We start from the raw sequence: 72,089 nt of genomic DNA on the forward strand, positions 1-72,089 counted from the left end.
GTAAAATCAGCTATTTTTCTGTGACATAGTCAGATGAAAAACTAAATTTAATTTTGTCACTTGAATGAGTAGGTATTGATATTTCTCCTGGGTGGTAAAACTGAAATACTAATTCAACATCATGAGAGGTCACGGTGGCATTTCTTAAACCATGTCTAATTTGGCAACAGTTACATAATCTCAAAGCAAATCAAGGAGAAAGCTGAGTTAAATGGAAAATGACCACATCTCAAGAAATGGATGTTGGCTGAAAAGATTGTGTGTAAGTTTTTAATGGAAAACAACCTACTGAAAGATGGCTCTTGGGATGTGGAAAAAGTTCAGTAAACCCTAATAAGCAACTGACTGTTTGTTGATTACACATGGAAACTCACAACCAGGAAGGAGAAGAGGACACTAAATTAATCCATTTAAAAAAAAATCAACTACATTCACAAGTAAACATTTAGATCTTTTAAATCTCCCTTTTGCTTTTCTACAACCCCAAACCAAAAAGAATTTGTTTGTTGACTATTGTAACAATACAAAGGATGTCACATATAAGCTAAAACAAATGGCTCTGTCTGATGGAAGAGGTGAAAGCATTTAGCTATTCAGCATAGCTTCTGCGGAGTCATGCAGGGAGATTTGAAAATCGGTAGGTTGTCACAGCACACTGATCTTTGAAACTGATTTTCCTCAGAGTCTTTTGAGCCTGTCAAATCCTTTTACAGAACTGCAAGCTTGCCCAGAGAATGGAAAACATTACAGATGAACATCACTTTATTTACTGCTGTTCTTCTTTGGATGCAATTGCCCTATTTTTTTAAATGACTGGGACTATTTAACTCCAACCACAATGCATTTTCTATGGTTTCTTTATCTGGAGTTTTATTCGTGGGACCTCTCTTTCATCTCTTGAGTCCATAGGCTTGTTGTAACAGTGAACAGGACTACAAAGGCTTGGAGTAGGCTGGCTCATCTTTAAATGTTCCCCACATCATGGTGCTAGCCATGATGTATCAAACCAGATTCCACATTTCCATTTGAAATATTTCTTTGAGCTTGGACTGAAATCTTAACCTTTCTATAGTAGTATAGTAGTAGTAGTAGTAGTAGTAGTAGTAGTAGTTGTTGTTGTTGTTGTTGTTGTTGTTGTTGTTTTAACAGAAAAAAAGCCTGTTTTACTTTAATGACTGATCTACATGAGGCCACAGCCAGGTCACTAGGTCCAGACATGAGGGAAGCTTTATTTCTTGATCTCTTCCTTGGACAGAGTCTTGATTTCTTCATTCTTGGCCCAGAGGTACTCCCCCTGGCACTTTTGTACTTGATCTGATACCTAAAAGCTTCAGCCTGATCAGCCAGTAGCTTCTTTTCAGGCCTTGTCTGCCTTCATTTTATGGGTGTGCTCCATGAGAATCTGCTTGTTTTAGAATACATTTCCTTTGACCTTCAGGTACAGGCTGTGATACGTATAGTGGCCAATCTTCTTAGATTCATGCTTTCTCCTGAGAAGCCACTGCAGGATTGTCTCTCATCCAGGTCACTTTCTTGGGCATCAGAACATTGGCAGTACCCTTCTCTATGACAATATGCTTGTCCTCCAGCCAAGTCCAGGTGGTTTTTGGGCAACGAGCCCAGGAATGCATGCATAGTCACAAGATTCTGAATGATCATCCATTTTTTGATCAGCTTCCTGATCTGCTGGCAGGAGTTGGCATTGGTGATTTCATTTGTCTCATTTGAATCCAACCAGGCCTTCTTTTAGCCACAGCAGAAGACATTAGAGATAATCCTTTTCTGTACCTGAGCATACTAATGGCTGTTATTGCAGCAGCAAACAGAAAGCTGGTTGTTGTTGTTGTTGTTGTTTTATGTATTCACTCGTACAATGCATCCCTTGATCATACAATACATCCCAAATGTAGCCACCCCTCCCTCCACTCCTCTCAGTTCTTCCAAATATGACTCTCCTCAATCCCAGAGCCACTGCTCCTCAATTTTCTTTCGGAAAAGAGCAGGTCTCTGAGTGTCATCAACTACACAGAGATGCAATAAGGCTAGGTACCAACCCTCATATCAAGTCTGGGTGATGCAACCCAGTAGGATGTAAAGGGTCTAAGAGCAGGTGAACAAGTCAGACATAATCCACATTTCCACTGGTTTGGGAGGTCAACAAAACCTACAAGCAAAAGAAGCACAATGTATGTATACAGGACCTAGTATAGACCCAGGCAGACTGTGATTGCCCCTTCAGTCTCTGTGAGCCCCTGACTCCTCCTTTGTTTGATTTTATGGGCCCTATTCCCCTAATGTCCTGAACCTTTTTGGCTCCTTCAGTCCTTCTTTCCATAGGCTCCAAGCTCCACCTAATGTTTGCCTGTGGGTCTCTGTATCTGCTTGCATCAGTTCCTGGATGTTGTCTCTCTGATGACAATTGGGCTAGGCATGGATCTATGAGTATAGCAGAATATCATTAGAAATCATTTCATTAATTTTTTGCTCAGTCTTTTTTTATTCTATGCTAGATCTCTGGATTATCAAACTTGCAATTCCTGGCCAGTTAGGCAATGTCAAACATGGATTCCTTCTCATGGGTTGGGCCTCAAGTTAAGCCAGTGATTGGTTGGCAAGTCAGAGACTCTCACAAGATCTAAGCTACCATTGCCCCAGAACATTTGCAGGCATGATGTGGGTCAAACCTTTTGTGTCTGGGGTGGTGTTCTAAGCCATGGGTAGTCATTCTTAGTTACAGAAGATAGTTGATTCAGGCTCCATATTTTCTATTACTAGCAGTCCTCTCAACAAGCTAAGTGCACATTTACCTGTCAGGATTTGAGAAATAGTTAATTTGTTTATGTTGGAAGTAGAATATAAGCAAGCAAGTGAATTATAAGCCTCTAGTGGGTGAGCTGCTAAGAGTTATTATGGAGAAAATAGTTTTACTATGAAAGCAAATTCTGTAATAATTTCTATGATTATTAGTTAATAAGAAAGGTAGATTTGTTGGATATGTTAGTAGTAGCCATGGTATTGGTTTGAGGGTGCCAGAAGATGAATTTTGATTTAATTCAATAGCCACTACCTTGCTCAAATTACCACATGTTCCTCCAGTAAAGGCAGAAAGAGTATAGCAGAAAAGTGAGGCATTGTATGGAGGAGTACAGGGAGTACAGATCATGTGGAACTCAACTGAAAAGTTCTGAACACAGACCTTGACAACTCTAGACTCAGATACCCTCAAGGCTCCACCACATCATAGTATCACCAAATTTGCCAAATCCCAGTAGTAGCAAAACATGCTCAGAGAACTTGGGTTGCAAAGTTGGGCTTATTCACTGACTCTATTTTCTGAAACCAAACAATGTTTGAGGACTCTCAGTGAGAACTCTATAGAGTCCTAGCTGAGTAAGTCCTGAGCTTTGGTAGTGTGATTCCTTAAATATTATCCTTTGTGGATCTGTCTACTTCCACAAATCCTTTGACAATCAAAGTGGAATATTTTCATTACTGAATTCAAAAGGGGCCATCAAGTATTAGCTAGAACTAATCTCTGGGGATTCAGTTTCCTTTTCTTTAGCATTTCATTGAGAAAGAAACTGAAGAATTCTAAATTAGTAGAAGTGAGCTCTTTCTCCATGTCAGGAAACAGATAATAACAAGTATCAGGTCTCTGTATTCTTGGTTTAAATGATGATATCAAGAAGAAACCAAAACAAAACCCTGGAAGACTGATAGAAATCACAGTGCTTCAATGACAATGTTGGCCGTTAGCAAGCAAAACATGTGATCCCGAGAGAAATGTTTGATCTCTTCAAGTCTCTATTTTATTACCTATAAATGTCAAGCTCAATGTCTTTTTTCTCTCTTTTTTTGTTTTTGTTTTTGTTTTTGTTTTTGTTTTGTTTTGTTTTGTTTTGTTTTCTTTTGTTTTTGGTAACTTTCAGAAGATGATTAAATGAAGTGAAATATGTTGAACATACAAGCAGGGTTTGGAACATAGTATATTCTCCACATCTGTTCCTTTTCCTTCAAATGAGATATGAGTAAGTCTCTTTGTTGATTTCATCAGAAAGTGCTATAGTGCTGAATGGTACACCTTCTATACAGATATATATTTTTAATCCTCCCACACTTCATAAGTGTTATAATTGCATCTGTTTTATAAATAAAAGAACCAGAAACTCACAGAGAGTAAGTTGTTTGCTCAACGAACACAAGATGGTGTTTGTCACAAGTAAAGTTACAGTTCATGAATTTTGCTGTTTTCTTGGAGCATCACTCTGTTATGGCCAAATTCCAAACCAGGCTAAAAAATGGCCACTATTATTCTCATTTTGACTTTCATTAGAAACATTTGATCTAAGACCACCCATAGATGTTTTCAGACTTCTTTGAGGAAAAGGAAGTTGGATTAGTGTTTGGAGAAGTGTGACCTACTCAAAAAAACAAATCACGTGAAGTAATAGAATATTACACAGTGGGTAATATTGGAGTCACTTCACCTGGGTCAGAAATCTCAGCTTGAAGGCTTGCCAATGGTTTGATTGTAGTTTGCTTACCTTATTTTCAACTTTGTCTATTAAAAATATACCCAATGGAGAGGCTACTTACCTAGTATGCACAAAACCTTTGGTTCAACCCTAGGCAGGCACCAAAACAAAGAAAAGCAACCCTTTAATGAGTCATTATTATAATTAAATGAGTTAATACATGCTCATAAAAGCATTTTTCCAGATGGATGTTAATGGATGAGGTGAGGCCTCAACCCACATGAAAGTAAATGAAAACATTGAAGTCCTCTGAGTTTCTGTAGAGGATCATGTCACATTCCTTTAAAGTAAAATGGAAACTTCAGGCATCTCATTAATGTGCTAATGATCATGCAGTATTGCTTCACAAGGCAAGAAACACATCCCATGACTGCCCAGAAATGTTCTTTTACGTGTTTGTACTCAGCTCATCCTCATGACTTTTACCAAAGAAATGTAGCACTTCCAGGGAAGCTCTTGGTTCTAGTTTCAATAAGTAAACACCAGAGTATCACTCTCATGTTAAAAGAGGAATTGATGAACTAATATTACATCAGGAGATTTTGACAACTCTGGTCCATACCATCACCCAACCCCAGGCTTCCTACCTCTATCATCTTAGTCTTAATTGGTACTTTACTGCCTCTCAGAGCCACTCTATGATCATGGTCAGGCAAACAATGGATTTATTGCTAATGCCATTTATGTGTCTCCTTCTCACTTTGTCCTATTGTAACAGGTTACCAGACATGATATAATATGTTTTATGTATCCATTGGTAGGTATACTTTCCTTGAATAAAGGGATCTATGTTAGACCCAAATTCCTGACACTGTACTCATTCACTTTCTTTTCTGACTGAACTAGAAGTAACCAGGGGCCTTCAGCAAAGGATATGAGAACCTCTCTGTGACTTCTCTCTTAACTTTACTCTTGGTCCTAAGGGATTATAGTAAAGAGTTACTTCCTGTCTTACTTTCTCCCTGGCTCTTTAGAACTGAGTGTGCCTGAGCTTACCATTTCAGAGAGAAATATGCAAATAGGTTGTATAATTGCCAAGCTTGTATGCATAACCTGCAACTTCTCTCTGATTTCTAGCCATAGTATCTTCTAAGCATTTCAACCATGGCACATCCAAGACAGAACATGTGTTTCCAACCTGCAGCCTGTGGTGGTTTGAATACGCTTGGCCCATAAAATGGCACTATTAGGAGGTGAAGCTTTGTTTGCAGGAAGTATTTGAGTTTAGAGGTAGATTTGGCGACCCTCCTTTGAGCTTCTTAGAAGCCATACGTCTCCAGTTTGCCTTCAGACAGAGATGTAGAACTCTCAGCTCCTCCAGTGCCATGCCTGCCTGCAAGCAGGCATGCTTTCTCTCCACAATAATGGACTAAACCTCTAAAAGAGTAAGCCAGCCCCAAGTAAATGCTGTCCTTTGTAAAAATTGCCTTGGTTATGGTGTCTCTTCACAGTAATGGAAACCCTAACTAAGACATGCCTTACCTCCCAACAAATTACTTAAAAACAAAACAAAATAAAACAAGAAGCAAAGCCCTTATATCTCTCCTTGTCTTCCATAGGTCAGTAAAAAGTAACAAGACAGTTTATCTATAAAATTTGCCACTACCGTTCACTCCTCTCTTTTTTGCTTAGTTTACATTTAATATATCAGTAAAATATGAGTTCTGAACTTATAATCCATTTTTCTCCAATGTAATTATTTTTGTATGCTGTCTTTAGGTCACTGATGTGTCTCTCCTTGGTTACACTGTAAGCTGCCTAATAGTTCTTCTATCTTCTGCTCTTACCATGTTAATCATGTATTCCCAAATAACAAAGCACCACCCTTTTGTTGAAAGGGTGTGGTTTTTATCATATTGTGGCCTAAGTACTTTGATTCTACTGTGGCTTCTATGGATCACCAATCTGGGCAAGTTTATCTAAAGTTTTCTGCTTCAAGATTTACTAGAAGACTGAAATCAAGGTAGGATCCAAAGCTAGAGTCTCATCTGAAGTCAGGAATGCAAAAGATTCATTTTGAAGCCCACATAATTATTGTAAAAAAAAAATCACTTCCTCAAAAATAGTTGTCCTGAGAGCTTCATTCCTGGTTGGTTCCTAGCTCCCAGTTGCCCTCAATTCTTTTCTGTATGATTGTCTTCACTGTAGTTTCCTGCTACTTCAAAGTCAAGACAAGAATAACAAGAATAACAATAACAAAAATAGTCTTGCCCCCTAATCACAGAAGTAATACCCCATCCTCTTCACTGAATTCTCTTGACTAAAAACACAAGCTACAGTGTGCTCATACTTACATTCAGGGGATAAATGAGAGTAATGCCAGAAGACAGAAATTACTATGCGCCATTTGAAACACTATCTACTATGTATTTCAGCTCATTTGTATGGAGTGGGTGGAAATATCCTTTTAAACTTGAGACAGTGCTGTAATACCACTGTTCTAAACTTTCCAGCTGTTTTCTATTCAAATCATAGTAGATTCTGCTTCCCTTTCTGCTTCCTTTCATCCCATCTCATTTGACACTTTCCTTCCAATAGTTACTCTGAGTTAAATGTTGGGACTGTCTTCCTCTCCCTAAATCACCCAGCATCACCTGTCCCATTTCAAGGATTCTTTCCAGTTCACTCTGCTCAGATCCCTGTTTGCTCCAGATAGATCCTCATCGACTTTTCACTGAATTCAGGCTTTACTCTCATGTCACCTTTCAGAGGAGCTTTTCTGGACCATGCAATGTGAAATACCAGCTTCCTCATTGTTCTCTGGAGGCTGTCTAACCCTTCTCAGCTGGTATTGTTTGTGTTCTTTTTTTAACCATGGAAAACATTCTATACCATATTTAACCATCCATTGTTAGCACTAAAAAGGAAGGCTTCATGGAGTTAAGACTTCCCATTTCATTCATGAAACACACAGTGACCTAGCTGATAATATAAAGGGGAAATTGGATAGGACAAACACATGGATGTTGTGGGTTTCTTTCTTGTCCTATAGTTGTTGTGGATGGCCCTGGTGTTCATATTTTGATGTTAATTCTGCTTTCCCAGGAGGGGTTGTATGGAATGAGTCACATACTCAGGCAACTCTTGTGACCTTCCCCAGTGAATAAAGGGACCAATCACTGGGCAAGTCGAAGGGTTTTCCAGGTTGGACAGGGAAGAGAGGAAGCAGGAGATATATTGGGGGGTTTTGGATGAAGATAGTTAAAGGACAATATGTAGCTACTAGTATCTCCCAGGTTCAATGGTGGATCTGCCAGGATTTGCCACCAGAGGATTTAAATGTAATATGGCTTACAAGATTTGTATTCTAGTTTTTGTACCCAGCAATTGAGTTACCATTGTTTCTGACTGAGTTTGTGTGATGTTTTCCTTCAAGCGGCAGCTTGACTGGATTCCAGAGAGAAAGGTATGGAGGCAAAGCGTGGGTTTGCCTGATGTGCACCACAAAAGGCTGTGGGAGTTTTGAAGCATGGGGCTGGTGTGGTAACGACCCACCAGTGGAAATTTAGCAAGCTGGGTTGAGAGATTTTGGAGCTCTGAGTCAGAGAATCTAAACAAGATAGGATCATGCCAGACATTGCCTGCCATTGCCCGCCATTGCCTGCCAGCCTGCTGAGGCAGAGGGTAGCTGTGTTTAACATGGGAGATTACCACTTTTAAAAATATTTCATGCAACATATAGTCATGTGGACAAGAGGAACCAGGACTGTGTTCTGATTCTTACAGACAGGCAGAACTAGCCTTAGCTTAGATAGAAATTCCTCTGAAGACATTGAGTTCCCTTCCCTGCCTCTATCAGCCAATGCCTTGCTTTTTGATTTGTTTTGTTTTGCTTTGTTTTGTTGATATATTTTAATGAGCACTTTATAAACAAAGATAGAAGAAGTTACACTTTATAAACAAAGATAGAAGAAGTTACAATTGTAACAATGTTCCACATTTACATGAACATACACAATCACTTTCTGGTTACCAATGCTAGATGGTAGATCACCATTAAAAGTATAGGTCAAGCCTGTTTCCTTTTCTCTTTTTGTTTTGTTTTGTTTTGTTTTGTTTTCAGGTTTACTGAAAATATGGCATAACAGATTAAATAGCTCCACGTGGTGTTTTGAAATTCATGCCAACCGTAGGCTGAGTGACCTGCAGGTTAGAGAGAATGCCCAAGTCCAGAAGCTTCAGCATTTCCTGGTGTCGATCCACCTCAATGATCTCCTGATCTAGGGCCGAGATCTCAGGAATGTAATTAACTCTCCTCTCTCTCTCTTCTTCCTGCATCTTGATAGAGCTGCCTCTCACAGGACCTCTCTGAATCCGCTTCATCAGATGCGTGACGTAGCCGGCTATCTTGTTCTGAAGCTTCTTGCTGGGGATAATGGCGATCTCCTCGCACACTCGCTTGTTGGTGTGGAAGTCATTACACAGGTGCGTGTAGTACTTCTCGATGATGACCCAGGCCCCGTTCTTCAAGGTCTTGGTGCGAACGCTGCCCATGTTGGTGGGTCTCAGTAAAAGAGGAAACAGCCTGTTTCCTTTTCATGGTCAAGATAAACAGGAAATTTTCCTAAACTTTCAGTTTATATCCTGACAATATTTTTTTAAATTTACAATCCAGCCATTGTCCACAGTTCCTCATCCCATGCCAGGAATGCCGTGCCTGTCTCTAAGAGGATGCTCCCCACCACCATGCCTACCCCCTTCCTGGGACCTCAAGTATCTGGAAGATTAGGCACATCTTCTCCCACTGAGGTCAGACTAGGCAGTCCTCTGCTATATGTGTGTCTGGGGTCTTAGACCAGTTCTTGTATGCTGTCTGGTTGGTGAAAAGAGTTTTCTGGGAGCTTTCAGGAGTCCAAGTCAGCAGAGACTGCTGTTCTTTCTATGGTCTTTCCTCCCCTTCTGCTTCTTCCATGCTTCCCCTAACTCAACCATAAGGGGCCCTGACTTCATCCAATGGTTGCGTGTATATATACCTGCATCTGCCTCACTCAGTGGCCAGTTGGGCCTCTCAGAAGACAGCTAGGCTCCTGTCTGTAAGCACATCATAGCATCACTGATCATGTCAGGCCTTGGTGTCTCCCTATGAGGTAGATCCTCAGTTGGCGGGTCATTGGACCGCCTTTCCTTCAGTCTCATCTCCATTTTTGTCCCTGCAGTTCTTTTCTTTTTTTCTTTAATTAGGTATTTTACTCATTTATATTTCCAATGCTATCCCAAAAGTCCCCCATACCCCCCCACTCCCCTATCTACCCACTCCCACTTCTAGGCGCTGGCGTTCCCCTGTACTGAGGCAGATAAAGTTTGCATGACCAATGGTTCTCTCTTTCCACTGATGGCCAGCTAGGCCATCTTCTGATACATATGCAGCTAGAGACATGAGCTCCGGGGTACTGGTTAGTTCATATTGGTGTTCCACCTATAGGGTTGCAGATCCCTTTAGCTCCTTGGGTACTCTCTCTAGCTCCTCCATTGGGGGTCCTGTGATCCATCCAATAGCTGACTGTGAGCATCCACTTCTGTGTTTGCTAGGCCCCAGCATAGTCTCACAAGAGACAGCATTGCCTCACTTTGGGTTTTCTTTAGTGTGTCTACTTCCCTTTTTAGGTCTAGTATGGTTTTGTTCATTTCCATCACCTGTTTGGATGTGTTTTCCTGTTTTTCTTTAAGGACTTCTACCTGTTTGGTTGTGTTTTCCTGTTTTTCTTTAAGGACTTGTAACTCTTTAGCTGTGTTCTCCTGTATTTCTTTAAGTGAATTATTAAAGTCCTTCTTGATGTCCTCTACCATCATCATAAGATATGCTTTTAAATTCGGGTTTAGTTTTTCAGGTGTGTTGGGGTGCCCAGGACTGGCTGAGGTGGGAGTGCTGTGTTCTGATGATGGTGAGTGGTCTTGGTTTCTGTTAGTAAGATTCTTATGTTTGCCTTTCACCATCTGGTATTCTCTGGAGTTAGTTGTTATAGTTGTCTCTGGTTAGAGCTTGTTCCTCTCGTGATTCTGTTAGTCTCTATCAGCAGACCTGGGAGACTAGATCTCTCCTGAGTTTCAGTTGTCAGAGCACTCTCTGCAGGACAGCTCTCCTCTTGCAGGGAAGGTGCCCAGATATCTGGCGTTCGAACCTGCCTCATAGCAGAAGTTGTCTAGAGCAATTGGATTGGAACAGAAGTTGTGTTCCACTCAGCAGAGGTCCTAAGATTGTGTGGAGAGTCTTCTTGGGACCTTGGGGGTGTCCACCGACTCCGTGCCCAAGGTGACCCGGTACTGGTGCCGACTGGAAGGGCGTCCCTGCAGTTCTTTTAGACAGGAACCCTACTGGGTAAGAAATGTCCTGTAGGACCATGTTTTTATGTGAGTAGCTATTGGGCATGGAGGGTTTGTCATGAGAAATGCCCATTCTCACTCCTTTCTTGGAATAAATAATATAAAATTCAGTTGTAAAAGCTTGTACCACAGTAAATTAGGCAAACTTTTAGAATAAAATTTAGAAACCCAAAGACTAAGACCCCCACCTCTGCCCTGTTACCTTTTCTCCAAGAACTTACAGTTACAAGGAAATTCAGCCAACAAAATAGCTGATGGTCTCCATCCCTACTCCCTAGTATTATAGAGTGGCATTAACATATTAACATTTGGAGACTGGTTTGAGTCAAGTTCATATTGGCTGTCTACCTCATTGTGAAGCAGATTTGGTACTTTGAGGATGTTAATTTTTTTATTTAAATATTTTTTATTACGTATTTTCCTCAATTACATTTCCAATGCTATCCCAAAAGTCCCCCATACCCTCCCCCCTCCACTTCCCTACCCACCTGTACTGGCTAGTTTTGTGTCAACTTGACACAGCTGGGGTTATCACAGAGAAAGGAGCTTCAGTTGAGGAAATGCCTCCATGAGATTCAACTGTAAGGCTTTTTCTCAATTAGTGATCAAGGGGGAAAGGCCCCTTGTGGGTGGGACCATCTCTGGGCTGGTAGTTTTGGGTTCTATAAGAGAGCAGGCTGAGCAAGCCAGGGGAGGCAAGCCAGTAAAGAACATCCCTCCATGGCCTCTGCATCGGCTCCTGCTTTCTGACCTGCTTGAGTTCCAGTCCTGACTTCCTTGGTGATGAACAGCAGTATGGTAGTGTAAGCTGAATAAACCCTTTCCTCCCAACTTGCTTCTTGGTCATGATGTTTGTGCAGGAATAGAAATCCTGACTAAGACAAAGTGGTACCAGCAGAGTGGGGTATTCCTGTGACAACCTGACCATGTTTTGGGGAGGTCTGTGGAAGGACTTTGGAACTTTGGGCTTGAAGATCCATCCTTTGTTAAGAGCTCTGTCGGATGTTTTGTAGGAGCTTGGAAGATAATATTGAGAACAGTGTAGAAGATGGAGCCCTGGCTTGTGAAATTTCAGAGGGAAAATTAAAGACTCTTTTCAAGGCCATTGCTGTTTTGATTGTGAAGATTCTGTAGTTCTGGTTAGCTGGGGCTGAAGAATCAGTTGTGATTAACAAGATACCAGAACTACTAAAGCAAAAACTTTGCATTACTGGGACTATTGATGCTGGTTAGCTGGAGCTAAGAAATTAGTGGTGATTAAGAAGAGACCAGCATCATTGAGGTGACATCTTCTGGGAAGTGTTTTCTGAGAGCACAGTGGTTGTGTTCCAGATATAGCCAAAGTTGTACCTTGTGCTGTGGCTGGACTTGGTAATGTGTAAGGGTCACCCAGGTGGTACTGGTTTTGAAGGCATGAAGGAGTTGAGCAGAGCAGCTGAGGCTTGGCACTGTGAGAGGCCATGGAAGGCCATTGGTGAAAGTACAGCCTCAGTTGCAATTGATGTCCCAGGACTGAAGGGGTCATGCAGTGTTTTGGAGATGCCAGTACCATGAGATGACCACCAAGAGCAGCAGCAGCAGTGGAGTACAGGCATCTGGAGCCTAGAGGATGACACGTGTGCTACAAAGGGCATGGCTGGAGAAGTGACCCAAGCCCTTGGAGGAGCCCAGAAGATCGTAAGTTGGATCCCAGACATTGGACGGTTGGAGATTGACTTTTGCTTTTGATTGTGACTGTGCCCTGATATTTTCCCTCTTGAAGGAAGAAACTGTTTTAGTGGAGCCCACAGTTAAGAGACTTTTAATTGTAAAAAGACTTTGGATTATAAAAGAGATGGATATTTTAAAGAGATTGAAATTTTAAGAATATTTAAAGACTGTGGGACTTTTAAACTTATTTAGATCTTGGGGATGAATAAGAATGTAAGGGTTGAGGCTTACTAGTGATGTGTTTGTGTGTCAAGTTGACAAGGGGTCAATTGTACTGGCTAGTTTCGTGTCAACTTGACACAGCTGGGGTTATCACAGAGAAAGGAGCTTCAGTTGAGGAAATGCCTCCATGAGGTCCAACTGTAAGGCTTTTTCTCAATTAGTGATCAAGGGGGAAAGGCCCCTTGTGGGTGGGACCGTCTCTGGGCTGGTAGTCTTGGGTTCTATAAGAGAGCAGGCTGAGCAAGCCAGGGGAGGCAAGCCAGTAAAGAACATCCCTCCATGGCCTCTGCATCGGCTCCTGCTTTCTGACCTGCTTGAGTTCCAGTCCTGACTTCCTTGGTGATGAACAGCAGTATGGAAGTGTAAGCCGAATAAACCCTTTCCTCTCCAACTTGCTTCTTGGTCATGATGTTTGTGCAGGAATAGAAACCCTGACTAAGATACCACCCATTACCACTTTTTGGCCCTGGCATTCCCCTGTACTGGGGCATATAAAGTTTGCATGTCCAATGGGCTTATCTTTCCAGTGATGGCCGACTAGGCCATCTTTTGATACATATGCAGCTAGAGTCAAGAGCTCCGGGGTACTGGTTAATTCATAATGCTGTTGCACCTACAGGGTTGCAGATCTCTTTAGCTCCTTGGATACTTTCTCTAGCTCCTCCATTGGGGGCCCTGTGATCCATCCAATAGCTGACTGTGAGCATCCACTTATGTGTTTGCTAGGCCCCGGCCTAGTCTCACAAGAGACAGCTATATCAGGGTCCTTTCAGCAAACTCTTGCTAGTGTATGCAATTGTGTCATCATTTGGAGGCTGATTATGGGATGGGTCCCTGAATATGGCAGTCTCTAGATGGTCCATCCTTTTGTCTCAGCTCCAAACTTTGTCTCTGTAACTCCTTCCATGGGTGATTGTTCCCAATTCTAAGAAGGGGCAAAGTGTCCACACTTTGGTCTTCATTCTTCTTCAGTTTCATGTGTTTTGCAAATTGCATCTTATATCTCCGGTATACTAAGTTTCTGGGCTAATATCCACTTATCAGTGAGTACATATAATTTGAGTTCTTTTGTGATTGTGTTACCTCACTCAGGATGATGCCCTCCAGGTCCAACCATTTGCTTAGGAATTTCATAAATTCATGAGGATGTTAATTTTTAAGTTAGCTTATCAAACCGGGTTTAATTAGGACATTTCATTCACATGTGGTGTTAAACTTTGTTTTCAGTCATCTCCTTTCGTCAGCACATCTACCCATCCCCTCCCTCTCTGGTTTGTTCCTTTTACCTGGCTAATTCATGTTTATTTAAATGCAGCCATTGTGGGTTCTCAAAATTAACAGAAGTGAGCCTAAAGTTTGTAGTTTGTTTCTGGGCATTGATCTCCAAGTTCACTTATCATGAACAGACTTTCCTCTGGCGAACATAAAATATAAAACAAAAGTGCTGAATTTTTTTTTTCCTTTCAAAGCTCCTTAATAGAGCCTAAACTGTCCAACTTCTATACCCTTCAGGGTTCCAGAAACACAAGCAGGAAGTTAACATTTCCACAGCAATAATGCTTCTGTAATAAAAGCTGAGAAAAAACAATAAAACAAAAGGTCAGGATGAAAGCAATTTACTCTTTATTAACATCTTAACACTACATCAGAGGAGACTTTAAAGATTAAAACAGAGTCAGTGTATAATTAGAAAAGTGTTTGTAATCAAATGGCTTTCCCCCCCTATTTTAGTCAGGGCTCTCCTCTAGCTTTAGTGTAAGGTACAAACTTACACAGCACTTGTATATTTCTTCAGCTCCTGATTTCTGCTGTGTCATCTCTCAGTGTATGAAGTTGGCTTATTTCCACTGTTAATATTCTTTCTGAAGAGTGGTGCATGGCTCACTGTGTCATGCATGCCATTGCTGTAAGAGAACAAATACAGTCATGAATTTAATAAATCCAGTGATTTGAGGCAATCCCAGAGAATTGGTTCAGATTCCTGTATTAAGGATAAAATGGTGACAGGTTGTCTTATAAAAGTTGGCAACAGTCTATCACCAGTAAAGTTTTCCAAATTTCCCAGTGGCTAATTCTTTCATTTTTGAACTATTATAAATACCTTTCCTCTGATTAGGTAGAGTGAAGGTAATTTCCTGAGAGAGCAATTAGACGTTTGGACATTGTATGAAGAAGGAAGAGGAGAGCAGCAAGACAAGAAAAAGGAGAACTTTCTAACCCACAGGCAGAGGAAGGAGGACCATGCCCAATGTTTGCAAAAAGAAGGGGGAAGAAAAAGAGGTCAATCCAGCAAATTATAAATGTCATATTATGATCTAGAGCCTGTCAAGTTTCTATGATTTGCTGTCACTGTCAGAAGACAGGCTTATCGAGCTGATAAGGAAGCTGACAATGGAAACATAGATTCAAAAATTTAGATTCTACCACTGTAAAAGAACCCATCTTTCATTAATTATCTGCTATGCTTCAAAAATACATATAACTCATTGACTTCAGCTGTCCTAAATAGAATGTCTAACACGTCATTTGCCTTCAAAATGTACTGGCTACTACGTAGAATCCAAGTTATCTATTATCTTATTAGAATTTTCTTTCTTGTTTTATTTTTCCAGACTAACCTATGGATATCAAAATGTAGTCCTAATGTAGAAAACATGTGTTGTTGAACATTCAGTTGTCAGCCTACACTTCACAGTTTATATATAATGCATTTTAAAATGCCATTTTCAAATCTACATTTCAGCCCATCCTCTTGGGTGTTTTTCCTTAGTTGGGTTGACAAGTTTGTTTTCACTGTCATGGTATAGATGGGATTAACAAGAGTTTCTTGTTTCCAATGAATGCAAGCTTGACAGCTATACAAATACTAAAGTGACTTTTTTTTTTAGTGCAGTCAGGATACATTTATATTCTTTTACTTAAAACAGACAAATTACTTTTCTTGGCATGGGCCTCAAGTTGCTAATGCTAGCTAGTGCTGTGTCAATCTCAGAATCCTGTAACTTCAGTGCACTGGAGATCTGTGGGAAATGATGCCGGCAGTCCTGTAGATTGAATGCTGCCCTCTTATGGTCCTGCAAATACTTCTGGGTCAAATAAAAAGTTCTGATCTTGATATAAATTTTAAGAGAAAGAGGGGACCTAAAAACCTGTAATCTGTGCCTTGTGCCTTACTGATTTCAGTATAGAGTTGTCTCATGCTAAATTCATCTTAGCGTGGAGCTGAATAGAGAATGAAATTCAGTGCTCTGACATTCTAATTCATACTTCAATACAATTTTAACTTCAGCTTCTAGGATACACATAGTTGTGGAGGATCATAAAATACCTGTTTGTTTGTTTGTTTGTTTGTTTGTTTGTTTTACACCTGACAGCAGTTTCCCTCTATCCTCTTCCCCCAACACACACCCCTCTCTCCCTACTCCCCAATCTACTCCTCCTGTTTCTCTTCAGAAAAGGGCAGGCCTCCCATAGATATCAACAAGCCATGATATATCAAGTTACAGTAAATCTAGATACCTTCTCTCCTATGAAGGCTAGATGAGGCAACCCAGTAGGAGGAAAGGTCCCAACACAGGCAACAGAGTCAAAGACAGTTCCTACTCTCTCTGTTAGGGGGTCCTGCAAGAAGACCAATCGACACAATTGCAATATCTGTTTTTACTCAAATAATTTATAGTAAGGTGAATGCACTAAGTTGCTATAGTGCTGAAGCCCCTAAAATAATGCAAGACTATTTCATTTACTCAATTCAGAGGATGTCCTACATTTCACACTCAAATTTGAGAAGATATGAAATATAAAACTCGAAATATTCCCAATTTAGGGGGGACAGTTTTTACTTATATTTTCTTAATATTCTAATTCATCATGAGTAGAAACAGAAGGATATGAGTGCTGATCTAAATTTAAAAGAAGTGCATGGCTAGTAGGACATGGAGAGAGGTTAAATCTATTAGAAAATAAATGGGTAGGTAGATTCAAAAGTCATGATGTGCTTCTAGAGATTAAAAAAATAATTCGGGTGATGGTGTGAGCAAAAAGATAAACACAAAAAGTTAAGTCTTTGACTAGCTGGAACCTGAGCTAGTGCATTCTTATGCTCAGTGAATGCAACAACATAATTGAAGATGTAAAAAAAATATTTATATGTCAGTTATAAATAAGCTAATTATACTTTCAGAAGAACTCAAAGAGAATATATCAGAAAAAATATTTTTAAATGACTAAAGGAATAACTTCTAGAGCTGAGGAGAAAAATAGGTAATAGACCTGAAAGTGTTGTTCAAATTTCAAAACGATAAATGAAAAGGACCTGAGATGAGGCAAAGCTTAGGAGTGTCACAAGAAGTGAGCGAGCACCTATTGTGATTATCTCATGTGACAGTGAGGAGTGAACCTTTGCAATCTACTATCTGAAGTAAGCCACACCCCCAGAGCCACACATTTTATGATTCCCTTTATGCAAAATACGTAACATGAGTAAGTCCACATGGGCAAAAATTATTCCTTTTCAGGGACTGCTGTATGAGAGGAGTGGGGACAAAAGGCTTGATAAATTTAAGTTTTTCTGTTAATGTGCTTAAAAAAGAAACTTTCCTGAGGCTGCATTGGAAAGTGGGGAGTAACAACAAGTGCTTAGGTCATAAAATCTTTGCCCCATGAAAGAACTAGTATTATTACTGTGGGTGTGAGTTATTTATCAGAAGGACAGCCTTATTAGATAAATGACTTTAACTTGGTCTCACCTTCTCTCATACTATCCTGCTATTTTGCCTTCTGGACAAGAGCCCTCACCAATGCTGCCATCTTCATGTTAGACTGCCTCATTTCCAGAACTTGGAAAAAATAATGTGTCCCTTTAACAATCACATGGGCCATCATTGAGAAGAGAGGCCCCTTGGTATTGCAAACTTTATATGCCCCAGTACAGTGAAATGCCAGGGCCAAGAAGTGGAAGTGGGTGGGTAGGGGAGCAGGGTGGAGGGAGTGTATAGGGAACTTTCGGGACAGCATTTGATTCATCCTGAGCGAGGTAAACCAATCACAAAGTAACTCACACAATATGTACTCACTGATAAGCGGATATTAGCCCAAAACTTAGGATACCCAAGATATAATTAGGATACAATTTGCCAAATGCATGAAACTCTAGAAGAATGAAGACCAAAGTATAGACACTGTGTCCCTTCTTAGAATTGGGAACAAAACACCCATGGAAGGAGTTACAGAGACAAAGTTTGGAGCTGTGACAAAAGGATGGACCATCTAGAGACTGCCATATCCAGGGATCCACCCCATAATCAGCTTCCAAACACTGACACCATTGCATACACTAGCAAGATTTTGCTGAAAGGACCTAGATATAGCTGTCTCTTGAGAGACTATGCTGGGGCCTAGCAAACACAGAAGTGGATGCTCACAGTCAGCTATTGGATGGAGCACAGGGCCCCCAATGGAGGAGCTAGAGAAAGTACCCAAGGAGCTAAAGGGACCTGCAACCTTATAGATGGAACAACAGTATGAACTCACCAGTACCCCGGAGCTCTTGACTCTAGCTGCATATGTATCAGAAGATGGCCTAGTCGGCCATCACTGCAAAGAGAGGCCCATTGGACACACAAACTTTATATGCCCCAGTACAGGGGAACGCCAGGGCCAAAAAAATGGGAATGGGTGGGTAGGGAAGTGGGGGGAGGGTATGTGGGACTTTTGAGATAGCATTGAAAATGTAATTGAGGAAAATACGTAATAAATAAATAAAAAAAAAAAGAAAATATTTTTTTAAAAAGGAATCACATAGTCCAAAGTGTTGGTAAAATATCACCAACAGAACATAGACTAACATGGGGTTATCTTTTAGAGTACTGAACACGTTTTGGAAATATATAGAGGATCCAGTAACCGGATGTAAAGAATGTACTAAGTACTACTGAACTATATATTTCAAAAGTAGTTTTGGGTTATGCCATTGTTTGCTTGGTTTTTATGGTGCTGTGAACTGAACTCAGTACAACATACATAAATTAAGGGGTTTCAGTGCGCCTTAATTTAAAAGAATGAAAGATAAGTATTGCATACCATCACCGAGACACCCACAGATCTGCGCATTCAACTACTTCTGGAAAATGAAAACAAAACTTGCACTTGGTTTTGCATGGAAATTTATAAAGAAAGATACCTTAAAACTTCTAGATAAAAGTGGTAACTCACAAGTAAACATGAAAGGTAGATAGAATACTCGTTTCTGTAAATAACTGTGTACAAGAAGGTAAATAGTGGTTAGAAAGTTTGATCAGTGGTCAAGAACACATACTGCCATTCAAGAACTACACACATTTGTGTTGTGTAGCTTATAGCCTCTAACTCCAGCTGGAGGAGAACTCAACCCTTCTACTCTCTATGAGTACCCACACTAATGTGCACATACCTACACAAAGACAGACACATAGACATACATCCTTAAAATTAAATCATTTTTAAAAGGTATCTAGGCTTAATCTGTAAGTGGCAATGAATAAAAAGAAATACAAGCCTTGGATGTTTATAGTCATATCAACTACCATGTCCATGACAAGAGTAAGAGATGCAAACATTCTAGAAATAGAGCATTTGTGATACCCAAGCTGTATCTGAAGAGCTTATTAGATTTTTACTTCATCCTCATTTCTTTTTTAATCTTAAAAATAGTTCCTCACAAAATGACAAGCAACTTGGAAGAAATTCTGTGCTGTTTTTAGCACCTACACTTGTGAAAGTTGTTCTTGTCCTTACAAGAAGAGAACTCTGGACAAAATAAAAACTGACAATACTTTGAGATCTACCCATGAACAACTAGGGTGTCATTCATAGAAACCTACCATTCCAAAGTCTGGAGAGACAAGGATATCAGTGGATACAGAACTTGGCTTTATTTCCTAGAGTAAGAAGATATGGGAACCAAAGACTGGTAGAAATACTTAAAAGTGTGATGAGTTGAATAAGAATGGTCCTCATAGGGCCATACATGCGAGTACTTTGTCATCAGGGACTGGCACCCCTTGAGGAGGATTAGGAGGTAGTAGGGCTTATGGAAAGAAGTGTGTCACTAGTGGTGGGCTTAGAGTTTCAAAAGCTGAAAATAAAAATAAATCATTCTTAAAAAGATATCTAATGCCCCTCTCTTCCTGTTGCCTATGGAGAAAAGCAGAACTCTTGGCTACTTACCTAGCACCATGACTGCCTGCGTGCTGCCATGCTCCCCACCATGATGATAGTGAACTTGTCCTTTGAAGCTGTTAGCAAGCCCCCAATTAAATGCTCTCTCTTATAAAAGTTGCCATGGTCATCATGCCTTTTCATCGCCATAGAACAGTGCCAAAGATAGCAACTAATATCTTGACTTTGAATAAGCTCTTAGACACTGACCGAACCAACATGAGAGTAAATTGTGCTCCCTGGAGAGCCATGAGCAGACGTGTATTTACAGCAGATAGGCTACTAATGAAATACCAAGAAGTACTTAGCTTAGAGAATAAGTATGGCTGGTTGGATGCCTCACTTGGGGGAGCCTGGGTGATTCAAAGGCAGCCATATTACTTACTGAAAAGGCTGCCTTGGCATGGGTGGATGACACAAGAAAGTTGTAAGCCTGCATCTCCCTGCACAGCTTGCTAGCAGCTTAGCTAGTGAAGCATCTCATCTTCCCCAGCTAGCTCACTTGCTTATACATCCTGTGGAGAGGCCTTGTGGTTCTTGACATTTTACAGAGGTTGCTGAGATTTGTGTGTTTAGAAGAATAGAAGCTAAGTATTATATCCCATCACAGCGATACCCACAGAACTGCACATGCAACTATTTCTGGAAAGTGGAAACCTCACTCACACATAGTTTTGAATGGAGTTTTATAATTCCTTGCATAAAGAAAAACATCTCACTTTATGAGCCTTGCATAGTTTTTTTGTTTGGTTAGTTGGTTTTGTTTTGTTTTGTTTTGTTTTTTTACTTTGTGTGTTTTGACTAAATCTCCCTCCAGGAGAGAATATTTTAGTTTGGAGGAAAAAGTTGCACAATAGTAAGAACTTATTGGGAGTTGAGTTCTTGCATATTTCTCTATACTTTTGTGCTTTTTAAAGACAGGGTCTTATAATGAAGATCTGAGGAAAAAAAAAAAAAAACAAGAGGCAAGAGGAATAACCATTGAGAATTAAGGACAAGTCTTCTCCATAATAGAGGTGTGTTTTTAAGTGAAAGGTCTTTGCTAAAGAGCAAGTATGAATCCCAATTCCAAATGAGAATTCTTTCCTGTTATATAATCTCCATTGTACATCTCTCACCAAAAGGAGTCAATGTGGTGAGCAGGAGAAAGGATTAAGAAATAGGAGCAAAAGCCTACAGCAACATTTAGATTCACGAGTGCAGCTCACTGTCCGGAGATACACAGGCAATAAGACCTAAGGAGAGGATTACAAGCAGTTCCTTCTTCTCTACATTTATCACTATGCTAACAAATGTCTCAGAAAATTACTGACCAAAGAGCTACATGGCACTACTCTCTGCCAAGGAACAAGGAGCACAGAGGAAAGCCCAATGATAGCAGGAAGAATGGTAGCAATAAATCTGAAATATCTCGTATCTACAGCCGCAACAAGCATTAAATAGAATTTACTTCTATCCAGATTAACATTAACCTTCACATGAAAGGCCTCCATTCCTATTGTCTACTACAGTATACTACAAGACATGTCAAAGGATGTTGGGAGAGAGAATAGGGACAAGTTTGAAGAGGCAAAGCAATTATTAGAACCAGACAAAATGTAAAGCAGATACTTAATTAGCAGACAGAAAAGAATTAAGTAACTCTAATTAATGTGTTAAAAGTACTCATGAAAAATGCAGAACAGATTGGTAATGAAAGCACATAGCTATTAAATATATATATATATGTACATATATATATATACACATACATATATATAGTCCATATATATATAGTCCACATATATATAATCCATATATGTAGTCCATATATAAATACATATACATAGTCCATATATGTAGTCCACATATATATATAGTCCATCTATCTATCTATCTATCTATCTATCTATCTATCTATCTATCTACCTACCTACCTACCTACCTATCTATAGTCCATATATATATATAGTCCATATATATAGAGTCATATTTAGATATATATAGATATAGTATATACACAACCAAAAAGAATAAACACACAAATATGTGTATACACACAGACATACACACACAAACAAACACATGAACAGATACCATACAAACATTTGGGCATAGCATATTCAAGCTTCATAGTGCTAAAGACAAAGAGAGAATTTTAAAAAGTCAAAGTCATAGGTATAAATTCCCAGGTTACATCAATGTGATATAAGTGTGTGGTATATGGAGAAAGGCCAGTGAAATAGGTTTTAGATAGATAGATAGATAGATAGATAGATAGATAGATAGATAGATAGATAGATAGATAGATAGATAGATGGACTAAGCCTATACTGTTGTAAGTTCTCTGTCTCTCTGTTTCTCACTGTCTCTGTCTCTCTCTGTCTCTCTGTCTCTCTCTGTCTCTGTCTTTGTTTTTCTCTGATTTAAAATAAGGAATGTAATGCTATATGAACAAAGACAAAGAAACAAATCTAATCAACAAATGTGTTATATTTACACTAATGACTTGTGGTCATTAAAAACAAGTTATATATTTATTCATTCAATAAAATAATATTTTCCTTATAGTGTCCAGTAAAAATAAAATATGCATATTTCTAAATATATATATATATATATATATATATATATATATATATATATATATATTTAAATTCGATGTAAAATGTGCCTCTAGCAAAAGGAAATGAGCTGAAGAGAAAAATAGAGAAACATTTTCCTTCCTATATTAGGTGAATGAATACTCAGAAAGAGCTGATGTAATTCGAAAAAAAATGATTTTTGTACAACCACCAGCTTCCCCTAAATAGATTTCACTTTAATATTCAAAACAATGTGATAGATCTGAATTTCTCATTTGTCACTGTACATGTAAGGACAAAGTTAATGTTAGTGTTAATACAAGAATACAGATTATTTTCCTCTACAAAGCCTTCAATTGTCACATTAGGAGACAAAGCTTTCAAGTGAAATAATTTGTTCCCGGAACACAATTTTTCATCTAAATAAAATCTTCATTTTGAAGTGAGAACAAATGGGTGCAAGAGGATACCACTGACCTTGAGCCGGCTCACGAGCCACACATGCCATATGAAAGAAGTCATGAAAGGAACCACATCAGAGCAGACTCAAATACTGGGAAATCACGTCAGCTGCACATGACTGACCCGGGGATCTGTTAGGGACAGGTACAGTGGCACAGAAGTAACAGGAAAAGAATCGACAGGTTAGAAGTCATCGTTTGAAAGGACATCTGAAAAGCCATGAGACCAATTCCACTCTCTCTTTGGAGAATTTCTTTCAGTGAATTATAATCAAAATAAAGGGCTGTTCATTGTACTTCAAGACATCATCCTCATAAACTGAGACATCTTATGTATTCACATTTCAGTAAAAATAATTCTGTGTTCTTTTATTTTTCTTCATTATTAATCAGATAATAGCTATAATAATTTGAGCATCATAAAGATATCTCTGGAACCACCCATATATCCTTTGTAATGAAGAAGTTGGTGTTCAGCAGACTGGTAAGATACTGCAGAGTTCATTTCATGTGAGTTCTTTTGTGATTGGGTTACCTCACTCAGGATGATGGCCTCCAGGTCAATCCATTTGCCTAGGAATTTCATAAATTCATTCTTTTTAATAGCTGAGTAGTACTCCATTGTGTAAATGTACCACATTTTCTGTATCCATTCCTCTGTTGAGGGACATCTGGGTTCTTTCCAGCTCCTGGCTATTATAAATAAGGCTGCTATGAACATAGTGGAGCATGTATCCTTCTTACCACTTGGAACATCTTCTGGATATATGCCCAGGAGAGTTACTGTGGGAAAGAGAGGGCCATTGGTCGTGCAAACTTTATATGCCTCAGTACAGGGGAATGCCAGGGCCAAGAAGTGGGAGTGGCGTTGGGGAGGAAAGTGGAGGTTAAGGGGGGACTTTTGGGATAGCATTGGAAATGTAAATGAAGAAAATACCTAATTAAAAAAATGTGCCAAAATTACCAAGAAAAAAAAGATACTGCAGAATTAGTAAGAATGAAGCATGTATGAAAAGTTTATGGAGATCTATGATTTTTTTTATCCCAAATAAAAATATATATAAGCCAGGCATTGGTGGCACAGTTCTTTAATCCCAGCACTTGTGAGGCAGAGGCAGGCGGATTTCTGAGTTTGAGGCCAGCTTGGTCTACAAAGTGAGTGCCAGGACAGCCAGGGCTATACAGAGAAACCCTGTCTCAAAAAAACAAATGTATATATATTTTAAAAATATAATGTATGATAAATAGTATATATTTATATACATTTATTATACTATATATATATAATAAGAGGTGATAGAATGAATGTTTCCTAAAAGAATAGTGGGAGCAAGTACTGGGAATTAAATGTATAAATGGAGTGGGAGGAAGGGGGTGAGGTAAAGGATGGAGTGAGGAGAACTTAACCAAAATTAAGGATGAATGTAGATGTCTCATGAAAACCCGGTAGTTTGTAAGCTAATTTTAAAAACAAAGACGTTTTAACAGAGGTGCTCTGCATGGGTGGTCAATGCTGTTCCCAGAAGATATGAGTTATTAAATAAAAGTCTCAGCACCCAATACAGTTCACATCCCTAAAAGTTTTTCAGTAAGGTGGCCTCAAAACCACACAAAACAATATGATTATTGCCACTGTCCTTGGTTGTCTAGCACAACTTGATGATAAGATCCTGTTGCTACGAATGAATACACGTTGGTTCTAGGACAAAGGAATCTACCCAGAACTGACTAGAAAAGGCTCCCCTAATGCCTAGTTTTCATATATTGCGGGCTATACACGAAGCTGGAGGAGGATAGCATTAATGGTTTCACCCAGCAAGGGAATTTGAACGCCACAATACTGACCTGTCAGAAAAGATGTGTCTAACTTTGCAATAGTGACACAACTGTTAAAAATAGCAAATTTCTTTCTGATTGTATCTGAGAATTGATTGACAGGAAAGAATTCATGTACATATTGTAAACCTTGTCAAAAACACCCGACCCTACTATTTAACTAAATACCCATGTCATCAAACTCCCTGCCTTCTAAATATTTGTGCTTATATTTGTATTTGAATAGGATCTCTGTCGTGATTGGAAAGGTCCCTCTGTTCTTTGGGTACATGTTAGTGTAGATATTTATAAATGTTCAAAATTCTGAAAATAATTGACCGAGAGCTCAGCCATAAATGGACATTACCATTATCCCTGCACTCAAAGCTCAGGAATACAGAGGAAGGGAAGGTATGTCAGAAAAGAAGACAAAAATTCTCAGAAACATCACCTTCTGTATATGACATGACTAAGAACTGCACAAGACCAACTCAGTTAAGAAGTCTAACGTATGTTGAGGAGGGGCTCCCAAAGCCCCAACACAGCTGAAGAGCTAGTGGCAGTTGATGGTTATGGGGCCAGGCAGAAGTAGTTTTCTTTGGACCTGTGGCAGATGGAAATGTGTCCAAGTCAAGTAAATGGCCCTATACTCATGTGGATATTGGTAATAATAATTGGACTCTGGGTTATTTTTAAAAGGGTGATAATGAAGTTGGGAGGCCAATGATTGGGAGGGGTTGGATGCAGAAAACAGAGGATGGATATACTTAAGATACATTTGTTTGTACATGGAATGTTCAAATAGTATATGTATGCACACACATACACATACGAGGCAAAAAAAAAAAAAAACAAAAAAAAACAAAAAAAACATACCATGATCATGAAGATGGTTTTCCAGTGTCTTACCCATTGCACTCTGCAGAAATCTGACTGCATAATTTTTGTGGTGCTTGGGAGCTGTGTTCTCACTCTATCTTTACAAAAAAAATCAATTTTCAGAGAGAGAGAGACAGAGAGAGAGAGAGAGGAAAGAGAGATCACTATGAAGCTGTGCTGTCATCATAGCTACATCACTCTTGGCACACATGGCATTTGTTATGTATTTCGTCCCTCTGTGTTGCTCACCTCAGTATAAAATAAAGGCATACCATGCTCACTTCATCAAGGTCTGAAGACTGACTGGAGTACCATAAGAACATCTTTCACAGACCTTCCTAGAGCAAAGTAACAGTAATAGACAGTAGCTACTGAAATTATGTCAATCTAATGAATTAGGATCTCCTTCTATGGACAATGCCATTGAGTCCCTAAAGAGGAATAGTAATTAACCACAATGTTGCGCGTGGTATGTGGAAGTGATGAAATATGCAACTCAGTACAATTTGACTCTCAAATCCTTGGCTTATAAGCATATTTTGTAAACATTTTGTGATTTTTATTTATTTTTTTGTCTGTATTTGTTTTATTTGTTGTTTGTTACATTTTTTTTTTTTAAATTTGGACATATGCCCTGGGAAAGCAGGGGTAAACGAATCATTGACTTTCCACTTTTTTGAGTAGCTCACTTCAGTGCCAGGGTATAAGTGACTTGTGCTGCTAAATGGGAGGAAATTGACACCTAATTTATGACATACTTGGGAAAAATCTTCTGAGCCCTTTGTCCAGGGGCTAAGACAGAGGACATTTACATTGAACCCTTTCCCAGAGCCTCAAGAAGCTGATGCTATCATTCTTCTCTAGATATTGCCTGGAGCCTGGTTTCTTTATTTTACATTTTATTTTATTTTTAATTTATTTTTTACACTCCATATTCTGTTCTCGGCCCCCATATCCACCCCCCCCGACTGCTCCACATCCCACACCTCCCACCCACCCCACCACGTCTCCACGTGGATTCCCCACCCCCACCCCACCTGACCTCTAAACTCCCTGGGGCCTCCAGTCTCTTGAGTGTTAGGTGCATCATCTCTGAATGAACACAGACCTAGCAGTCCTCTATTGTATGTGTGTTGGGAGCTTCATATCACCTGGTGTATGCTGTCTGTTTGGTGGTGCAGTGTTTGAGAGGTCTTGGGGGTCCAGTACTACAGAATCACCCTTCTCTTCAGCTTCTTTTAGCCTTCCTTAATTCAACAACAGGGATCAGCTGCTTCTGTCCATTGGTTGGATGTAAATATCTGCATCTGACTCTTTCAGCTGCTTGTTGGGTCTTTTGGAGGGCAGTCATGATAGATCCCTTTTTGTGAGTGCTCCGTAGCCTCAGTAATAGTGTCAGGCCTTGGGACCTCCCTTTGAGCTGGATCCCACTTTGCGCCTGTGGCTGGACCTTCTTTTCCTCAGGCTATTCTCCATTTCCATCCCTGTAATTCTTTCAGACAGGAACAATTTTGGGTCAGAGATGTGACTGTGGGATGGCAACACCATACCTCACTTGATGTCCTGTCTTCTTAAACTCCTGCTTGCAACAGCTTTTCCTTTGAAACTTTTGTGCACATGATACCTGCTGACAATAAATTGTAAATATTTATCTGAACAGTTTTGTCATATGCATAATTTTATTGATTATTTTAAAACAGCAAAATTGCAAATGGATGAGGTCATGTACTTTTAACTTTTACATTAAAAATTCAAACTTGGCTACATGCTTGATACTGCAGGGCACAGGCTGTGTTCAGCATTTTTCAGGGCTATGGGAAATTCTGATTTTATAATCATCAATACTGAGATTTAACATAAACACATAATATAAAGTGGCAGAAGTGTGCTTGGGCCATATCAGAGATTGTTTAAAATTCTACTTTTATCCCAAACCAATATTTTCCAATGATTCAAACACACACAAGTCAGCAACTTAAACAGTAATGTTAAATCAACATTCTAGCACAATACAATTCAAAATACATACTAATTTGAAACTTTTATGTTAAGGTATATTGCTAGGAAAACAGTAAATATATTTCTTTTCCATAGTAAAACCATTATGTTTCTATATAAGCAGAAAACTTTGTGGTTATTTTTTAAATTGTGTGTGCATATATGTGTGGACAGGTGTTCATGCCTATGCACATGTATGAAGGCCAGGCTCCTTTAGATGGCCTCTATTGCCCTTGGTTTATACTCTTGAGAGAGAGAGTCTGTCCCTGTCCCTGTATCTCAGAGAGTTTTGAGCATGCTAATGACCAGCAAGCCCCAGCAGGCCAATCTTCATTGCCAACCCCCTGCCACACTGGAGTTACATGTACCTGAAACCATGATAGACTTTTTACATGGATGCTAAAGTTCTGAATTCTATCTTCATGCTTATACAACAAGACCTCTTGCTAACTTAACCATCTTTCCAGTCCCAAAGGGGAAAAAAATCCACGTAAATACAGTAAATACACTCTGAGTCATGACTATGAGCTGAGGTCATCCTGGAAATGCTCATTGGCCTCGTGTGGCATGGTGGCATGCACAGTTTCAAGGATGCATTCTGTGTGTTCAGAACCAAGACTGCAGCATGCCACAAATACTTCCAGAAACACCTTGGATTTTCAATGCATTTAATATCAATTTCATGTTCAGAAACCTTTTTGCCAGAAGTTTTCAGTACCACAACATTTGGTTATGCAATCCCATATAGGTGTGAACTCACGGATTAGGATGTGGTGTGGAGGATTGATGTTTCCTTCCTTCAACTACGCATGCTCTTTGTAAATAGCTCCTCACAACGGGTAGCAGAATTTTCAAGTCAGACTTGATAAGAATCCAGTTTATTGAGGTCATTAAATGTCTCTGTATTTCTTTTATAAAATGCAAATAAGAAATAATGCCTACATCAACAATTACCTATATTAACTGAGCCAGTACATTTAAAGGCTTAGGCTGGAGTCATGAAAGCATTTTATAAGGGTTACCCATAATTATTATTGCCATTATCATCATTGGCGTTGTTAATACGAGCTTGAATAGAGTCAGCCAAAGTGAAAACTTTTATTAAATGTTAGCCAGGCTGTTGGTTTGCACTTTAGCATATGAAGAGTCCCTCACAGTGGTAATGATTTAGGGGTCAATCGTACAGGACATTGAATTAGTTCAAACAACTTCATTGGATGGCTTCTGCCCAGAACAATTGTTTCAGTAAAAACAGCAGTTAGAATCTTGGGAGATGATAATTAAAGTTTGCTTCTTGACAGGAGCATGACCTGTAATTTATAGGAATGGGCAGCTTGTGATGTGCACATTGCATCCTATACATCGAAAATATTTCTTCTCAAGACACAAAGACTGACCTAAAACAAAGCAGTAAAACCAAGACTATTAAGATGATGTCATCATTTGGAGACTACACTCAGAACTTCAAATTTCTCTAGGGATGAAAACCCCATATACAATATGTTGTACATTTGACTTGTAGACATGGTCAATTACTCTTTATTCAGAAAAAAAATAAAATGAAAAATATTCATAAAATATCTCTCAGTGAATTAAAATATTAACTAATCAAATCAATATACACAGCATTAGGCACTCGGTAAATAGAATGTGTGGTTATTCTGGAAGCATTCTAGTGCCCCAGTGTCAGCTCTATGAACCTTCATCATTAGAATAATGAACACTCAGTACCGAGTATGAAAAATTCTTCACAAAGAGTAAGTTCCAAAAAATAGAGTTAGCCATTCTGGAATTTTCTGGACTCCATTTATCAGGAGCTTTAAAGGCTAAAGAACTACCCAGGTTACAAAACAGGTTGTAATAGCAAAAGAAGGGTCCCATAGTTATTATTTACAAGTATTACTTGTACTGGTTTGCCAGAGTCTTCATAACAAAGGAACAGACATCGGGTGGCTTAGACAATAGAGGTATGTTTTCTCTAAGTCACAAGAAAAAAGTCAGAGTTGTAACAGTACAGGAGCAGCCGAGCGTGGTGGCACACACCTTTAATCCCAGCACTCAGGAGGCAGAAGCAGGCAGATTTCTGAGTTGGAGGGCAGCCTGGTCTACAAAGTGAGTTCCAGGACAGCCAGGACTATACAGAGAAACCCTGTCTCAAAAACAAAACAAAACAAAACAAAACAAAACAAAACAAAACAAAACAAAACAAAACAAAACAAAACAAAACAAAAGTGTGCAGGAGCAGGGTGTTGATAGGCTGATTTCTAAAACCCGAGGTATTTCTGTGGACTCTAAATGCAACTCTTCTTCTGTTTTCTCATAGATTTTCCTCTGTGTTTGCCTGATTCACCATTTTAGCTTCTTCTTCTAGAGACTCCAGTGACAATGGATGTGAGTCCACTCTAACGCCCTCCTTTAGCTCTACAGCTTGACAGATCCTTCTCCAAATATGGGCCAGTGTACAACAATTAAAAAACTACAATTCAACCCATCACAGTGGTTCAGTGGAACAACCATGGCAGGCCTTGAACAAAGATTCACAGTTCATCAGCTCCTGACTCATTAGGTCAATGGAGTGGCTTTGGATACAGGAGTCTAACAGAAGAACTAGATCTTTTTGACGGTCAACTGCTGTGTCTTAAATCAATTCAATCAAAACAAACTAACCGATGTGCAGATTGATCTTCATGTGAGACCCCTAGCAACTGGAGTAGGGGCTGTCTCTGACTCTGTTACCTGTCTTTGGACCCCTGTCCCCTAACTGGGCTGTCTTATCTGGTCTCAGTAGGAGAAGAGTCTCCTAGACTTACTGCAAATTGATGGTTGATGGCTGGTTGATGTCCATGGGAGGTCTTCCCTTCTCTAAGGAGAAATGGGGAACGTAGAGAGGGAGGGACTGGAAGGAGAGAATGGAGTGGATGCTTCAATATGGATGCAAAGTAAACAAATAAATTAACTAGAAAGATAAACTATGTTGACTTGCTAAATTTTTCAATAATAAGGCATAGGATTGACTCACATCAGAGTACAAATATTACTCTATCAGCTTGCAGTTTTCTTTTGCCTTTTCCCCACCAGTTTTCTGAGTGATGCTTTCATTTAGTTCCCTATTCCCTCTTTGCTGGGGGATGGGTTGACTTTGCTCTTTTGTCTCCAGATGTTCATATTGATGATTGGTTGAATCTCCTTAACTGTCGTCTGAACTGACGAGATGGTTCTGAAATGACAAACATGTAACTTAAAAGAAAAATAGATCAATTCGGGGGGGGGGGGGTTCAGGGATGTAGGAGTGTCAATTTATTGATACCATGATAGAGATTCAATGTATACAATTGTATGGAAGTATAGTTTGAAGTTCATCCATATACTTAAAACTTCTACTGATAGTATTCATTTAGAGCTTAGTGTGTGTAGGTAACTCTTCTGATATACATTTAATAACACCATTAGGTATAATTATTATCCCTACATATAGACGAGGAAACAAGGCCTCCCAATGGTGTGTTCTTGTTCAAGTGAGCAAAGATAATAAGAGTTAATAAGAAAGCAGAACTGGCAGTACAGGCTTTGGAATCCCCAATGACATGTGCTACTTTGTGTCACCTCATTGGCAGACAGCAGGTAGACACCTATCTTCAGCAGGGATGACATTTCTCAAATTTCAGTACTTTTCATATGACAGCAATCCAGAGAATAAAATAAAAATGCTATTTTAATTTAAATTATCTACATGCAAAACAAAGACTCACTCGTTGACTTCAGTTTGAATGTTGTCTTTTAAACTTAGTATACTATGACTCATTGGATGACTGTGATGGCCATAATGTGTGTGTGTGTGTGTGTGTGTGTGTGTGTGTTCATGTATGTGCAGGTGTACATGTGTACTTTTGTATAGGGAGGTCAGGAGACAACCTCAGATGTCATTCATCAGGCTCTGTCTACATTTTTATTTTTGAGAAAGGACCCTTCATTGACCAGAAAGTTCCAGTGATCTGTTTGTCTGTCTCCACAGAGTTAGGGGTTACTAGTGTGTGCCTGGCTTTTTATTACATGGATTCAAGGGGCCAAATTCAGGTTCTCATGCTTGCAAGAGAAACACTTGCTGACCCTCTCTCCCAATTCTAGTTCATTGTATCTCACAGACTGACAAAGGACTCTTTACCAGTCAACCTTTGTTTAAGACTAATAAACTCAAGACTGGTTAATTCAAGTCAACGTGGGGAAACAGGAGAGGGAATCAAATATGTCCCTTCTTGAGCCATGTGTCCTTTGATATTTGGGTTACTTGACAACCTTACCATCTAGAAAACACTGGAGCCTGCCCAGCACACCACCCAACTGGTATTCTTTGTGTGGCTTCTTTATTCAGTAAAAGGGCATTCCTTTAACTAGTGATTTTGCAGCAGACGTGTAGGTATTCCCCTGGAATTTAAGCTGGGTTCCCTTTCTGAGAAAATGCATATAAATGCCTGAGTCAGTTTAGTGGTCTTTGCCAAAAATAGCTTGGTCTTTTGACTCACCCAGGCTGCCAGTAAACTCAGTTATTGTTCCCCCACCCCTTCCACAGATAGGCTAAATCTAGTAACAACCAGGTCAGTGCATTCTGAATTTGGTGCAGTGTTGAATTTGTTTACATATGAAAATCTTTGTTATACTAGTTATACTAGTTATACTAGTTATACTAGTTATACTAGTTATACTAGTGGCACCAAAGCAGACAGGACTACAGGATTACTCAGGCTAGCCTTCCAAGTTTACAGATAAGAACAACAGAAGTCCACAAGGGTTAACTGACCCACATAGGGTTCTATTGCTGGTAAGTGACAAGCCCAAAATAATTCTAAGCGTTGGGGACACAAAAAAGATCTCTATTTCCGGAGTAGGTCAGGGGTTCCTTGGTTGGTATAGACTCCACCCACTGAAAAGTCACTTGGGAGAGTAATGCAAGGCGTTAACTCCAGCAGCTATGTTGTTTGTGGATATTTTATTTTGCAATGCCATGCTATAGCAAGAAGAAATGTCTGAGAATTAAACAATACAAATCTCAGGGGGAAAACAGATGTTCTAATGGATAATCAACACCCTTCCTATTTGGAAAATAATTTTGAGGGTGCTTTAAAGTATTACCTATGGATGTGATGCTGCACAGCAGGTTTCAATGTTTGTATTCATTTCACTTAACTGAAACTTTGTAGCTATTGAAGAGCCATGTGCTTCCCACATTTCCTAGCTCTCTGGGTCTAGGGGACCACCATTCTGTTCTACGCTTTTTCTTGCAGAGTTTGGTTCCTAGAGCCCATGGCAGGTAGCTCATGGTTTCCTATAAATCCAGAGCTGGCAAATCCTAAACTCCTTCTGTCTTCCATAGACATCTGAACTCACGTTCACATAGCCACACATAGCCACACAAATTAACATAATGAAAAAAGTTAAGTAAATCTATGAAAAAAAAAAACACAGCTCACACTTGAAATGACATAATAGCTCACTTAACGTTAGCCAAACCATGGCTTAGAAATATGAAGTAAAGTTGCACCAAGTAACATATCCCAACATGTAAGGAGTTACATGTGCTTTACAGGAAAAAAAGAAAGCCATGAATCAAGTAGTTTTCAAATACACTGGTAGGAACATCCCAAAGATGGGTTAAAACAAAAAGAAGGAATTCCTTTCATCATTTTATACTTTTCACACAGTTGAAATGAATTCTTGAAATTAAGAACTAAAATGAAAGTATCTCAGTATAATAAAAATCATACATGCAATTCTACCTTCAAATCATGTGATGAACATGTGACAGTGTTCAGACTAGAAGAAAAACAAAACCTCCCACTCTTACTGGTACTATGCAACATGGTAGTGGAAATCCTGGACAGAGCAATTAACGAAGGAAAAGAAATAAAAGGTGTCCAAATTAAAATAAAAATGAGCGGGTTCATTTTTCTTCTTTGACAGTTTCATGGATGTATGTCATGAACAGCCTCTATTTAGTCATGTTCAGCCTCTATTCCTTTCTCATTTCCTTCCTTCTTTCCTTCTTTTCAACAACATTCTTCTCTCAGGTCTTCTTTTTGTGTGGCTCACTGAGTTTCATCACAGCTACTTCAGTGTGAAAGGGAAGTCATTTTTCAAATTACTTTATCCAACTTAGAGAAAACTAAATACTCTTAAAAACAAACAAACAACAAACCCAACTCAGAGATAACTAATTCAGTAAAGTATAGGATTAAAAATCAACAATAAAATTATTACTTGCATTTTAATTTATTAACAATTAATTATCTAAAACAACAAGGCAACAATTCTCTTTCCATAGCATCAAAAACAATAAATTTGACTAAGGAGATAAAAGATTATCTATTTAATGTGGGTAAGCTTTTAATAGGACTTAGAGTAATTCCTGTGGACACTTTCCTCTGAGATTTTTTTATAAACCTGTGTTATTCCTATAGCTTTTCTGATACATATTGCTTTACAAAAAGCAATAATACTAATTGCTTACTCATTGTCTACCAATCTAAACTATATTTTTTGCATATAGTTCTATATTTGAGCAAAATTTAACTTTTTCTATATCTCTCATTTCTCTCTTTTTTTTTTGTTTGGATTTTAAGATACCTGAGGGATTTCTTTTGTGTCTATTTCAATTTACTTATTTAACTGAAATCAATCATTTATGTTGAATTTTCTAGACCTGCATATTATGTGAAAATAAATTTACAAGTAAAATGAAACTTGGCTACTCCAAATAAGGCAGATATATCTTTGTTGAATGAATTTTAAATGCCTGATTATTAGATATACTTGATATAACTAACACCCATGTAATGACTGTTTTGTTTTTTTAAAAAATAAGAAGATTGAGTATATTTAGAAGCTAGGCTCTTTTATTCATGCCATTTGAAAAAGCAAGCATTCAGGAAATTAAGGGCTTGGCTATGTCGCATACCTAGGAGTTACTGTGTTAAGATTTGGACCTGGGTCTTAGGCTTGTCAGTCAGTACAGCTTTTTCTGTATGACCAGCTTCTGTTGATTGTTCTATATTTAATTTGGGGAGTGGGAAGCAAAAGTCTAGCTAGTACTCTCACATTTACTATATCATTCATCTTTGTAAAGTCTTGGGAAAGAATGAGAAGGAAGGCCACCATAGTTGTTTAAAAGAAAGATGGCTGAGATCCATTTCAGAGCTGGAATTTACCCAAAGAAGCTACTTATTCAAGCCTTACTCCTGTGGGATTTCAATTAGTCATAAAAGCATTAGTCTTTAAAAAATCTACTGAAATGTGGCATGTGGCCTGCCTCACAGGCCTGATGACCAGGAAACTGAAAACTGGAATTGTATTTTATCCCCAGAACCTATAAAGAGGCAGATGAAGAGAACTAACTCCACAAAGTTGTCCTCTGACCCATTCTCTCTCTCTCTCTCTCTCTCTCTCCATATGTGTGTGTGTGTGTGTGTGTGTATATATATATATATATATATATATATATATAATTTATCTATAACACACACACATATATATACATATATATAATTTCTAATTAATAAAGCTTTTAAAATTTGGAGGTGTTAATCTCCCCCTTGCTGATGAATATTATAGATATTGTTATTTATTTTCACAAATAGTACATCAGTATTCCAGGCATTTTCTACTTTCTAATTTGATAACATGATAAGCAAATGAATGTCTTGCTTCCAGGAAAACTGTGTATAATTGTGGGAATGAAGAGTGGCCAAATGAATAAGAGGCACATGCTTGTGCACATATGCTCATGTGATTAGAGGAATATCCCAGGTCACTTTTTCTCTTACTGCTCACCGTGTTTCTGCGGCAAGGTTTTGCTGAACCAGAAGCTAGTCATTCTGGATGGACTGAGTGAACAGTGAACTCTCAGGATCCATCTGAATCCCCTCCACAACCCTGGAGCTGCAGAATCACTCAGAGAACAACTGGGTCTTCTTTTCTTTTTTCTTTTCCCTTCTTTTCAGACATGAGTGTTGGTGTTAGAACTAAGGTCCTCTGTTTCTCTCAGCAAGGATGTTTCCTTGTTGAAGCTTCTCCCCAGTCCCCAGTGGGCATTTTTTTCTTTTAATTTTTCTTCTATACTTTCCAAAAATAAATGGGCTTTTTAAAAAGAGGATACATTTTATGAATAGATAAAAGCTGGCATTACTGAAAGAAAAAGGAGGCACATGTTCAGTGGAGTCTTACTATTGGATTCACGAGATTATGATGATTTGTCAGAAAAATAAGCTAAAATAATGTGCTACTCTAAGGGAAACCCTGGCTTCAAACAGAACATAATCTCGTTATTTCTGATGCAGTTACCACTAAAACGACACTAAATGATTCATGTCTCATTTTCCCTGCTATCTTATAGCAGTTATGCCCTCCTCTGGCTATTACCATATTTCTGTTCCTATTTCATAATTTTCTCTGATCATTAGGTGTAGGGACCATGTTGCAGACATATCAATTGGGGTTGGGCATCTCTCAGTATATTATTCTCTTCATTTGACCTGCTGTGGATCTCTGTAATAGCCTCCATCTATTGCAAAGGAGAAACTTCTTTGATGATGGATGACATATGTGGGTAACCCGATAAATATTTATAATTCAATAGAAATTTTATCAGATTAAGAAATCATCAGTAAAAGGGTTTCCTTTCAGGTCTAGGACCTCTCCAGCCAGGTTAGCTGGCTAGATCTTAGAGAACTTGCATGAATTTGATCTTATTAAGCAGGCCTTAAGTTCAGTTAGATAGTTCTTTGGCTACTCCCAAGATAAAGTAGCTCTATTGCATCATTGGGGATATCTTGCTGGTTTACTCATAGGCATTACAGCTGTGTAGGGTTACTAATTACTTCTTTGTCTTGTAAGCTTCCATAGTATCTTCTGATACTATAATTTACCATCCACAGGGGTTTCCCATGTCAGTTCCAGCCCAATTACTTCAAGTTCTGAATCTGGGCTGTGTGGTGTCTTTAGCACTAGTATCTTCCTTTCACAATCTGGAAGGCATCCGAGGACAATGGCAATAACCTATGTTGTTTGTTGACTCCTCTATTGCTCCAAACAACAATCAAAGGTAATTTCCCATGTCTGGCACTGGGATTTTTGTTAAAAAGTGCATGGCTTTAATTTGGGTTGGGAGTGCTGGGGCAAGACTGACACAATGACAATACCAGTTAACATGTGACCATGATTCCTCCCCTAGATGAAGAGCTGAAGGTCACCAATGGCTGTTGACAGGAAGAAAATCGTTTTCTTTCTGAGGAGAACACCAATATAGGATGTTCAATTGAAAGTTGTCAGTTCTGAACACATGTACACACAGAGAAGGCTAAATGGAATAACTGAGCTGTGTGTATGTGTGTGTGTGTGTGTGTGTTTACTTATTTACTAATGTAATAATAATTAAAGAAGAGACTATTGTGGTTTGAATAAGAATGTCCCCCATAGCCTAGTAGATTTGAATGCTTAGCCAAAAATTAATGCTTGGCTCAGTGTTCTCTCTTTTTCTCTCTCTGCTTATGAATCAGGATGTAGAACTCAGCTACTGCTCTAGCACCATGATTGCTACCATGTTCCGACCACATTCCCTGCCAATTTGATAATAGATCAAACCTCTGAGACTATAAACAAGTCCCCAAATAAAGGTTTCTTTCATAAGATTTACCTTGGTCATAATGACTTTTCACAATATAATAAGCAGTGACTGAAACAGAAGTTGGTAGTAGAGACTAGGGTATTGCTGTGAGAGGCCTGACCTTGCTGCTTGGTGGAATGTGAACTTTGGATTAGGAAACCATTCGAATATTTTAAGTGAGACTTCATGGGTCATAGCAGTAGGCACCTGGACAGCAATATTGAGAGCAGTGTAAATTATAAAGGCCCAGCACAAGAAATTTCAGAAAGGAGAATGTTACTAAGCAGACTAGACACCATTCTTGTGAAATTTTGGCAAAGAGTGTGGCTACTGTTCGCTCTTGTCCTAAAAAATTCTGCCAAAGGCTAAATTAAAGTGTTTTGGATGAATGTTGGCAAAGGAGATTTCAAGACAGTCTAGTATTGGCTGTGTAATACGGTTATTAATAACAACTCTTTTACAGATCTATAATGAAAAGAACCCAGTGGGCTATGGAGAAATACAAAATGTACAGAATGCAGAGAAAAAGGAAAAGCACCAAGAAAGATGATGTTGGTGTTAAGTCCTATGAGCAAGGAGACAAAAAAGCTTAAAGTTTAAAGACTAAATGGAATAAAGGCAGTAGTACAATCTCAGGGAAAGAGCCCAGCCAGCCAACCCTGCAACCTGTTTATAAATAAATAAATAAATAAATAAATAAGAGCTTAGGAAATCAAGGAAACCATCAACGACAGAAAGCTGATACGAATGTAATTGGGGGTGGAGGGGTGCAAATTCCAGCCCCAGCAAGCAGCAAAACTTGGCAGTTTTGGCCACAGGGTTCTGGATCTGAAGTCACAGATACAAGAAAAGGGCTATGGAACCTCCCTCTATGGGTAAAAAAAAAAAAAAAAGACACTGAAGCCAGGCATGTACTAGAAGTATCTTTGCCTGAAGGCCCAGAGAAGCCTTTGTGTAGAGGACTGCATGTCAAGGAAAGCTGTACATAGGGTGTGGAACCAGCCCAACCAAGAGAAGTGTGTGACAGTCAACAAATCTGGAAGGCGTTAGCGTTCTGAAGAGCACTTTGATATCAGACATAGAGATACATACAGAATTAGAAGTTTGCTGTGTTGGCTTTTGGTCTTGCTTTGGTTTAGTATTTCCTCACTATGCTCTTCCTCCTTTGAAATGCTAATGTATATTTTCTACCATTTTATGTTGAAAGTATGTGATATGCTTTGTGATTTTGACATTACAGGATTTATACTTAAGAGACTGCCATGAGACTCAAAAAAGACTTTGAACTTTAGAGTTGACATTGTGATAGACTATGAGTACTTTTGAAGTTGGATTGTATGCATTTTTGCATTATGATATGGCTATAAGCCTATGGTGTCCTCAGAGTGGAATATGATGGTTTAGATAAGAATAGTTTCCATAGGGTCATAAATTTGAATCTTTAATCATAAAAGAGTAGTACTGTTTGGGAAAAAATTAAAAGGTATGGCCTTTCAGAGTAAGTATGGCCTTGTTAGAGGAAGTATGTCACTGGAATGGGCGCTGAGGTTTCAAAAGCCTCTGCCTCCCCCTCCCCCTCCCCTCTCCCCCCTCCCTCCTCCCCCTCCCTCTCCCCCCTCCCCCTCCCTCTCCCCCCTCCCTCTTCCCCCCTCTCTCTCCCTCTCTCTCTCCCTCTCCCTCTCCCTCTCCCTCTCCCCCCTCTCTCTCCCTCTCCCTCTCCCTCTCCCTCTCCCTCTCCCTCTCCCCCCTCCCTCTTCCCCCCTCTCTCTCCCTCTCCCTCTCCCTCTCCCTCTCCCCCCTCCCCCCTCCCTCTTCCCCCCTCTCTCTCCCTCTCCCTCTCCCTCTCCCTCTCCCTCTCCCTCTCCCTCTCCCTCTCCCTCTCCCCCCTCCCTCTTCCCCCCTCTCTCTCCCTCTCCCTCTCCCTCTCCCTCTCCCTCTCCCTCTATCAGGATACTGTTCTCAGTGACTTTTCCAGTGCCATGAAAACTGCCATGCTTCCAGACATGATGATAGTGAACTAAACCTCTGAAATTGTAAGCAAACCCCAAATTCCATGCTTTATCTTTTTAAAAAAGATTTATTTTATATGTGTGAGTACTCTGTCTCTGTTTTCAGACACACCAGAAGAGGGCATTGGATCCCATTACAGATGTTTGAGAACCATCATGTGGTTGCTGAGAATTGAACTCAGGGCATATTCAGTGACCTTAGCTGCTGAGCCATCTTACTAGCCCTCAATGCTTTATCTTTTTTGTTGTTGTTGTTTTGCTTTGTTTTTGTTGTTTGTTGTTTGTGTTTTGTTTGTTTTTTTTTATTTGTTTTTTGAAACAAGGTTTCTCTGTGTAGCCCTGGCTGTCCTGGAACTCACTTTGTAGACCAGGCTGGCCTCAAACTCAGAAATCTGCCTGCCTTTGCCTCCCAAGTGCTGGGATTAAAGGCTTGTGCCACCACCACCTGGCTCAATGCTTTATCTTATATCAGTTCCGTGGTTATCATGTCTCTTGACAGCAAAAAAAACAGTGACTATGACCATGACCGTTACTTTGAATAAGCTTTTAGACACTAATTCTGAACTAGCAAAAGAGTAAATGCTTTGCTCCCTGGGGAGACATGAACAAAGTGTATTTAAAGCAGGTAGAACACTGATGAATACTAAGAAATAATTCTTAGCTTGGTTAACAAGGATGGATAGATGGAGTCTTAGTTTACAAGAGCATGGATGATTCACAGGTATCTGCATTACCATGGGTGGCAACTCAAGAAAGTTGTATCCCTAAAGCTCCCTGCCCAGCTTGCTGGCAGCTTGACCAATGAAGTTTCTCCTCTTCCAGGAGGTCCCCATGTGTGTTAGTTAAGATATCTGTTCTCATGAAGAGACACCATGACTACAGTAATTCTTATGAAGGAAAACCATTTCATTAGGGCTGGCTTACAGTTTCAGAGGTTCAGTTTATCATCATTATGGCAGGATATAAGGAGGCATGGAGGCAGACATGGTGCTGGAGAAGTAGCTGAGAATTTTGCATATGGATCAAAGACAATAGTAAGAATGTGACACACTGGGCCTGGCATGAGCATCTGAGACTTCAAGGCCTGCATAGCGACACACTTCCTCCAAAAATGCCACACTTACCCCAACAAGGCCACACTTCTTAATGGTGCCACTGTCTATGATCCTTTGAGTGCCATTTTCTTTCAAATAACAACACTGTAATTTGATAAGAGTTGCCTTAGTCATGTTTCTCTTCACAGAAATAGAACAGCAACTAAGACAGAGACCATGAAAACATGGAAAGAGATAGAAGAGGAAGTTTTAGAAGTTATGGCTGTACACTTCTCATGTGTGAACTATTCAAGTAATTTTTTAAACACATGATATATAATTCAGTCTTAACTTACTTTTTCAGATACTAATGCCAAATACATAACATATTAAAATACAAAATATGAATATTGTCACTGATCAATATTTATGCCTAAAATAAATATATTCTTTTACTATCTACCAAAGACCCTAAATGAGTGAAGACAAAAAATAATCTGATACCACCTAGGTCATTTTTATATTTGCAGTTCATCTTTCAAAATGAGATATTACTGACCCATCCAGCAGGTCCAGTTATTCGAGGGTCTCGAGGGGACTTCCTCCTAATAACCAAATTGGGGGGGGGGTAGAGAGAGACGAGGGCCTTGTGTGAATAATGACATGGAAACCGTTCTGGAATGCATCAAAGCCCCAAATGTATTAGCCAGGCCCGAGGTTTAAATGTACAAGCAAAAGGGGAAGTGCCTTTCAGCAGGAGGAATGGGGGAAAGGAAATGCACCTCAGCAGGAGGGATGGGGCAGCAGAAAGAGAGGAAGTACTTCTCAGCAGGAGGGATGGGGCAGCTGAAATTTTTCCTTTGGCAACTACATGGGGAAGCAGGAACTTAGTGGTATCAGGGTACATCTTGAGGTCAGGACATCTGCTGCTGACTTTCTCAGAGCGGTGTGTCCGGTGGCCCGCTTTTGACCCCCTTTTCTTCTCTGGGGAGAGGCCCAATTCAGAGATCAGGACAATAGTGTTGCCTTAATAACTCCCAACATATTACATTTTGAATCAATTAGAGAACAAAACAGGAAAACATGTTAGATTTTAACCATTCAGTTTTACTTTATAAGGAAACAACTATTGGAGTTGATTTTCCTTTTATACCAAGGTGTTGTATACCGGCCTGTGGCCTATATGAACCGGGTACACCTGGGAGGCAGGCTGGGGCTGAAAATGACTTAGCGAGAGAGATTAATGGAGCCAAGACGATTCCCTGTTCAAGGTTCTGGAGTTTATTAAAACACCGTGCTTATAAGGGGGAAGGCCCATCCCCCTGCCAGTCCATTTTTGGTGCCTGGAGCCATTCCCTTAGCACTGGGTCGCCAGGCTTCTGGATATTTTGTTGCTAAATTGTTAGCAGTAAGTCGCCAATTTCACAGGTAGTCAGCTATCTCAGGAACATCTCAGGAAGACAGGTTCGGCCTCTCAGCAGGTAGCAGAAGAGCAGGGCAGTTGTCACTTTAAAAAGGAGCCAGCCTCTACATGGTCCATCCTTTCATCTCAGCTCCAAACTTTGTCTCTGTAACTCCTTCCAAGGGTGTTTTGTTCCCACTTCTAAGGAGGGGCATAGTGTCCACACTTCAGTCTTAATTTTTCTTGAGTTTCATGTGTTTAGGAAATTGTATCTTATATCTTGGGTATCCTAGGTTTTGGGCTAATATCCACTTATCAGTGAGTACATATTGTGTGAGTTCCTTTGTGAATGTGTTACCTCACTCAGGATGATGCCCTCCAGGTCCATCCATCCACCCCATAATCAGCATCCAAACGCTGACACCATTGCATACACTAGCAAGATTTTATCGAAAGGACCCAGATGTAGCTGTCTCTTGTGAGACTATGCCGGGGCCTAGCAAACACAGAAGTGGATGCTCACAGTCAGCTAATGGATGGATCACAGGGCTCCCAATGGAGGAGCTAGAGAAAGTACCCAAGGAGCTAAAGGGAACTGCAACCCTATAGGTGGATCAACATTATGAACTAACCAGTACCCCGGAGCTCTTGACTCTAGCTGCATATGTATCAAAAGATGGCCTAGTCGGCCATCACTGGAAAGAGAGGCCCATTGGACACGCAAACTTTATATGCCCCAGAACAGGGGAACGCCAGGGCCAAAAAGGGGGAGTGGGCGGGTAGGGGAGTGGGGGTGGGTGGGTATGGGGGACTTTTGGTATAGCATTGGAAATGTAAATGAGCTAAATACCTAATAAAAAATGGAAATAAAAAAAAAAAAAAGGAGCCAGCCAAGTCAGAAGCTGCACCACAGGTGGCCCCACCTCAGTGGCGACAAGGTTTGTAACAGCCCGCTTCAGGCTGGGGAAGGCTACACCAAGGTAGCAGTTTTTTTAGTTGAAAAGGGCTTAAAGTGATGGAGGGACATGCAGTAGGCCTGGTAGGAGCAAAGCCTTATGAGATATCAATAATATATGAGTTACTTTAATCCTGGGAATGAGACTTTAGTGTTCTTACACTTCAGAGGAGAGAAGCGATTTGAGGTAGTAACACCCCAGCATGACAGTGTTGTGATAAGCATGTGGCTTCACACCCAGCTCAGATTGATCCTGAAGCCTGTTCATCACTTCTTGCCACAACTTCACATTGTAGTCTGTGCTATAGCTCTCCTTCCTTTATTGCTCTTGCTTTACAGCCTATGAGTGTTTGGGTGTCTCATGCCTTACAGCAAATTTTCAAGCGTTAATGGCCCATGCTTCATAGCATGTAAAGTTGTGTGCAGTAAATAAAGCCTCAATTCATTGACAGATACAGATTGTTGATGTGGGGCACTAAAGAAACCTTTGAGGTGACAGCAAAATAAAATTAGTTGTGTCAGCAGAGGGTAAAAAAATCATATTATTTTATGTAATGAAAACAATTCATCTTTAATTCTCCTTTGACAGGAATATTAAGAAATGATGTCGACAATGGGCTGGAAAGATGGCTCATTCAGTAGAATACTTGGCACACAAGCATACGGAGAAGAGTTTATTCCCTTAGTACTCATGTAAAGCAGCTCTGTGTGGCAGTGTTCACTTATACCCAGCACTGGGGAACATAGAAGTATGAGGGTGCCTGGGGATTTGCTCTCCAGCCAGTCTACCTGAGTCATTTAACTCCAGAATCTCATAGAATATAATTGAGAGAGAATTTAGATTTTATTGAACTCTGGCTTTCGTATACAGGCATGCACATTCATACACATACACATACATCTGATCATATACAAGCACATATATGATAATACTGATAGAGAAAGAACATACAGTAAAGAAATTATAGATGTTTAAGGAATAATTCTTATATATTTAATTATCTATTTAATAGACTATTCATCAAAAGAGGTATGAAGTAAACAAAATATAAATAATATAACCATGACAAATAAATTAAATTTATTGTCACCACATAAAATTCACCTTGTCTTCATCACATTACATAGCTTACTTGATGATAGAATAAGGTAGTTTATAAAAAGACATATTCCTGTAAAGTGCTGTGAATTCAGAAGGAATTGTAGTACATGTGCCTTGTACCTGAGACTTTCCCCCAGGGAGTGGTTTCAATTATTCTAGTATAAATAAATGTAAGTCCCATGTATATATTTAACAACTGAAAACCATTTTGAGTCTCTCATCAACTGTGTCTCTATTCTGAGAATCAATGAGAAGATGGGGTGCTATGGGACATGCGTATTGGAGCCAGGAAATCACATCTTGTCCAAATAAAGGGTTAATCGGTTACTGTGCTAGGAGAACTCATGAGCAGAAGTTCTTAAAAGGACAAGTGAGTTTTCTAACCATGTACCTGTGATTATGGAGTTAAAATATGACAATTTGGATATGATTGAATTATAATCTCTAGCAAAACTAATATTCATCATCTCCGTAGTTATTGTGCCCTGCCTTTTTGGTAGTCACTATGCCAAGTGCTTTTGTGGATATCACCATTTAAGTCACACAGAAATCTCAAGCAAGAAACAATGCTACCAACTAAGGCACAGAGTAATGTAATCAAATTCACATTTAAAAATACACAAAATGTATTCAGATTACTAGTGTCTTTGAAGTTTTGCCATTTATTTAATTTATTTATCATAACTGACAGAATTATTCTTTATTTGGAAGATTGGTGACAAGATGTTGTTTGAAGCCAGGATAATGAATGAAAACACTTCAGCAAGTACAAGAAAGGGTGAAGACAGAGTCCAAGAGGTTCTTAGAATTACAGGGCTGTTAAGGTCATCATCACAGAACATGGGATAAAGAAAGTACTATCAAGAGGGAAGAAACTGCAGGTAAAAATGATCTCAGAAACTACATGTAAAAATGATGTCAGAAACCTAGAAGGTAAAATTACTAGATAAGGGAATGTGATCTTATTTATTGACTCCTAATAAAATATTGGACAGAAATTATCCATGACTTTGGGAAGATGAAAGAAGTCAGTGACATGATACAAATAACCTTGATTGACAACAGTTCAATTAAGGCGAGGTTAACCAAGACAGGAATGTGAAGAAGTGAATACACTTGTTCCTCAGTGTTTTGCTGCTTCCGACAGGAAGAGAACATTCATGCAATAGCGTATAGAGTCGTTTCAAGTGATGGGTGATGGTGATGCTACCTTGCCTCAGGATTCCACAGAAGGGAATACATTTGCAGAAGGCGAGGAATTGTGCTAGTCTCATTGCCATTAAAGTGGAAAAAGCAATTTTTAAATGTAAAATTTAATAGCTTACTTACCTGTTTAAAATTTGAAATAGAAACTGAGAAGAATGTCCCTTGACTTTCAAATATTAAAACTTTCAAAGACTTACAATCTTTTCATAGTTTTAAAATTCATAATTCAAATAGGACTAGATAGATTTTCGCAGAGGCAAAGATCAGCATCATATTCTACTTTATTAATTATGTTATGGAATTCACTCCAATTCAAATGCATAATATTATTGATATTTCTCTATAGTTCAAAACAAGTTTTATAATGAAATTGGGATTATATTTATGGATGACTTTGCAAAATAAGTCCCGTTAGTTTATAGCTCACGTCTCTAAACATCAATACTCAATGATATGTGTGCAACATAGTTTTGTGTGTGCATATGTATGATTTTTGAGTATATAGATAAGTGAAATTAGTGAATTTTAGTACTTTCATCAAGTATACATTGCTATTTCTATGAATAGATTTGACCTGGAATAAACTTCAATAATTTAGCATAAAATATTTCAAAAGAAGTACTATTACTAATAAAGCATCATGAGCGTATACTAGTATACTTCTTGAAACTTTCATATCACAAAAGCAATACCTCCTAATGAAATATTTGAGGACACATTATTAAAAGATAGCTTTCATTTTGTGATAAGCAACTTTAGAAAATTTAAACTCTATGAGTGAATAAGCTACTTTTCCCATGAAGATATTAAATAATATTTTTCTTCAAAAGAAATTGAATAACCATAGGTTATGTGCCAGGACCTTTCTGTGAAAGTATACCTCATCAATTATTTAGTGGGTTAAAATAAGCTGGATAATGTAGTTTATGTTTTCTGAATGATGGAATAGCCTCTGTGATACTTGGATATTTCATTACAGTGATGAAAAATCTTCACATTTCTGCCAGCTTTTCTCTGGTCAATTATATTTATTTACAACGGACACCAATTGAAAGATATATGGGGCTTGCCTAGGATATCAAGAAAACAGGGAGTGGGTTGCATAGTCCTGGGGGAAATTTGTTGAAATTATTGCCCAGAAATTACCTGCCTAGGTAGAAAAGCAAAACCAGAAATAGATACATAGTTTTAAAATGAGCAAAATTGAGAAGAGGGAATTGGGAAGCTATCAATTTTTTTGATGTTGAAAAGATTGATGGGGTGGGAGTGGGTCTGGGGGGTGGGGACATTCTGTTGAAGACGGGGATGGAGGGGAGGATTATGGGATGTGGAACAGTCAGAGGGTAGACAGGGAGGTGGATTAAAAAGACTAAATAAAATTTTTAAAAAGGAGGAAAGATAAACTAAAATGGGGTGTAAATGAATAGTAGGAATTGTAGTGAGGCAGGAACTCCAACTGAATGGAATTTGATAGATTCTGAAGAACAGACTCTCATGAGGGGCAGTTCAGTTGAATGGCATGAATCATTGCATCTGCTGTGGCATGTCCTCTCAAATCCCCAGTCTACTGAAATCATTTAAATCTCTCTCCAGTCCCACTTTGCCACTGACTGTCTGTGCAAACTTGAGCAAGTTAACATAGGAAAAAAAATTTTCACATTGTCATATTTGATTTTGGTCTTCTCATCATTTACTAAGTCCCACTAGGACTTACCCCATGCAAATTGAAATATCCTGGCTGAAGATCATAACAAGCTTTATAAATTTAAAGGTATGAATAAATAGAAAAATTCTCTTGTGTAACAAATTACAAAAGAGAAAAATTGTGTCACTTACAACCAAGAGAAAGAATGTGTATCTGGTCATATATTTCAACTTCTCTTTGCAAATCTTCTGTACAGACAGCCTTGGAGCTTGGTAAGTAAGGTGTATTTCACACTCACTTGAAAGTAAGCTGTACTCAATCTGATTTAATGATCTGTGTTTGAGTTCATGTAAATCAAAATGTTCTCCAAAATATCTTATACTATTTTTTTTACCAGAAACTTGCTCATTAATTATTGGGCCCTTGAAAACCTCAAAATCCTTAAAATTGGTCTCCAAATGGTGGGATTATTTATAAAAATATGATTGTTTTCTCTTTTTGATATAATTTCAAAAGGAGGGCACTGTGAAGGAAACATTCTGGTAAGATGCCACTACATAGAATATTCTCAAGGGCTGAGTAATTAATTAGTACTTAAATGTCAATAGAGAGGTTGGAATGTTTCAGGTCCAGGGTCTAATTACAAAGTTTCTTAGGCTTCAACCTCCTTAATAGCTACTTACTGCCCAACTCCATGTCTGACCTAACATCTATGTGAATGTTAGGGAGCCCTATCAGAATGCATCAACAGACAACTCATTCCCACCAAGCTCAAAGCCAAGAACGTCACTGAAACCTATGACAGCGATTCTGATTATGCCTTTGCTACAACTACCTATCTGTTGGACCCACAATTGTATTAAGAAGGTATATTTATTTGTGCCCTTCTTTGTTCCTTTACTATACACAACCTCATGAAATCACTACTACTATAGGACTCAGAATTTAAGATATCTTAAATCTGTGATCCTTGAGCATTATCTCATGTATTCGGTTTCAAAACGAACTATCTCTTAGCACTTTTGAGGTCATAATTATGTTTTGTCATGACGATGCTTTCAAATGTCACCTTTATAGAATGATTAAAAGCATTGGCAGTATCTCTGAGCAGAGGAAGAATTAATTAGATGTGCTCTTGGTATACAGATGCTTCAGAAGGAGCTTGGGATGGTAAAATGATCTGTACCTTCTGACGTAGCTTTGATCCTTTTTCCTGCCTGGCCTTGGCTGTACCAAGTAACCTGTAACTTTGCCACTAAAATTGAAATGAACAACCAACCAACCAACCAACCAACAAACAAAAACCCAGCACGTTTTCTAGATAACAAGATATGTCACATCTCAGCAGCAATCGAAAGTTATAATATTTACCTATCTCATTGAAAAACAATATAAGGACAGAAGAAAATAGAGTTGGCCTCATAATTAGACTAAATTTCCTGGTCCTCTCTAATGGATAGCAATTTCCCATCCTTATATCTAAGAGGATCATGTAATTTTTCATGCACATTTCTAGAAGTGAAATACTGTGTATTAATAACAATTTCACAATTTATCATGCATTTCTAGAAGTGAAATGGTATGTATTAATAATAATTCCACAATTCATTGTACAAGACGGGACACATGCTTAACTTGACTATAGCCCATCCACTAGTAGAATGTTTTGTGGTAATGTTTTGAGACTCAATCCATATCTGTTGTAGCAAATGCTCAAAAATAGTAGCTAGCTTCATTCTTGTTTTGAAATCTGTAAGAGGATAACTATTTTGTCATCTGGCTAGCATTTTTCTGCCAGTGAAGTATTATCAAGTTAGCATTGATGCTGCATTATATTCTGGCTACGCACACGAGGATCTATCGGACCAAAAGTTACCCAATAGCAATGATTCCTGAAAACTTAAGTCGTTATTTCTAGTGAAATAGAATCACATTGCTCAGCTTGTACAACCACTCTGGAAATCAGTCTGGCGGTTCCTCAGAAAATTGGACATAGTACTACCGGAACATCCAGCAATACCACTCTTGGGCATATACCCAGAAGATGTTCCAACTAGTAATAAGGTCACATGCTCCACTATGTTCATAGCAACCATATTTATAATAGCCAGAAGCTGGAAAGAACCCAGATGTCCCTCAACAAAGGAATGGATACAGAAAATGTGGTACATTTACACAATGGAGTACTACTCAGCTATTAAAAACAATGAATTTATGAAATTCTTGGGCAAATGGATGTATCTGGAGGATATCATCCTGAGTGAGGTAACCCAATCACAAAAGAAGTCTCTTGATATGCACTCACTGATAAGAGGGTATTAATCCAGAAACATAGAATACCCAAGATAAAATTTGTAAAACACAAGAAAATCAGGAAGAAGGAAGACCAAAGTGTGGATACTTCTTCCCTTCTTAAAATAGAGAACACAATACCCATGGAAGCAGTTACAGAGACAAAGTTTGGAGCTGAGACAAAAGGATGAACCATCCAGAGATTGCCCCACCTGGGGATCCATCCCATAATCAGCCACCAAATGCAGACACTATTGTACATGCCAGCAAGATTTTGCTGAAAGGACTCTGATATAGCTGTCTCTTGTGAGGCTATGCCTGTGCCTGGCAAACACAGAAGTGGATGCTCACAGTCAGGTATTGAATGGAACACAGGGTCCACAATGGAGGAGCTAGAGAAAGTACCCAAGGATCTGAAGGGGTCTGCAACTCTATAGATGGAACAACAATATGAACTAACCAGTACCCCCAGAGCTTGTGTCTCTAGCTGCATATGTAGCAGAAGATGGCCTAGTCAGCCATCACTGGGAATAGAGGCCCCTTGGTTTTGCAAACTTTATATGCCCCAATACAGGGGAATGCCAGGGCCAAGAAGTGGGAGTGGCTGTGTAGGGAAGCAGGGTGGGGGGAGGGTATAGGGGATTTTCAGGATAGCATTTGAAATGTAAATGAAAAAAATACCTAATAAAAAAATTGGAAAAAATTACATTGCTCTACTTTCAGTCACCTCCTTTTTTTCCAAGATGCTGGGAATTTTCTTTGAGATAACCCATAACTTAATAACGATATCTTAATATTTTTGAGGCTGCTTCTCTCCCCCTCTCTCCCTCTCCCCCTCTCCCTCACCCTCCCTTCTCCCTCCCCTTCTCCTCCTCATTTCTCCTGCTTTTATCACCTAAATGATATGAATTCCCAATCTAGCTAGCTTCCTTCAATTCACATTGACAGTCTGAATTCTTCCTTAAATATATATGTTCAAATGTGAAACCTGTCCTCAAGACTCCAGGGTCCACAGTCCTTTACAGTCAGTGGTTCATTCCATAAGCCAACTTCTCCTGACCTGCATTTCCCTCTGGAAATTGTTAAGTCACTCATTTGCTCATGGAGAAGCAATCCTAGCATCCTCTCTTTCCTAAGCAGCTATCTTCAAATTCAGGCCCAGTCTACAACTATTCCTCAAGTGATCATTTATGATGTATTTCTATTGACTGAAATTTGTTTTTGATAAGGTTTTGTTACATTTACTGGAAACAGTCCTGTCTGTTTATCTTTACACTACAATACTATGGTGGTAGCTCCTCTCACACTGCCTATAAACAGCCTACTTTGTTGAAACATGAAGGTGTAACCTTGCTATTTCCATGCTCAGTATCCTCCAATGAAATCTACTGAAGAAAGAATACAAACCAAAAGAATTGTTCATCACATCTGTACAGCCTTGGAATCAGATCCATATCTAAGTACACAACATTATTTTTATTCAATTCCTTTCCATACCACACTAGATCAAATATTTATTCTGGACTAGCCAAATGTCAACCCTGACTTGTTTCTTCAGTCATGTGCCTGATGTAATGAACTAGTCTGTCTGGAAACGGGCTGGCACCATTAGCTGCATTCTGCACATGCCTCAGCTTGTATCTCATACCACAGTCTTTCCTACCCCGAGGCTTCTGTTCCATAGAAACATGAGGCGTGGTAAGGAAACCACTTACCTTCATAATTGATCAGTCTGAAAGTGTGAAATATTTATATGTGGGCTGCCTCCTTGATGAGTGGGAGACAGAATCTTGAGGCAATAGTTCAGGGACATTTACAAACTTCTACTGTGGTCACACTCTCTTACCCACCTGTTGCCTATCCAAATGACCATCTCAAGAATTAGTATTTATGTCCTTTCCCCTTTCTTTTTTTAAGAAACACCCCTTCATCATTAGGAGTGTTATTTTTCTGTTGGCTCTGTTCTGAGACAGGATCTCAGTACTTAGCTAGGCTGGCCTTGAACTCATAAACTTCCTGACTTAGCTTCCCAGAGGCTGGGATTACAGGATAGCAAGACATTAATATTCTCTTTCTATTGTTTTTTTTATCCTTTGATAACTCCCTAAATAAATTACCTGTGTGTAAGCCTTTATCCAGGCTCCAATTTCATATAAATCTAAAAGTCTCTAGTTACTAGGAACATTTGTATATATAACTAATCTTTTGATTGGAATTTGGAGCCAAACTGATGGTAAATCAGAAAGAAAGAAATTTCCAATTCCTCATAGAAATGGGTGTTAATAATCTTTGGTATGCCATAATACAATTATTAAGACTTTTGCATGACATGGATTATTATAAGCTTCTGTGAGAATGAAAGATGGCATCAACCAATGGGACCTCATAAAATTGCAAAGCTTCTGTAAGACAAAGGACACTGTCAATAGGACAAAAAGACAACCAACAGATTGAGAAAAGATATTATCAATCCTACATCTGATAGAAAGCTAATATATAATATATACAAAGAACTCAAGAAGATGGATGCCAGAGACCCAAATAACCCTATTAAAAATGGGATACAGAGATGAACAACGAATTTTCAACCGAGGAATATCAAATGGCCAAGAAGCACCTAAAGAAATATTCAACATCCTTAGTCATCAGGGAAATGCAAATCAAAACAACCCTGAGATTCTTCCTCACACCAGTCAGAATGGCTAAAATAAAAAATTCAGGTGACAGCAGATGCTGGCGAGGATGTGGAGAAAGAGGAACACTCCTTCATTGCTGGTGAGATTGCAAGCTTGTACAACCACTCTGGAAATCAGTTTGGTGGCTCCTCAGAAAACTGGACATAGTTCTACCAGAAAATCCAGCAATACCACTTCTGGACATATACCCAGAAGATGTTCCAACATGTAATAAGGACACATTCTCCACTATGTTCATAGTAGCTTTATTTATAATAGCCAGGAGATGGAAAGAACCCAAATGTCCCTCAACAGAGGAATGGATACAGATAAGTTGGTACATTTACACAATGGAGTACTACTCAGCTATTAAAAATGGTGAATTCATGAAATTCTTAGGCAAATGGATAGAACTAGAAAATATCATCTTGAGTGAGGTAACCCAATCTCAAAAGAATACACATGATATGTATTAGCTGATAAATGGATATTAGCCCAAAACCTCCAAATAACCAGGATACAATTCACAGACCATATGAAGTTCAAGAAGGAAGATCAAAGTGTGGGTGCTTTGGTCCTTCTCATAAGGAGAACAAAATACTCACAGAAGCAAATATGGAGATAAAGTGTGGAGCAGAGACTGATGGAAAGGCCACACGGAGACTGTCCCACCTGGGGATCCATCCCATATACAGTTACCAAACCCAGACATTCTTGTGTGGATACCAAGAAGTACATGCTGAAAGGAGACTGATATGTCTGTCTCCTGAGAGGTCCTGAATGAGCCTTAGAAATACATAGGCAGATGTTTGCAGCCAACCATCGGACTGAGTGCGGGGTCCCCAATAGAGAAGTTAGAGAAAGGACTGAAGGGGTTGAAGGGATTTGTAACCTCATAGGAAGAACAACAATATCAACCAACCAGACCCCCCCAGAACTCCCAGGGACTAGCCATCAACAAAGGAGTACACATAGCTCCAGCTGCATATTTAGCAGAGGATGGCCTTGTCATGCACCAATGGGAGGAGACATCTTTGGTCCTATGCCCCAGTGTAGGGGAATCAAGGGCAGGGAAGTGGGAGTGGATGTGTAGGTGGAGGAACACCATCATAGAAGCAGGAGGAGGGAAGATGTGATAGGATGTTTCCAGGAGGGAGGGAAACCGGGAAAGGGGATAACATTTGAAATGTAAATAAAGAAAATATCCAATAAAAACATTAAAAATAACTAAATAAATAAAATATCTATAATAATAAAGAAAAAAAGAATTTGATTGACATAAGACTTTCTTTATCATAAGAATTCTTTTACCACATTCCACTAAACTGGATACGTCTGTGTCTTTGAACCTTAAAAACAGAAAGTTACCAGAAATAAAAACACCACAGTAAGAGATGTGTAATCAAGATCCAAAGAGTAGAAAATTAATTGTACAAAGCTCTCCTTATGGCAATGATTTTGGTTACCGATGCATTAAACTGTTGGTAACTTTAAAAGAGCAGTTGCCACATCATAAACTCGGCAATGGGTAGTTCTTGAGGGAAAAAAAAATGATGAGCTGAGTCCTTACAGAGGGTACAGCTGTGTGCAAATCCTAGTTTACTTTGGGAAGGATAAGAGGCATGCATGAGTATGTATGGATTCCTGGATTCCTGGTAGAGTAGGAATTGGGACAATTAGAGGAAAGACAGAAAGGAAGTCTGCATAAAATGCTTACAAGTGGATCCATATCCAGAGACACAAGCTCCAAAGACACACGCATGCTCAATAGCGGCGGGGTAGAATGATTTTTCTTATAGATTTCTATTGACCTGATATTGGCACATGGAGCCTGGGGATAACGTGAGCATAGTGGTAGAGACAGCCTTTGTGCATGAGTTGGAAAGCATGAATTAGTCCAGGTGCCTTTCTCAGCATCCAAGCCTAAATAGCCCTTCTAATGGCGCCTTTCCTCAATTAGATGAGCCAGTCTCTTGGTGGATGTTTGATTATTTCAAACCTCTTCATCTCTTAATAAGGAACTTGCCAGAACTGTTATACATAAATGGATATGAATTTGCTTTTCCTTTTGCCCTACAGGCTCTCATGGTTTTGGGGCTTGGGGAAAGTTCATAATAAAGGGATCTACTTGCCATATTGCACATCCCATCATTCAAAAGCAATAAGTGAAACATAATAAAGGTCTAGTGAAAAGACAAGGAATGGACTAGGTTCTAAATACTGTCCTTAAAGGAGCAGGCTACTTTCAGAACACATATACATTATACCAATGACCAGAAGATGGTAGGTACTAGGTTCCCAGTGTATGGGATCAGGAATCCAGGAAGCAAAGGCATCCATAAAGTGATGCATTCTTACCATCCCTCAGTGAAGTCCCACGTGCCAAGCACATGCTTACTTTGTACTGGACTTAAGGTTGTGTTTTTCTGATGGGTGATCTTCTGGTAGTAAGATGGCTATTTGCTCACTGTATGCACATGTGCCATCTACCTGGCTTCTGACTGGAGAGAAAAGGAGGATGGGGGTGGGGGCAAATATACAGGGAAAAAGAGAGGAGCAGAGAGAGATTATTTCTAGCAGTATTCTTTTTTTTTACTTTAATTAGATATTTTCTTCATTCACATTTCCAATGCTACCTCAAAAGTCCCCCATACCTCCCACCCCCCTTCTCTATCCCCCCACTCCCACTTCTTGGCCCTGGCATTCCCCTGTACTGAGGCATATAAAGTTTGCAAGACCAATGGGCCTCTATTTCCACTGATGGCCGACTAGGCCATCTTCTGATACATATGCAGCTAGAGACACGAGCTCCGGGGGTATTGGTTAGTTCATATTGTTGTTCCACCTATAGGGTTCTAGCAGTATTCTTATAAGGAATCTAATCCTGTCTGATCCTGACCTTATTGCCTTATTTAAATTTAATAGCTCCTACTTGTTTATTGTGTATTGTGAGTGTTGGCTGTCAGCAACAAGGAAACAATTCCAATACATGCCTAATTAATCATGTTCAGTTGGAGGTAGGAAAGTTGCTGTGAAACAAGAAAAATATTTGACAAGCAAGGAATCACCTGTACATAATTCACTCATTTTATAACCAGTAAAAATGTTCACTAGGCAAATATAAGAATTCTGATCAGCCAAGAGTACATGCAAAAAGCCCCAGAATTGAAGATCTTGGATCATCTTACTATGCAAGCAACCATACCATTCAGAGGAAAGTAACCCAGATCACAAGGAATGGGTAGTGTATTTGGCTGCTTGAGCATCTGCACCAGAAGATCATAGTCTAGGTGACTTTAACAATAGAAAATTAATGCACACATGTCACAAATTCTGGCAGGAAGATGGTTGTTTCCTCACTCTATGGGCATATGCCCTCTACCTGGCTTGTGACTAGAAATAAAAGGAGGATGGGGGCTTGCATATATACAGGGAAAAAGAGAGGAGCAGAGCAGTATTCTTATAAGGAATCTAATCCTGTCTGATCCTGACCTTATTGCCTTATGTAAATTTAATAACTCCTATAAAATTATCTCTTAATATAACGATGTTTGGAGATTACTGTTTTAACATATGAGTTTTCAGGAATGTAAGTGATGTTGGTAGCATAAAAGTTTTGGAATGGGTTCTAATATTTTCCTCAGGACAGGCTACAGCAAGAAGGACTGGAGCTAGTTTCACAGATCAGCTTTAACACCTGGCTACTGCTCTGAAGGGGACTGGATTGAAATGGACAGTCTCGTGCAAAGTAAGAGTTGGATGGCATTTTTTATCTCTTGTGCACAGCTTTAGATATCCTTGGGTCAGTTTTGAGAACCATTTCAAAAGCCTCTGATGGTGACCTTGAGGGCTAGGCAACAGTTGTCTGTATCAGTGAGCAGTTTAATAATGCCACCTTGTACTGACTTGCCCTCTTTCCTGTTTCATTTGCGCCTGTCCATCAGTTCTGCATTCTAAGCACTCCTTTAAATAGACTGCCCTGGCTGGAGAATTTGTTACTGGAGCTGGTGGTGGGGGCGGGGGGAGCTTTTGTATAAATTATTTTGAACAAGATCACATCAATTAGCAGAATGGCTAACACATTGGGACAGCCAACAAATATTTATGCCATAAATAGTGTTTTCAGGCAAAGCATGTTATGTAGGATTCATAGTTTTGCTGGATCTTTCTCTGGGATCTTTCCTCTGTCTGAAACAATGCCAATAGAATTAATAGCTGTAAAACTCTGCTCAGTTCTTTTTTTTTTTTTTTTTAACTTACTTACTTTTAATACACTGAGTAGGCTCCCCGGAGTTCCTGAAGAGAATAATGCTTTCAAACACTCAATAGTTTGCTTCCTGGGGATACAGGAAGAAGACATTTCCCAGTTGCCATTGGTTATAGTAAGAACAATAACTGACTTCCAATCAGGTATATATGAGCAAAGGTAAATTATATGAACCTAGGAATAGGATAGGTGTGCACCTCCACCTAGCAAAGTATACACTGCGAGTAGTAGAGAATATGAAGATGGAATGTGTTGAGCAAGAAGCAGCTGGTTCATATTTCAACACTCAGAAGACAATTTCCAAGGAATATCAGCAAACTACTTTAAACATCACTTGAATAAACAGCTCTCTTTGTGTTGTTATGCTGCTGAGATACCAAGCTTTATTTTCACTTCATTGTGACTTAGCTTCTATGACTAATACATCCCAGAAGGGTCAGGGATTTCTATATGTTCTATGGGGCTCTGGACATAACCTGTTAAATCAATAAATATTTAGTCCCAATGACTTAATTTCATTTTTGCCTTCTTTACTATAACCAAAGTGATAGTACTGCCTTAAACACATAGAACATAATCTTTGTAGTAAAGTTGGAGTCATAAATAGCAGATGACTTTCTGAAACTAGTAGTGTATTTTAAAGGGAGAGTGGAAATGATTGGCACTAGAAAATAAAAGAGGAAAAGTATTGTGCTTATGGTGTAGGGTTATAGGACAATAATGCTTGAAAATTATTGGTATTTTGATTGCCTAGAGAAAAGGATGTCTCTAAAATGTTTAACCATGGAGCAATGTCAGGACCACTTTGGGAGCTGATAAATGGTTTATCATTACAGATCTGAGTTGGTCTCCAATTTAAAGACCATTTGTCCAAACCGTTTAATTAAGTAATCAAGTTCAAGGGAGTTAAAGGACTTGCCCAAAGCATATTAACAACAGGACTCCAATCGAAATCAAATCTCCTGTCTCCGACACCAAAATTTTATTACATCAAAATGTTAAAAGAGGCTGGGCAGCCAGCACAGCAAATGGGAACTGGATCTCAATTCAAATCCTGGCAGCGTACAAGTTATAAGCTTTTACATTGACTCCATAATTGAGTTCAAGAAATTAGTGAGGTTTTCTGGTTTTATAGAAACAGGGTGCAATATTTTCATGAGCTAGCATGAAATGGTGTATATCACCCCCATGCCTTGCATTGTTATTATAACTATTACAATTTCAGTTAAATCAAAAGTAGTATTTCTTCTCCAATCTTATTACTTATATGTTCCATTTAGTAATCTTTACAAGGTAAAATGGGACTATAAATTCTATGGGAAAATGCAGCTGGAAGACACAGCTAAATTTTAAAGTAGATATGTATGTATGTAACACATCACTGTGCTTTCAAATCAAGGACCTTCTGTTAAAGGCATTTTTGTGTGGGTAAATCCAACTAGCTGTAAGCAGTAGGTAGAGAGGAATGGGGTAGGAGGAACTAATGTCTGAGCAGAGACAGCTTGTAAGGGTGGAAAGTCCCAGGACACAATTCCCCTCCTTAGGTTCCAACTCCCACAGATGCCCGGAGCAGTGTTTTTCATTCACGATTCCCATGAAAATGAGTAATTAGGTAATTACAATGCTATATGGAAAAGGAAGTCCTACTTGACACAATCATTAGCAGAGTAGAGAATTTTGTTTTACCTCTTGTATTCAAATTGAGTCTAATTTTGGCTCCATGGTGGATCAGAGATTTGCCTGTACTCAGGGAGTCACACTTCTGGAACCTAGGCACTGGGAGAAACATTCTGAGACCCTGGCAACCCCAAGCTACTCAGGACCATGGTGAGCAGCTCAAGGGTGCATTAAGACAAGACTGGATGTTAACCAGTATCACCTGACACACTTGGATATAAAGTCCTGATTATGCTCTTTAATATGAATGTGCTGCAGATGCAGTTAGATAAAACTTCTGAGCCTCAATTTGTTCTCATGTAAACAAAGGGCGATGAATCTCCTATGGACACTGAATTATTACAATGATTGAGAATATATGATCATGCATGTAACTTACCACAGTTGCTGGCATGTAATATGTATTACCCCCCTCCCCATTTTATCCTTCTTTTCTTTCACCAATTAGCCAATCAATATACAGACTTTATTATGTATTTACTTGCAATTCTTGAACTCAAACCCACACACATTCTGAGCCTCTGCCAGTCAGCAGGCAATGCCTTGCATACCGAAGAGATCTGTCTGCTTCTGCCTCCCAAGGGTTGGCACTGAAAGTGTGTGCTACCATGCCTAACATTCTGGTTCTTGAACACATAGATATCGTAAATTTGAGTATCTCTGAAGAATAGCACAAGTTCTGGTCCAGAGGTGGGCTAGGTACTAAATGTATGCTCAAAGTAACTTCATGAGATGACTGTGGACGGCTTCCTAAGAAGGCTAATTATGTGATAACCATCCCAGTGAAGAGCAAAGTCATGGAGGTGGTGAGGTTCTCTCTGAGTTGTTTCTTGTTCCTAAAGTGCAAAGAGTTTACTTCATGACCATTGTGATGTTTCAAAACCATTAGTATTCCGGGAGGTGACAAACATTTCAAAAGTTGTTCCTGATCACTGACCTCTTGTACTTTACTTGGAATTAAACTCAGCCTATATTTCCTGCACACTTTCTCAATTCCCTATAGACACAGAAAGAAATTGCTTCCACATAGCCATCTTGCTGGAAGACCTTGACGAAGAGTGTCCTGAAGAAGAAATTATTCTTTACCCAGGGGTCACTTGGTAGCTAAAACAGACTTCTTCTTTTTCGTTTAATCTGTTCTACTTCAGTGACTCCTTTTGTGTGTGTTCTTGAAGCTATTGCTTTATTTACTTTGATGGTTTCTTAACTAATTGAGTACAACAGTGAGTTCTCTCTTCCTTGACTGTTTTGGATGTTTCCACTACCCCAGTGGGAAGGGTCCCCATCAGACAGCACAGCTTTGAAATATTCACTTAGAGAAACTTCTTTAAAAGTTACTACTTTCTATAGGGCTGTTAAAAGTTTGCACATTGGGCTAAAATGCACAGAATAGGGTGATAGCAGCTTTGGCTTGTAGGAATGTTATTTTTTATTTTTTGATAGGAGAATAACTCCCAATAGCAAAATAATGGATCTATCTTGAGGCTTGAGTTATACATCTGAGTGTAGGGTGATGTACAAGTAAGAGTCTTTTTTTTTTAATCTAAGGAAAATACCTGTATATGTGGTTAAGTAAAAATTGAAAAATTCAAATCAGACACAAACAGTACTGTGGAGAAAGAAATCATTGAATCCAAACCAAAGTCATTGACTTCAAACCATTTCTTCGGACATTGGAGTGATTTGTTTCTGGTCCCATGGTAAGGACATGCATTCTGGTTCTTTCCCAAGTGTGCCCCTGTGTGTACATGAGCAGTTGCATAGTCCATAGCTGATGGAGGCCTTTCATCACCAGCTTCAGCATCAATGATTTTTCCTCATCTTCTTCCATCCCACACTCACCAGTGCAAATGTGTTTGGCAGCACATTCTTAAAAACCAGTTTGATGTATAAAGACTTCATGTGTAAATGCATACTTTAAGGGAAGGCCTCTGTCGTCTTCCTCAACTGTATTGGTATTCCTACCCAACAAGTTCCCAGAGCTCAGGGTTTTCCAGGCTTCTATGTTTAGAATGTTGTGTAATGAGTCATTGTGTCCACCTGTGAGTGTCATAAACAGATGATATAAATATGCCTGCATAGTGTGACTCAGAGCACATCGCCTGTTTTAGCTTTAGTTCAAACAATGTTCATGGTTCCAAGAAACCTGTGGCTTGCAACTTCAGGGTGAGTGGGAAGAGAATACCGGAAAACCTAAAGCCAGTGTACCCCTTCTGTCAGTCCAGCTGTAGTGAAGGAGCCTGTGAGAAGTTGAAGTGGAGGAGGGATGACAGGAAAACCTGTTTTCCATGTACTCTTGAAGCTGATCATTTTAAATATGCTCCCTCAAATTTGTGTTTGGATGCTATGGGAGTGGGTGGTTCCATTCAAGCCCTCCTCTCTTCCTGGAATGTCTGTCTCTCCTTTCCACGCCACTGTACTTTTCTGACTGTCTATTCTCATCCACCAGGTATGAGCCTAAGAGTCCTGTCTGAAAAAAAATCCTCCAGATCTCAGCCCAGATGAGAGCTGTTTTTTGTGTAGCTCTGACACAATATTGTACTTTACGTTTCTAATTCATACTATCCCACTAACCTAGGGTTGTTTTTTGTTTTTTATGTACTCTGTGTCCCCTTCCCATCCTAAAGTATGAATCTCTAAAGCAGTAATCTCATTGAACATAACATTTGGTATCTAATGAGCACTGTTCATTTGAATATTTGAACAGACAATAAATAAAGCTAAACAGCCCTGCTAGAATTTTAAGGTGAAGATGTCTGGTTTCCCTCCCACTGCTGAGTCAGAGTCTTTCTATGTAGCCTAGTCTGGCTTTGCATGTGCATCCTCCTGCCTCTACTTTCTGCTTGCTGAGTTTGCAATGTCATGACTAATTTATCTGGCTTCTTGCAGAGGTATGAAGATTGACACATCAACAAATAAATTGAATAGACACTTTTCAAAAGAAAGAAATACAAAGAACCCATTAATACATGAAAAATGTTGAACATCTTTAGCGATAAGGGAAATGTAAATCAAGGTATATTGAAAAATCTATCTCATTTCAGTCCCAGTAGCTATAAGGAAAACAGAAGACAACAAGCACATACGTTGACGGCTTGGTTATGACATTGTTGAGAGGAACATAAATGAGTGTAAACCTATGAAAGTCAGCATGGAGGTTATACAACAAACTAAAATCAAAGTACCGCATCGTCCATCTCTACCATGAGTGTCTCTGTACCCAAAGGAATCAAAGCATACAAGAGAGAATTATTTTAGCCCTAGTAACAGTAGCCAAGTAGTAGAATCAGCAGAGGTACCCATCAATGAAGAGAAATATGGTCTATACATAGGAGAGTTATTATTGCTGAATACAGCAATAAGGAACAGAACCATGAGACAAAAGAGCACATGACGTTAAACAAAATATGCTCAACTCATAAAGAAGTAGCATGTGTCTTTATGCACATGAGGAATCTCAAAAGTAAGGATACCGGCAGAGGGTGGAGAGGGAAATAAAGCAGGGTATTGTGGTGGGTATGATGAAATGCCACTGTATGTATGTATGTATGTATGTATGTATGTATGTTTGTTTGTATAAAAATGGCATAATGAAGTCCATCTTATTTAATTAATATGCAACAACTTTCAGATAAAAACTGACTTTTGAGAGAAAAAACTGTACATAGAATTATTTTTCTTGATTAAGTGATTTATTGACTTTACATCCAGATTATAGCTTCCACTCCTTTCTCTTCTCCTAGTCCCTCCCTCTGACCCACCCCTACCCCCTCTACCTACCTATCCTCTCATTTTCCTAAGAAAAGGAAATGCCTCCCATGGATATCAACCAGCCTCGGAATATCATATTCCAGAAAGACTAGACACATTTTCTTCTATTGATGCCAGAGAAGGCAGCTCATTTGATTTAGTGGGCTTCATTCATTTCCGAGGGTATCTCTCATAAGATTTAAGCCATGCCTCCTCTCCTCTTTGGGGTCCTGTGAGATTTCTTCAGGCAAGCAGTGACTTTCTTGACTCGGATTGTGAGAGCTCAGCTGTAGCATTGTTCACACTATTCCCTCCTTCGATCCTGCCTTTCTAGGTTGCTAGCTACTGAAGGTCATAAACCAGAGCTCATCATCTGCTTTTCTTACGAAGTTGGCACGAGGCTTAGCATAGGAGAAACACTGATACATTCTAAAAAAATTGGAATGGTGGTGAAAAAATAGAATGACTCCATTTAAGTAACACCTAACATATATTTATTGAAATCCCCACTGTTTGCCAGGTACTGTTTTGGTGCTTAGTGTTCACCAATAAAATATTTCTCCATCAAACAAACATTTTAGAAGTTTTAACTTTCCCAAGAACTACATAAATGCCTTCCAGGTTTGTTTGGTTACTGTGGCTACCTAAGAAGTGAGCAGAGATGGTAGAACATGCTCATGAACTTGAAGAGTTGAATTCTAAGGTTGTGATTTAGAGTGTCGCTCTTCTTTTTATGAGTTGGATGACTTCATGCCCTGAAAAAGTATGTTCAGTAAAGAAAACACAGGTAGTAGCTAAGTGAGCCACTGATTTCTTTTTTGCCTAGGGTTGCCATAGGCAACTATATCTATATGAAGGCCCTGGTTCCTGAGCTTCCTCAATCTGCACATTTCTGAATGCCCCGAAGGCTAATGTCCTGGACAATATGGAACCAATTCTTTAGATTGTATTAAATTAAACTTCATCTTCTAAAAAGTTCCCACTCCGTTTTTTTTTTAGGAAAATAACTCTCATCTTATTACATTTAAATTCTTGTAAAATGGGTTTTATGCATGTTTGTTTTTAAGCTAAAATCATTAAAATCCTATGAATCCCGTGCTGTGCCATATCTGTCTTTTTAACGATGCAACTTTAGTTGATGAGTGATTAAACAGCAAGGACTTGCTCATTGCTAGTCACTTTGCCTTTGAGGATGGTACTTGGCATAAGCAATAGGGGCCGATTACTATTCACAGGAAAACTTCAGTTGGGATCCAGGAAGCAAACTTTAAAGGAATAAACCTTCAAAGTTAGTTGGAAAACTTATAAACTTCCGAGGGATGGAATTTTATGCCTTATGCTAACCCAATTTTGGAAGCAGCCTCTGTTTAAATCCACAGTGCTCAGCCCATTTGTATTATTTTGTAAAATGGCAGGAGGCAACATTTTATTCTTCCAGCCCATGAAGAGGACATGTATCAAATTATTTTCAGATTTATACTGATAGGACTTAACACTCCTTAAAGGGCTATGAAGCACTGCAGGCTTCATAAACAGGTCTTCGTATTCATCATTGAACTTCTTCCTTGAAGATGAACTACAACAGCAATTATGTGCGAGATAGGGGCACTGTCATATAGTTTAGGGGCAGGGGAGAAATGTCCTCTAAACTAAAGCTCTAGGAGTCTGAAGGAATTAGTGCTAATGGGTCTAATAGGGTCTGAATGCTTTCCTAAAGAGGAAAAAAATTAATTAATTCTGTGTGCATACTTGCATGCGTGTATGTGCATGTGTGCTTGTGTGTGTATGTGTGTGTGTGTGTGCTTCTGTGTGTGTGTGTGCTTCTCTGTGTGTGTGTGTGTGTGTATGTGTGTGTGTCTGTGTGTCTGTGTGTGTCTGTGTGTGTTGTAGAAGCCAGATGACAAACTCAAGTGTTATTTCTCAGACAAAGCCTCAAGACTGGAAGGCCAGTGTGCACCAGGAATTTCCTAGATCCAGCTTCCCAGAGCTGGAATTAAAAGCATATGCCAGCATGCCCAGCTTTTTTGTGTAAGTTCTGAGGTTGAACCCATGTCCCAGTTGCTTGCATAGAATGTTACTGACTGAGCCATCTCCCATATGCTAGGCAGAATTTAATTATGGAGACCATGCAGTTTGCCTTAGGGTGTTTACTAAGCAACCCATTTTTTGTTGTTGTTCCCAGAGAGAACAATCTTTATCAAGATTATTAAGTAGGATAATATCCACTTATGGACCATCATTGCTTCCTGAATGCAAAACCTGCACAAGAAGAAACATGCATAGACATCACCGTAGCAATGTGGCTAGAATGAGATTCCGCAACTGGTTTTGAGTCTGGCTCTGACATTTATCAGCAGTCTAGTATAGGAAGGTTAATTAACCTCTCCAGAGACAGTGTGCTTCACTACAATGTAGCTACCAACATAGCAATTTAGACTATTTTGTGAAGGTTACAGAGGTCAATGCATGTAAAACACGTTGGCCAGCTGAAAGGAAGTCACTGAATATATTAGGTCATGTCATCATTACCTCCAAAGCTGGCTGTGGGGCTAAAGCTGACCGGATCATTTCCCAGCTGATATCCCTTCCTCCAGCAATCACTGAACTCACAATGCCAAGATTTCTCTCACCTCTCCCAGGAATATCTAAATATGATATCTTGATATGTCAGAAGGAAAATAGAAGCTGTAACTGTCAAGACTGGGATAGAGCTGTCACAAGTAAATTAAATGTGCGGCATGAATTGTGATGTGAATTTAACCCACTAGCCAGAATGGCCCTTGTTCAATGCATCATGTAATACTTCTACTAAAACCCTTCAGTGGCATGCATCCCAATTGTAGTAAGTGTCACTTCTTCACCAGGCTCTCTGTATCCCATTGCTCCTACTCCACTACCAGCAGCCTTTGGGTCCCTGCTTCTTCCTTTCACTCAGAAGTTGCCACCTGCCTGAGGCATCTCCCCCTGCTGCTACAAAGGACAGGAGTGCTTTCTCCCACATAAACACATGGTCTATACTTCCATGTTCGAGTCTTTGTGTGCTTCAATAGAAACTCTGATTAAAGATCCCTCTGTCCACACCAATTGCCCCAACTCTGTTTACTAGTATTGCTTCTCCAGCTTCCCAGTTTTTCCCCCTGCAGCTCTTACTGTTTAATATTCTGTGTAACGTTTTATACTTATTATTTTAGTACCCACCTCCCATTCATAAGCATGCAAAGATTTCTAACAACTTGTTCTGGTCCTGTATTCCCTTTTCACAGTAAGTAGATGAGTGATATTCTACTAGCATAGCCCAGTGTTTCTGAGGGTCAGGACTTCAAGTGACCCCATAAGAAAACAGAAACAGCCTAGGACAGAATACTTTTTAAATGAAGAAGGAGAGGGTGCTTCAGAAAGAGTGATGATGTGAGAGAATGTAATTGCTGGAACTAAAACTAATTCCAAAGACTTGTTTTCTCATCTAGTTCCTAACCTCATTAACACACTAAGTATTCATCTTTGCTATTCCTCTGTACCTTCTGTGAAAGTTAGAAAACATTCTGATTTTAAACTGTAGTTATGTTGAAAGAGAGGATAACATTTAATGAAACTGCATAATAATATTATTTTTGCTAGAATTTTTAATTTGATCATTAAATCTCCCAGGGGAAAAAAATCACATCCCACTTTAATTTTCAATCAATCCAACATACTCAGTGAGAACTATGATTGCAATCATTTGAAATGAGGGATAGATACACAACAGACAGCAGCAACATTCAGGTTGCTGTTTATGTTTTAGAAAGATATGTACCAACCTCGTCCACCAGCTTCTTTGTATAGAGATAGGCACTGTAAATTAAAATCTCTTATGGCAGTAAACTTCATCCAGTTGATTTTGTTTGCCAAAACATGCTTACATACTAATTTGAAAAGAGCCAGTAGGTAAAATGTATAATAGTACTGTTTAGGAATGGCATTTCTTTGTTATTTTGGCATTCACTCTTGCATTCTAAGAAAATTATTATGTTTACATGCATGTGGCTTTGATAAAATCCAAAGTTGGTAAGTACCAAGTCTTTATTTCCTATCTACCTTTGATTTGAGGATTTTGGTCTTGCCTTTAATGGAGAAAAACTTCAATGTTTGGAAAAATGAAAGTGAAATAGAATATTAGAAATTTTAAACTATTCTTGAAGTTTCCCTGGTGATAGAGTTTAGCAGTTTTCTCTCTAACAGTGGAGTCTAACACATAGCCTTTGTTTTGGGTGGCTTCAAACAGAAATGGCTGTATGAATCGTCTAAAGATACTGGCGTTAGCAGCAACTTTCTCAAAATTAAAATGATTTCTCCAAATTAAAATTGCCTTCCTCAAGAAGGCAAGAGCAAACTCATGAGACATATAAGATAAAGGAGTGTCCAAAAAAAAAAAAAAAAGATAAAGGAATGTCACATGCATGGGAAGGCAGGAACATGCAGGGTACTTGAAGGCCCCGCCTCAACTTTGCAGTATCAGTAAGCAGTTGTTGGTAGAAGAGGCAGAAGAGCTACAGAGAGATATATCTCAGAACTAAAGATACAAAAGTCATCAAATCAGAATTTCTATGTTATCCTTCATTACCCCACAAGAAGCCGGGGCAAGATAATCCACATGGAATTGCCACTAGCTGGTTACAGTGAGCTGGCAATGTATATGGATCGTGACTAAGAAGAGATGCTGCTTCCTGTAAAAGAATCAGTCAGTTCCTATAATAAGTATTCATGTCTACACAGTGCCATTTTTCAGAGCTCAGAATCTAGCTTCAATCTCCAGGGTCTCTTCTTTGAAAAATTGTGGAAATTGACTGCAAGGTCATACATTTGATCTTTGCTTTCCAAAGCTAAATGGAGAGAAAGTGATACTGGAGTATCTGGCAATTCAATCTACTGAGTGGAAAATCTGAAATGTTCTAGTCTTCAACATTTGATTTCAGACTTAACCACAGAGATTATTTTTTTCTAAGCTTTCACTGCTATAGCCTCTATTACATAATGCCTGGTTACTACTCTCTGCTCACAATAAATAAGCACAGAAGGGCGCGAGCATCTCAAACTCAGATTCTGTGCCTTGTGGGTTTGTGGGAGAACATTTTCAGTGGTTAATTTAGGAGGCCACCCACCTCTGTGGCCCTAGGTGAAGAACTTCATACCTGAAGCAGTTCCTGGTGTTTTTCATAGTGTGATGACAGGTCAAGCTCGAGGAAAACATCACCTTTCATAAAAGTCCAATGTGTGAACGCTGGACACAAAATAACTAAGCATAAATCTTGGGCACATCAAAATACAGGATATGAAAATTCAGTGGATCATCTCTAGATAGTAGCTAGGAAGAACACATGATATGCATAGGAGTTTATGTATTATCTAAGATTTACTACAGACCATATTGGGCAAGATATCTATTTATATGTAGAAAGTACTATCCTGACTCAAGTTTGACAAGTAGAAGTATTGGTATCATTAAAACATCCTATGCCAGGCAGTGGTGGCACACACCTTTAATCCCAGCTCTTGGGAGGCAGAGGCAGACCTGGTCTACAGAGTGAGTTCCAGGACAGCCAGGACTACACAGAGAAATCCTGTCTCAAAACAAACAAACAAACAAACAAACAAACAAACAAACAATATCCTGATTCCCTTGAAAGCCAAAGTGATGGATAACATGGTTGACAGTTATTCCCCGTTCCTCCATCCTCACCTTCTCTTCTCTCTGGGGTAGGCACCACTGTTTTTGTCTGCACTGTATCATGCCAAAAGAATTCACTTGTGTATCTCAAGCCATTACATTCTCAAAAGCCATTGACGACTGTGTAGACTTTATGTCATCTAATAACAACTTGATATGGTTGACTGGTTCCTGCCTCTTCAACCCCACACCTTTTTTGATTTTGACATTACCTGGTTCCATATCTCAATCCTCCTCATTTCATGCAAAGTTTATTAAATGACAATATCCTGATTATTATGAACAATTACAAAAGATATAAGCAACCACACTTGTCCATTTGTGAATAACTTTTGCAGCACTGGGGTTATTATTATTATTATCATTATTATCATTATTATCATCATCATCATCATCATTATTATTATTATTATTATTATTATTATTATTATTATACTTATTCAGTTTACATCCTGATCCCTGCCTGCCTCCCTCCTGGTCACCTATCCAACAATCCTTCACCTATCCTCTCTCCCCATCTCCTCTGAGATTCAAGCTTCTTTGCTTGGGTCTTCCTTTTTGTTTAGCTTCCTTAGGTCTATGGAGTATAGAACGATACCTGTATTTTATAGCTAATATCAATTTATAAGTGAGTGTATTCTGTGCATGTCCATTTGGGACTGAGTTACCTCACTCAGGATGATATTCTCAAGATCCATTTACTTGCCTGCAAAGTTCATGTTGTCTTTGTTTTTAAAAGCTGAATAGTATTCTATTGTGTAGATTTACCACATTTTCATTATCCGTTCTTCAGTTGAGGAACATCTACATTGTTTCCAGTTTCTGACTATTACAAATAAAGTTGTTATGGACAGAGTTGAACACGTGTCTTTGTGGGATTTTGAAGCATCTTTTGGGTATATGGTGAGGAGTGGTATAGCTGTATCTTAAGGTAGAACTATTCTGCCCTAGAGTTTTCTATATGAGGAAGCTATATAGAAAGATTTTATAGCTATGACTGTTATAATCAATTTATCTGTGGAGGCTGTTCAGGAATATAACAGTTTATAAAATGGAGATTAACTTGAAATAATTTTTTTAAGGAATAGCTTTTTAAAAGTGTTTCACTTGTTATTGAAAAGTTTTATATTTAAAAGTTTCAATTGCTGTCCTACCCACTTCAGATCACCCTGATGAGGCTTAAGGAAGGAAGTCCACTTGAACAAAAAGATAGCTGTGCTGGGTATTAAACAAACCAGCCTCACTGAGCTATCTACAACTGAAAAAAAAAGAGATGAACTTTTTGAATTTTGTGGACATTTTCACTGACCAGTCATTGGCTATAAGGTTTCTCTGGGAAGGGTAGAATGAGGTTGTGTAATGTGCAGGTCCCTTAATGAGACTGGGAGCAGAGGGTTGCCCGAGGGCGGTATTACCAGCCATAAAGAAATTTTTCTGATCCTGAAGGGAAAAGAGAATGTCACCATTACTATTACCATAGCTCTGTGTCCTTGGGAGAATTAGTCTTCCTGTATTTTGCTTTGTACTTATAAAATAGGGACAAAGACAGCATATTCACCACAGAAACTAGAGCCAGGAAGCTCATTTGGGAGGCCACCGGGATCTAGACAATTGGGGTTTTATTCTCTGAATCTGTACCTTCATTCACTAGTTCTTCATCTTCTGAAAGATGTTATTATATATGTTTTATATATGTATATGAAATATATGTATATGTTAAAAAGTATGCTATCATATATGCTACTATATGTTATGGTTTATGAGAATAAGGACCACAAGTGTCATGTAATGTCCATACAAAGACTTAAGAAGGAAATTCCATATATGTAAATGAGCCTACAGAAAGTATCTTCTCTGTTGTTCTTTCAGGGTGGAAAAGTTTTGACTCACAAAAGTGAACATCTCACTAAATACCAATCAGAGCCCAATTCATGTTCTTTAGATTGTACCAGTCCTGAGGGCAATTGTAATGAAATAGAAATGCTTTGTATTTCTCAGGAACGTCTAATCTAGCAAAAGAAAACAACTTTATGTAGTGATTACAAGTGAAGAATAAAGACTGACTATAAGATTGTTGTGTTTCTAGCCCTCTAATTAAACATTATTCATGGCCTTGTTGATAGATTGGAACTCTTTATGCATTTTTTTGTTCCAAACAGACCTATGTAAGTACATAGCCAGCAATAGGAATTGACCAGGGAGTCCACTAATGTAGTGATTTTAAAAATTCAGAGTTTTATTTATTTATTATGTTATATTTATTATCTGTATGGTTTACACGGTAGAATTATGCTCGTATTCACATTCTTTGGCACAAATCTTTGTGGACTCCAAACCGCACTGAGACAATCTGTTGCTTAAAGCCATTTATTTATCTTCTTGTTAACAGTGTAGACAAGAAGCTATAAAATATGTGGAAGAGTAAAACCATATAGCTGGAATCATTTCTAAGACTTTTAAATATTGTAGGTATGTGGTGGATGATTATAATTCTTTTGCTTCAAAAGAATATATTGTAATATCAGAAATAGTACACAAGTTATTACTTGGGCATACAACCTTCACAGGACCAAGGGTCTCTCCTGCTGGAGTTTTCTTATCTTCATTGATCTTCTTTGGAGATTTTTTTAAAAAAAGCAATAATGGCCACTTTGCTATATTAAATCAGTCTTTAGCTTGTGGTTTTGAAGAGAAAAACTTTGATCCTAACATTGGCTGTGCCAGCTAATAGTTGTGTGGTTCTAGCTGTAGAACCTGAATTTCCATTTCTCTTTATTGTTATTATTATTAAAAATAGACTCTTCTCTCATACAATACATTCTTACCAGTTTCTCCCCCCTCCACTCCTCCATCCCTTGTCACCTCTCCTCTCCTCCAGATCCTTCAGGAAAAAAAAGTAACTCTCTAAGAGAATACACCCAAACCTGACAAAACAAGATGCAATACAACAAGGCAAAAGCCTTCATACTGAGGCTGTACAAAGCATCCCAGTGGAAGTAAAATGACAATCTACTAGAAAATACTTTTCATGTAAATTTGCCATCAAGTTTAAATTCAGTCATATGTGTGAAGTACTTAAAAGAAAGTGTTTAGTCTAACACAAGACTAAAGTTTAATAAACAAAAACTAACTATAATTTTGAAAAATAGTTAAGATTTCTATTTTAAGGTAGCAGAAGTAAGGTGTACACCCTCATGTCTCCTGATTACTGAATAAGACCACATGAAACCCTTTTCCTTTCCTTGTGTAACTATCCATCTTAAAGCAAGAGGCTCTGCCTTCATAAGAAAACAGAATGGAGGTAAATTAGTGGAGTATGTTTACTTTTATACATGGAATTATCAAAATTTACAAATCATATGATTTGTGTTGTTCTAGAAGGAAATCTGAGCTTAAAATGGTTTCATATGGGTGTTAACCATATTTTTGTGTACTTTCATGAATATCATCATTAATCTGAGGTTGGTTTGGATTAACTCTAGAAAGCATACATGAGGGGAAAAGATATGTAATATTACTAGATTAATAAGATAAAGCCACAAACAGCATATTAATAGGTTTTGGATAAGATGGTTGTACCAGCTGAGCTCAGGTATTAAACGTATCTGTGTGTGTGATGATGATAATTTATAGTGAAAAACCCTGGATGGATGCCAGCATTTTCTGGGAAAAGGAAACAGAGCCCATCTCAATGACCTTTGATGTCCAGAGAGCATTGCTTCCTGAAATACAATTATTTTCCTCTCTGACTCATCTTTGAGGATTACTCAAACTAGGTTATTTTGTATCTGAAGGCCACCAGACAGTTCAGAGAGAAGTGTAGGGGCCTTTTGTTCTCTGTATTTGCATTTTCCAAACCTTAGTTGACAATTATATGGTTTGGGATTTGTAGTTATAATTGTATGGCAAAAAATAATAAGAGAGTAAACCAGTCAAGGTTATGTTATGAGGCCCCTGATGGCTCTCATGGCTGTGCGGTTGAGCCTTTGAAGTCAGTTTCAATAGATTTCCATGCAAAATAAGTGTAGTGAAATGCTCCCATTCCAGGTTTCCCAGTGATACTACTTAATGTACTGACGCAGTTTGTTACAACTTTATTTTAGAAAGTTATATTTCACCTCTGAGAAACTTCTATTTTTTGAAAGCAGAATTCCTCTACTAGAGTAAGCAAATATAGAAGCTCAGTATTACATTTCTACATATTTTGTATTTTATATTAATAAAATTAATTCATTAACATGATTTTCAAACAGAAGGAAACAAAGCCTAAATAGCCATGGTAATGGTTCTTTAGTTTCTCTTCCTAAAGGCAATTGTTTTAAGCTTTCTCCTCTGTAATAAATTTTATATAGATCATAGGCATAACACGGATCTACTCACATACATAATTTTTGTTTTATGAAAATAGGTCCATGACTCATGACAGTGCATTGTTTTTGTTTTTGTTTTTCTTCACCTGTATCAGGTCTTGAAAACTGTAATATTATTATACACATAGTTCCTCCTATTTCCTTAGCACGTCTATACCACTGTCTAGATAGACCATAATGCATCCCAGGATCTCCCTGTTCTTTTCATGGTGATATTCACAAGCGCAATCACACAGGTAATGCAGGTACGGGCAACTGAATCGGGGGTATTTTCTGGTGATCAGCATTCTTTGTCTCCTTCTGAGGCTGGGCCATAGATCTCCCCAGACTCTGAGCTACAGCACCACAGTGGATTCTCACTCTTTGATACCAGTGAATGGAGCATGAAAACCATCACAGCTAACAGAGTGGAAACTTGAACTTGGGCTCTGATTTCTTTAAAAGGGAAAAAAAATGACATGAGCTCAAATCTCAGCTTTGCCATTGATGACCCAAAGCAATATTGAACTTCTCTGAGGTTTAGGGGCATATGTAATAGGATTACATACCCTGCAAATCCACTGACACTTGATATGATGTTAGCTTTCCTTTCCCTAGTACCTTACCCTGGAGGATTATCAGAGAATATGTTCACATTAAAAAGA

The 72,089-nt window shown here is 38.9% G+C and overlaps 2 pseudogenes; both read right to left on the reverse strand.

Annotated features, from left to right (window-relative positions):
- Gm7566 (predicted gene 7566) lies at positions 1,145–1,830 on the reverse strand (annotated as a pseudogene).
- On the reverse strand, positions 8,605–9,047 carry Gm5215 (annotated as a pseudogene).
- Positions 9,048–72,089: the final 63,042 nt, after the last annotated feature.

Source organism: Mus musculus, chromosome 15 (genome assembly GCF_000001635.26).
Source record: "Mus musculus strain C57BL/6J chromosome 15, GRCm38.p6 C57BL/6J".
NCBI classification, from domain to species: domain Eukaryota; kingdom Metazoa; phylum Chordata; class Mammalia; order Rodentia; family Muridae; genus Mus; species Mus musculus.